The sequence below is a fragment of the Euleptes europaea genome, chromosome 1 (assembly GCF_029931775.1).
Source record: "Euleptes europaea isolate rEulEur1 chromosome 1, rEulEur1.hap1, whole genome shotgun sequence".
NCBI classification, from domain to species: domain Eukaryota; kingdom Metazoa; phylum Chordata; class Lepidosauria; order Squamata; family Sphaerodactylidae; genus Euleptes; species Euleptes europaea.
Window position 1 is genome coordinate 66,712,191 of NC_079312.1, and position 72,089 is coordinate 66,784,279.

General features: G+C 41.0%; 1 protein-coding gene across 1 annotated transcript; it reads right to left on the reverse strand.

Annotated features, from left to right (window-relative positions):
* Positions 1–15,547: 15,547 nt before the first annotated feature.
* PPARG (peroxisome proliferator activated receptor gamma) lies at positions 15,548–51,691 on the reverse strand. The gene is made up of 6 exons (XM_056852261.1): positions 51,463–51,691; positions 47,159–47,328; positions 46,021–46,159; positions 39,668–39,867; positions 30,933–31,383; positions 15,548–15,907 (listed from the first exon to the last, which is right to left on the reverse strand). The coding sequence occupies exons 1-6, from the start codon at positions 51,680–51,682 to the stop codon at positions 15,660–15,662; spliced, it is 1,428 nt and encodes a 475-aa protein (XP_056708239.1). The 5' UTR covers positions 51,683–51,691; the 3' UTR covers positions 15,548–15,659.
* Between the last annotated feature and the right edge of the window lie 20,398 nt (positions 51,692–72,089).

Below are 72,089 nucleotides of genomic sequence, written 5' to 3' on the forward strand. Positions count from 1 at the left end.
TGCTAATTTGCTGGCTGTAGATCAGGGAGGTGAAAAGCAGCCTCATGATAACTTATGTCCCGAGGATGTATTTGAATCAGGAGGAGTGCTATCCCAGCACTGATCACAACTGAAGGGAGACTCTGGACAACAGACAATAATGGAGATCGATGGTTCAAATGGGTTTAAGTTTAGGGAAGAAATCATGGTTAGGAAACATAGGCCTTTTATGTATGGTTTTTTCACATTGTGGTCACCCTCTGACTACTTTGGGACTTCGTTTTAATTATGCATGCATTTTCTGATCTTCAGAAGTCGCCTCGTTCTCCCCTTGCATTTCCGTGTTTTCAGAATGCTGTTTAATCTCGCTTTTAAAGTCTACCTCCATCCCAAACTGAAAGCCGGTCCGGTGCATACTTGTCACTTCGGGTTTTTCTCCCCACACCTATTCTTGCTTCTTCCCACATGTCTGCTCCCCTCATCCAACCCCTTCCCTGGGGGTTGGTGCATTTGTGAGGGCACTAGCGACAGAATAATACTTATTTTGGAGTAAGTGACATTGGACTATTGGGGAATTTAAATTAGAATTAGGCTAGGTATTAGGAAGTATAACAGTATGAAATAAAATTAGGGTTTCTACAACTAGTTTATATGTTCAGTTTTCTTACGGGAGGGGAGAGGGGAAAGCCTACAAGCGGAAATCAGCCCTCAAGGTCAAGACTGAGGTCTTTGATGGCTTGCTCCAGTGCAATCCCACTGAACCTCTTTGGGATAAGTCCTTTGTTGGCTGCAGGCTAAGATGACAAACTGCCTTTCTAGATTGCGAGAGAATGAAGTGTTAACTGTGATTAATCTATATGCTGCACAAGCTTAGGACGCTGTTCTGGAATCCAGGAGGTAGCTCAGGAACTGCTAGCAAACGAGGCTAGTCTCCTGATCCATTCAAACAACAGGATTGACCCTTGCCTTTTGAAATCTTTCTCTGTACTCAGTGTTGGAATTCAGAAGTGATCCTGAGCTGCTGTGTCTCAGAGCTTTGCCTGGGACTGTGCAATCCTGGCAAAGCTTCAAAATTTCTTCAAAATTCCTTAAAGAGGCAAAGAATAGAACCTCCCAAATCCCCCGCTGTGCAGGTTGGAGTCTCCCTTTGGGAGTGCAAAGGGTTAAGTGTTTCCTTAAGTTAATAAAGCCGGAGTTGGCAGCAGCCCTGTGTACCACACACAAAGGGGGAAGCGAATCAGTGCGGAGGGCTCGATCAGCTCTCCAGGTCTGCAGCAGTCCATGGGGACAATAAGCGCTATCCAGCGGCTGACTGGCTGGCAGGGAAGGGCTGCCAATTGATGCCTTAACCTATCCCAGAAGCCCCAGAAACCCCAAGGCCTCTCCTTGTGCCTTTTGCTCCCTTGCTAATGGCCAGGGAAGAGGGAGGGAGGCCACATCCCATCCCAGCCAATTCAGGGAACTGCACTACAGTATGGGCCAGTTTCAGATCGAACAGTTGAGAGAATGCTGAAATAATCACAAACTACCTGTGCAGCTGCATATTTGGTCAGTTTCACAGAGAGTGGGGGTCATTTTCAGTTCTGGGCAGGATGGAACAGAGCCAGGCTGATTTGCTGCCCTCTTTTTTTGTGTGTCCTCTTGTAGGCATTGACTACTGATGAAACAATGAAACGGTCACAAATGACCATGCAAGTGTTTTCGTGTTCTTATGACCCCCGCATTGAGATAGCCAGAAATAAATGGGTGGGGGGTTGTCCAGACTCTTCTCTGCTTTGGCTGTAAAACGGCCACTCGGTTCAGATAAAATGAAACAATCCCACTGCATGGCTGGCGGGAGCTGGTGACTTATTAACAAACACACACTACAGCCAATTACAAAGCAGCATTTTCAGGGGGGAGGGACTCACATGGTTTAGAAGCTCCGCATTTTTACTGAGGATGCATAATTGATCCCAAGGTACTCCTGGAATTTCTTCTGGGCAAAAAGCCCCTGTACATAGTGCTTTGAGAATTCGACTGCAAATACTGCGCAGTTAGAGAGCAGCAGATCCAGCGGGAACAGACCATGTATAAAAGGCCATATTTGAATTATAGACAAATATTGACAGAAACAATATTGAGGCATTGTTCAAGGTTTTGAGGTTAAGTAGATCCCCCTCCCAGTGCATCTCCCCAGCATATGTGAAAGGGAGGAGGTTCATTTTAGTTGGCAAAACAGTCCCTCTGTGCCACTTTTCTTTCTTTGCTTGATGGCATTAAACCCATTTCTGCAAGGTTTTTCTTCTAAGCTCTTTTGCTATCTTATCAGTAATTGCACCTAATCCAAGTTGATATGTAATGCATTTATTTTGTACCATTAAGACTGAGTATTCTTCAGCTCCAGCAAATCCAGATTCTGTATCAGGGAACTACCAATTTGTTACATTATATTTGCATATTGTTATTCACTTTGATAATGCTACTTCCGGGAATCTAGGTTTTTTTGTTTGTTTGTTTTTTACAAGAAGAAGAAGAAGAAGAAGAAGAAGAAGAAGAAGAAGAAGAAGAAGAATTGTTTTTTATATGCTGACTTTCTCTACCACTTAAGGCAGAATCAAACCGGCTTACAATCACCTTCCCGTCCTTCTCCCCACAACAGACACCCTGTTAGGTAGGCAGGGCTGAGAGAGCATGACTAGTCCAAGGTCACCCAGCTGGCTTCATGTGTAGGAGTGAGGAAACAAATCCAGTTCACCAGATTAGCCTCCGCCGCTCATGTGGAGGAGTGGGGGATCAAACCCAGTTCTCCAAATCAGACTCCACCACTCTAAACCACCGCTCTTAACCACTACACCACACTGGCATGTTTTCACAAGAACAGGGTTGTAAAGGCAAATAAAAAGCACAGAGATTGGACTCGGAGGGCCAGAATAAAAACCCTATTGAGGTTCCAGGGAACATTTCAATCATATACCATTTAAAATCAACTAAAAACTGGAATTTATCATGACAGAAAATTCAGGGTATTTTTTGTCCTCACCTGACCTAGTTTTCTCTTCTTTTTCACAGTTTACCTTTCAAAATCTCTGCTGTTAGTTTTGCAAGACTGCTGTATGGCTTTCACGGCAGAATGCCCAACAATGTTCTTAAACTGAGAGAAAGGCTCCCGTCAACAATACATTTCCTTTCAATGAGGCAGAAATTGACATAATATGCCAGCGTAGGCCTAACAAAGAGTATCCCAGTTATTCACCACATTCTCAGACCTGCCCTCTTATAATAACTGATATTGTAATCATATCTTGTGTGGTTCCCCTGATTCCTTTAGAAGATCACTTGCAAAACACAGGTTCTATACTGACAGCTTTCTCGTTCAGGGCGGAAAACTTTTCACACAAATGAAAACAAATTTAAACAATTAAAATAGATTAGGAGGAGCAAAGTCTCAGAGCATCTGCACCAGGCTCCATCTTGAATCTCTGATTAGAAGCAGCTCTACTATAATGATCTATAATGGTCTGACAGCCAGTATGGTTGGGTATGAGATTGGGATCGAGGAGAGCCAAGTCGAAATCCCTGCTTTGTTATGAAGTGCTGCGTGACTTTGGGCCAGCCATTCTCTCAGCCAAAGCTACCTCACAGAATTGCTATGTGGATGAAATGGAGGAGACGATAACTATGTATGCTGCTCTAAGCTCCATAGAGAAGGATGGGATAAATACATGACAGATAAACAATATTCATGCGCATGGGTGTATGAAAGCAGCCAGCAGACATGTTCCTCTGCGATGGCATATTCCTTTTATTTTATGTGGCATTTTATTTTCAGAAAACCATTCAGGTTGTCATGCCTCACATCACGAGTCCCATCATGGTGCTATGTTTATAGAACAGGATAAAATTGAGGTCTTACTTCATTATTTGTTTTGCTGTCAGAGTGCGATTGAAAGATTTCTCACTGAATTGTTCAAGGAGTGAAAGTTGTGGTCTAAGTTACAGAATACTGATTTTCTCCTTTAACTAAAAGGTTATCTAGAAAGTATCCACTTTTGCACCAGCTTTTATAGAATCAAATCATAACAAAAAGTTATGGATTAATACATTGCTGATTGTATTGTGGATTATTGATGTTATGGGTTATGCGATTATTGCTGGGTTAAATTTTACCCAGCACATTTTATTTAATCTTGTTTCATGTCAATTTTGTAATTCAGTTCATATCACTAGCAGAAACAACTGGTCATCAGTGCATGGTAATGCAGATTCCCTCTATTCAAAATCCTGTGATGATGTTGGAATAGCCAGACTTTGGGAACATTTGTGGTTTTAAAATGTGTTTTCAGGTGCATAAACCTTTGAGATCTGTGGCCACCATCTCTACAACAAAGACAAGGAATGTACTTTAAGTAAAGAATTCATATAAGCTGATGGGCAGGGGACACCTGGTATTCCATCTCAGAAGGAGGGCAGAAAATATAATTGATGAATCAATCAATCACTCAATCAATTAATACATGTAAAACTCAGAAGCAGGAGAGCCGATGAGCCTGGTCGTACATGGAGTCCAGCCCCACAAGTAGATTGACAGCCAGTGTGATGTAGTGTTTAGAGTATCAGTCTAGGATCTGGGAGATCCAGGTTCGAATACCCACTCTGCTATTGAAGCTTGCTAGGTGACCTTGGGCCAGTTACTTACTGTCAGCCTAACCTCCCTTCACAGAATTGTTGTGAAGATTAAATAGAGGGGAACAAGGTGAGCTGTTTTGGGTCCCCATTGGGTAGAAAGTCGGGGAATAAATGAAGTAAATAAATAATAAATAAATGTGTCAAACCACATCAAGGGTACTGGGGGTTGCTAATACACATCCCTTTTGGGGGGAAGCAAGGCAATAAAATAAATAATACTGTTGTGTGGATATGATTCGTAGCAAATTCCCAGAATGATTGGCTATTTCTGAAGAGACAGGCTGCCATGCTCTGAACTCTTGGTTATCATCTTGGCAAAATATCCACTCCTCTTGGAAAAACAAGACATTTAGTAAAGAAAAATGCCAGCAGAATAGTTTTATCATGCTTGACTTCCTTCAGTCACCCTACCACAACATGGTGAGCACATGGCAAGCTTCTTTAAAAAGAAAAAAAAGTCCGCCGATTGCTTCTAATTGCAAGTTATAAAATGTTTTTTTGTTGCTCTCATGATCAAAAAGCAGCCAATGATTTATGACTTGGAATATTTTCACCAAAGCCCTGGAGGTTCTGAAAATAACACAACCTTATAAACTGACATGAGCAAGCTTCCTCTTTTTTTAAATAAATAAAATCCCATAGAAACAGAATATATTTAAACTGAAACCAAAATCATACCAATAATTCACATGAGAAAACATTCAAAGCTTTAGAAAACATTTTTGGTTCCTCACTGGGGTTACAAGTTCTAATGAAATACACAGCAAAAGCTGCAGATGAAACTCTTTCCTCCTTTCTATCTTAAGTCTATCTCCAAACTGCATAGTTAAGAATTTATACCACTTTGCTACTTAAAGACTTTGGACAACATCAGCTGTGTTGAGCATTTCCATTTGCAAGAAAGCTTAAGTCTTATGTAACAAGCCCCCTCCTTCTTATTATCTCCCAGCTCCCAGTAATTAGCATCTGGTGCTGAGGGAGAGAGATAGGGATCACCTTACTTATTATTATTTTGCCAGAGAGTGTTATGTGAAGATTATTTTTCTCCTTCTCAAGTCCCACCAGATTTTACCCCAGAGAGAAATAAGACACAAGAGGCTTCTTAAAGATAAAAAAAATTATATATGGTTTTGTGCTTTCCCTCCAATTCAGCCTTGCCTCAAAATCCATCTTGTGAATACTGTTTAAGAAATTTTCCTGTTTACTTTTTTATCTTTAAGAATATATATATATATATATATATATATATATATATATATATATATATATATATATATATATATATATATATATATATATATGGCGTTGTATATTGAAGGCTATAACCAGTATCAGTTGTTTTTGCCTATACAGTATCAGTGGTGGTTATGAAATTAAATACGACTACTTCATAATTGTGGTGTCTAGCTAATTTGTGCTGCTTTTGGTTTGCTAGCTGCCAGGTAGTAGCAGGAGATGTCCTGCTAATTCAACTGATCTCCAGCCGATAGAGACCAGATCACCTGGAGAAAAATGGCCGCTTTGGCAGTTGAACTCTATGGCATTGGAGTCCCTCCCCTCCCCGAACCTCACCCTCTTCAGGCTCCGCCCCCAAAATCTCCCACCGGTGGGGAAGAGGTACCTGGAAACCCTACGTGCCAGTTACCGAGCTCTGAATTCCCTCTGTCTCTCAGAATTCAGAGTGTCAGCTTTTTGGCTCCACCCACTTGGTCTCTCAGCTTCTGCTGAAGATTACCCCCTTGTTCGTCACAACTTCTTTAATAAGACAAATGTTTTTGTTTTGCCAGTGAACTGTCTCTGCTCCCAACATGCCTGTCACATAGGGTTCCCAACTGCTGGGTGGTGGCGGGCAATTGTCCACCAACTCACCAGGTTGTCTGCTGTTCTTCAGCTGGCCAGCAGGCAAAAGTAGGCCAGCTGAAGGGGGGCAGAGATCCGTGTGCGCAGCACGATGCTGTAACTTCTAGGTTTACCCTGGAGGTGCCAGGGATGCTCTAGCACTCTCTCCCAAAACTCTATGGTTTTCATAAAGTTTTTGGAGGAATGCCTCAGAGCATCTCACATGATGCTGGCACTTCCAGGCAGGGCCATCTTAACACATGGGCCCGATGGGCACTTGCCCGGGGCCCCCACGAGCATAGGGGCCCTATGCTAATCTGTGTATGTTAAGTGACTTGCCTTAAATAAATACTACTACACAGTAGTCTAGACTATACTAAACTATAAAATAATATTTGCTGCAATGTTATTGTGTTACAAATGGACATTGTGATTTGTCTCTGATTTAGTATCCCTGGGTTAGTATTGCAGTCACCTCACTTGCATGTAGGCCTATGTATATGGATCTCGTGCTGTATAACGTAATTTAGCATATGTGTTACGTTACTTAAACTCAGTTTACATTACTAACATTAGACCTACTGTAGTACTATTAATAGCAATGACATGATTATTGGATATATTTATACATTGTATATGAACCTGAGATTCAATCACAACATTGAACACTTGTACGGTAATCATGTAGTGGTTATTTAAGATTATGAATTTATGATGCAGTACTAATAATCAGGTATTGATAGTTTGTGAATATATGAATGGATAAGCTTTTTAATTGTGCAAGTTGAGAAAATTGTTGAATGTAGTTTGGTAGACCTATACATAGATGAGGCTAGATCAGTGCCAGACACCCTAGCTATGCCAGTAAGCTAGATCTCGGTCTTGTCCAGCAGTTTTGTGAATCAGCACACAGAAGAGAGTTTGTATTAAGAATAAAGACTGTTTGTACAATTAAAGGAATGACACGTTCATTATGGAAGCAGAATGTTTAAATATTTAGGTCTTGTTGCAAGCACACTTATATAATATAACCCTACATCGAACTGGTGTGGGACTAAATACTAAATATTTAAGATATATATTTCCAGGTGAATAACCCTTTCAGCAGAAATGAAATGTAATGTTTTGAGTGGAGCACAGAAGAGGAAGGGAGCTGCAGAGGAGAAGGAGAAAATAGGAAAACTTCCAAAATTAACATTGTGGCTCAACACAGGTGCAATGACAGCCACTCATACCATTCCTTCAGATATAGCATCCACATCTACATCCATTCCTGCTACCAATCATCCAGTTTCAGCAGACTTACCATCATTGCCTGTTGCTGCTGGTGGTGACATTTTACAAGAGGAAATACCCAAATCTGTAACAGTAAAGGAGTTTGCAATCCAAGACACAGATACGGGGCTATGGAACATTAATGATACTAACACAATAGATTACTGGATCCGTAGTGGGCCCTCATCATGTCAGAATCATGATAGCAATCTATCACACAGAGTGTATAAAACAGCTGGGGTAGAGAATATGAAGGCAATTTATCAAACGATGTGTTCAAATGTGAACTGTGGAATGGCGAGTGTGTAAAACATGAATGACTACTCTATTCACCATCCCAAGGTCGTTTGTACTGCTTTGTATGTTGCCTATTGTCCAAGAAAGAATCTCCCTTTGCTACATCGGGGATGAATGACTGAAAGCACAGCAATGTTATTGTAGAACATGAAAATGGAGAAGAACATCGAAAGTGCATGGCAGCATATTTGATAAGGCATAAAGAAACTGGAAGTGTAGATTCTTTATTACTTGAGCAATATCCCTCAGAGCAGGAATATTGGCATAAAGTGTTGACACATGTGGTTTCTGTAATTTGCTTTCTTGCCTCCAGAGGTTTGCCATTTCGTGGAGAAAATCAGATTATTGGGTCAGCAAAAAATGGCAACTATTTAGGTATACTAGAGCTGCTGAGTGATTTTGACCCTTTCTTGGAAGAACATCTCAAAATGTATGGAAATCCTGGAAAAGGGAATCCGTCATATTTATCTGCAAATATTTGTGAGGAATTTATTCAATTAATGGGACAACAGGTTCTTTGTACTATTCTTGAAGAAGTAAAAGAGTCAAAGTATTATTCAATAAGTGTAGATTCCACTCCAGACATCTCACTTACAGATCAACTGACATTTACTGTCCGATACATTAAAGGCTGTGAGCCTGTGGAATGTTTCTTGATGTTCATCGCCATCTTTTCTCATGGAGCAAAGGATCTAACAGACACTGTTGTGGATTTTCTTAATGAGAACAACATTCCACTATTAAACTGCCGTGGTCAGTCATACGATAATGCCTCAAATATGTCTGGACAATATACTGGATTGCAAACACGGATTCATCAACTCAATGAGTTTGCCATCTATGTCCCCTGTGCTGAACACAGCCTGAACATGGTGGGAGTAAAAGCAGCAGAGTGTTGTCTACAGACTGTAAAATTCTTTGACTTTGTTCAGCATCTGTATTCATTTTTTGCTGGTTCTACTCATTGCTGGAAGATATTGACATCATCTGTAGGAAAAGATTTTGTGGTCAAGCGTCTGTCTGACACACGATGGTCAGCACATTTTGATGCTGTTCATGCTCTGTATGGGGGTTTCGAGAAAATAAAACATGCACTGGATTCTCTATCAGGTGACAATGAACAGCAAGTGAATACAAGGCAAGAGGCAGAAGGATTGAGCAAAAAAATGGAAAACCTGGAAACAATTTTTCTCACAATTCTTTGGAATTACATGCTAGAAAGAATGAACAAAACAAGCAAGGTCCTGCAATCAAAAGATGTGAACATCCTTGTTGCCACGAATCTGTTTGAGTCTATGAAAACCTATCTTCTGGAAACTAGAGACAAATTAAGTGAATATGAATTCAAAGCCAGGAGTATGTGTCCAGATACAGATTACAGTGATGGGAAAAAACGAGAATGAAAACAAAGTGTGCGTCTTAGTAGATATGATGGATCAGAAGAGGTACTTCTCAGTAAAACCGAAAAGTTCAGGGTGGAAACTTTCCTCCCTATTCCGGACACACTAATCTTTGAACTGACAAAACGTGCACAGGCTTATTCACAGATTGGAAATCTGTTTTCTTTCTTCAGTGAATTGAAAACTATTGCTTCTGATGCACTAAAGAAAAAGTGTGAACATCTGGCTAATATGTATCAGAAAGACCTGAATTACGATGACCTTTTAAATGAATGTGAGCATTTCAAGCACTACATGGCTCTTGATGAAAATTGTGAGACTCTCCCTGCACTGTATAGAAAAATAATTTCGGACAATTTGAAATCTGTATTCCCGAATGTTGAAATTGCACTCAGAGTGTTCATGTGCATGATGGTGACCAACTGTACAGGAGAACGTTCTTTTTCAAGACTAAAACTTATAAAAAATCTGCTTCGTAGCACAATAGGGCAGCATCGTTTGAACTGGCTTTCACTCATGTGCATGGAAAATAACTTCCTGAAGACCATTGACTTCAAGCCAATAATAAAGCAATTCTCTGAAAAGAAATGCCGCAAATGCTTGTTATAATAAGAAGTTCGTAGTAATTTCATACTCTAATCTGTGTGGCTTACTGACTATTATTGTGTTTTTCAAGCCTTGTGTATTGTTCAAATGTTTGTCATGTTGATTAGTTGCTGCTGTACAGCATGTTTTAAATGTTTTAACACCAGTTTTGTTGAAGTGCCAATAAAATAAATATATGTTTAATATTATCGACCATTTACTTTTTATTCCTGTGAGTGGTTGTCGTAGGGGCCCCAGCACACTGGTTTGCGCAGGGGCCCATAATGCTGTTAAGACGGCCCTGCTTCCAGGGTAAACCTGAAAGTTATGTCATCACACTGCATGAGCAGATCTTCACTCTCCAACCCGACCCAACAAAGCTCCTTCTGGTGGCATCGGGGAACCTGGCATCCCTACTTCCACATACTTATAAACATTTTAGAACTTTAAAAAAAGATTTGATACAAAATCTGCAGTTCTGTCAAATTCTTAGCACCTGTTGAAACTGAAGTTTGTAGAATACAGGAGTGGTTTCCCAAAGTTTAATGGCATTTTAAGTTATGTTATGTGTCTACCCCATCCTGATACAGAACTCTTCATTTTACAGCCCTGCTTCTTCCTTCCAGACTGAGAAGAACAGATGATAATCAGTGCCATTTCCCTTCCTTTTGTCATAACAAAAGCCCATATATTCTGGTACTTTTTCCTATGAATGCTTCAATGTACGTTTCCTTTGTACAAAAAAAGGTGTCAAGTGCAAGTCATTGATAGTGAACCAGTATCAATCCCATGGCAGCTAGCTGCATATTTGAGTGTGCCGCGTTAACTCTGAATACCAGTTCCAAGGGGAAACCAAGAGGAGGGTTTGGCATCCTTGCCCTGCTTCTGGCCTTCCAGGGGCATTTGGTTGGCCATGGTACAAAACAGGATTCTGGGCTTGATGGACCACTGGTGCAAGCTAGCTAGACTCTTCTTATGTTAAATATGTACACAACACATTTTAATTGCAAGAATGGTATATATTGCTTTGTCAACAAACGCAGGTGACATTCATATTTGCTTGCACTAGTACTGTGTAATGTTAACGGCTGCTTTCTTGGTTGTATTCCACTGGCAATCTACATGCAATGTTCCCTTAGGTACTTTAATTCCACCATTTGAAAAGAGGCTGTTGTTAGTGGTAGAAAATATGCTTTGCATATATAAGTTTCCTGGCATAAATAGATCCCTGGCTGCCGTTCAAGAGATGTGATTGGTAGTAACTAGCTGCCATCAAATGGACACTTAAGAGGGAAGATCCATACCCCATTGGAGGGTATCACATGACAGAGTTGGAGGAAGGTGGTGTTGTGTGTGTGTGGGGGTAACCATAATGTAGTAGTATGGCTGCTAAGTGGTGAGCTATGCCATTACACAATATCTTTTGGGCACATTTTCCATAATTAGTGGTGTCATTTACATCACCAGCTGCTGCTGCTGCTCCAGTTAAGGGATCTCTGATAGAAGGGCATGGAGCTCTTCTGGAGTCTGTGGAGAGATGCTACCAGTCAACACATACCCTCCTTGGTTAGATACACCAATGGTTTCTTGGCATTAAAAGCTTCACGTGTCCAGCAGTTACCCTTTGCATTCATTCTATGCAAACTCTCTATGATCTGCAGTGGTTCATGAAGGACATCTGCCCATTTGTACTTGATCAGGGGGATTACTGTCAGGCAATCACAGATGATGCTGTTTGCAGCTCAATGTAACGTCAGTAGGGGGCAGTTTGCATCTTTACGTATGTTGGGAAGAGAGTATTCTTTTGGCTGCACTTCTACTTTAGTGTAATTGTCCACTCTCCTTTAAAACCTGGATTGAATAGGGAACTGGAATTCCTGTCTCATTACTAATGCTGGTTTCTCCACGCCTACTACCCCTCTGCATATCACACCTGATCCAATCACACCTGCTAATGTCATTTACTTGCTTTTGACATTTACATGCTATTGCCATTGGATGTCCTAATTCACTCTTCTGTACTTAAGGATAGACGAACTCACATTCTAGCTGTATCTGAAGAGGTAAGCTGTGACTCACAAAAGCTCATACCCTGCCAGAAATTTTGTTTGTCTTTAAGGTGCTACTGGACTCTTGCTCTTTTCCACTTTAAAACCAGAAGAGCAGATACATTTTACTATTAGTATAAGCAGTATCTCTTGGGAGGGGGAGTGGTTCCCCATGCAAGAAAGTATACAGTAAATATCAGAACCTCTTCCCACCGCAGAACTGTTTTAAAGATTAGAATATTCCTTTTTGGATTTTTGTTACAGTCTCAATTTTTTGAATGTTCTCTTGTCCTGACTTGCTGCTCAGTAAACATGATGTGCCTGACTTGAATAGCCTAGCAGGAAGCATGCATAATCTGCCCTTGTAAAAATCCCTACTGCTTTGCAACATTTGCTTTGCTTTAGGGCAATTGCAAAAAAATGATCCCTCTGCCAAGATCAAAAGGAGCACGCATGCTGCTGCTGCTACCTCACAGTGTTTGGTGGGGTTTTAGGGGCAGCCTAAGAAGCAAATCTAATTTTCTTGTCCTGTGCTAACCTCCACTGGAGGCTGACAGCAGATTGCTGGGGTGGGCTGTCATCTTGCCAGTGAACTTACAAGTTTCATACTGCAGCCATGGTGAGTGGGTTTGTATTTGCATTGGAATTAGAATAAAATACACAGCTGATTAGCAACAAAATGTATTAAACCCTGAGCTGTTGGGTTGAAGGGCACAATACAAATGTCATTATTTAATAATAATGATAAAAAATTTACCTGTGGAGAAACACAGAAACCAGAAGGGCAAATTTATTACAGAATATTGTACAGGCCACCTTCAAAACTAGCTGCCGGTGACTCTTAGATCTTGTCACACTGCAATCCCTTGTGTCTTCCCTTGAGTGAAGTTAAACAAATGGGGAAAAAACCTACACACACACTAGGGCTGGTTCCAGGTTTTTGTAGGCCCTGTGTGAGAGTCTGTGTGAGAGGACCCCCTTTCTCACTTAAGAGTCCATGTTGAGGAGACAGGATACAAATGAAGTAAATATCTCAAAAGAACCCTGAGAGGTAGGTTAGAAAAAGCTATAGTGACCTGGTCAAGATTACACAATGAGCCTAAATTAAGGCTGGATGATTATTTTTTAAAAATCCTTAAAGGCCCATGTCTAACACTATAATTAAGTAGTTGTCACTAATCACTTTTCAATTCCAGTACAGCACATGCTGTAGGCAAACCAGTGCAAAGGCTGGTAATTACTGGACAGTGTTTTGGTACGACATGGAAACGAATGTGATTGTATGGTGTTTTGTTCCCACATTGAATGTTAAAGTTAGATCTCATGGGCCGTGCTAGTTAATTAAAAATAATTAAACAGGAGCAACAGAAAAATGCCCTATTTATTAAGATTAAAAGTCACAGCTAGATTTTAAAATTTATTTTTAAAATTAAGTTCCTTGGTATTTCATCATAGATCTGCAATTTAAAATTACCCCAGAATGGGATCTCAGATTTTGGTAAACCTAGAAGTAGAATGTGTCAGAAAATCTCAGTCTTTTTGTGCATAAATCTTGGAGCTTCACCAAGTAGCACCGAGCCATCTCCGCTCTGTTTCAGCTTTTTACTATCAAAGGTATAGGCAGAGGTACCTGAATTCCGGTCGTTACCAGCACAGTCAGAATATGCCAGGTCCCAGGGTAGAATGACACCCCCTGGGAGTAGCAGAAGTGCTCTGGGACATGAATGACAGCTCCTAGAGTGGAACAACAGCCACTAAGTGTAGGATAAGTGTTCTGGGACTGGAACAACAGCCCTGAAGTGGAATTCTGGCCCTGGGAGCAGTGGGAGTGTTCTGGGCCTGGAATGACCGATCCAAGGGAGGAATGACTGCCCCTGTGATTGAAGTCAGTGCTCTGCACTTGTAATCAAAAACCCAAGATGGAATGAAATATCTTACATTGATTTCAAGGGACCATCATTCCACTCTAGGACATGTCATTCCAGACCCAGAACACTTCTGCTACTCCCAGTGGCTGTCATTCCACTCTCAGGGCTGTAATTTCAGCTCAGAACACTACTCCCATGGGCCATTACTCCACTCTGACAGCTGTTATTCCTATCCCAGAGCACTTCTGCTACTCCCAAGGGCTATCACTCTACTCTGGGGGCTGTCATTCCAGTCCCGGAATACCTCTGCTACTCCCAGGGGCCATCATTCCATTCTGGGAGCTTTCATTCCAGGCCCAGAACATATCTGCTACTACTAGGAACTGACATTCCATTCCCAGAACGCTCTGTCTATTCCCAGGGGCCATCACTCTACTCTGGGGGCTTTCATTCTAGGCCTAGAACATATTTGCTACTCCCAAGGCCCGTCATTTCATTCTGGGGGCTGTCATTACACTCTGCGGGCCATCATCCGAGTCCAAGAGCAGTCTATCTGGGCTAGGGTTGCCAACCTCCAGGGAGTTGCTGGAGATCTCCTGCTATTACATTGGATCTCCAGCCGATAGAGATCAGTTCACCTGGAGAAAATGGCCGCTTTGGCAATTGGATTCTATGGCATTGAAGTCCCTCCCCTCCCCAACCCCGCCCTCCTCAAGCTCCACCCCAAAAACCTCCAGGCGGTGGTGAAGAGGGACCTGGCACCCCTAATTTGGGCCCAGGGACCTTCATCCATAATCCAGTCTGCATTTTCATTGCAACTTGTTTGTGCTGTAATGTATTTCAATGGAGCCCATGCAATTCAATTGGCATTCCTGGCTCCCATTACATCTAACTGGCCTTCAAGCCATTCCTATTGTTCCCAATGGGCAATCCTGTCCCTCATTTTAGTGCATTCCGCAGCAAATTATCTGAAGAGTGCAGGAGCAAATACTGTGTGCAGACAATAGGGGAAAGCTGGGGAGAGGGGAGGGAAGAGGGAGGGGTAGAGGGGAGCTGGGAAGGAGGTGACTCCTTCCCCACCTTCAGCTGATTCTTCTATTCTCTCTCCTTCACTTGCAAGAAGCCGCCACTATGAGTGGGTGCTCCAGCTGCTCTCATTGGTTTGCAAGTGATCACCCAAGCCTACCAGTGATGCTGGCTGAGACACACACACACATCTGACACACACACGCACACACAAAACATATATAATTTGACTCTTCTGGGAAGGTGCAGTGACCCATACTTGTTATTTGCACATCATTATGTAACTGCAAAAAGTACTCATAATGCTTTGTATAGAAAATAATACCATTTAGTGAAGCTGTAAATTTAACTGCACAGCTAACCAACTTGATATTTTTAATCAGATTGATCAAGCAATTTTGGTTTATAAAATAAGACAGTTTTTTTAAAAAAAGTAATCTTGAAAATATTGCCAAAATTTGATATATAGACATTTTAATATTAAAAGTAAATTGTAAATGTGTCTTTATAAACGATATGCATAAAATAGATCTATAATAGTAATGCTCTCTCTTTCTCTCTCAAAATGTTTTTTTTCACAGTAATTTTGTAGGTATGTAATATTTCCCTCTTCAAAGAAATAGTGCAATTTGAAGAATGTACATCATGTCAATGAATTAGAAATTCTATGGCCCTTAATACAAGTCCTTGTAAATTTCTTGTAGAAGTGGATGAAGACTCATATCTGTCTCCGTTTTCTTTATGATTTGCAACAGCTGCACATGCTCTGTTACAATCTGTCTGAGATCTGTCATTTTCTGCAGCAGTTTTGCAAATAGCTGTGAGGATTCAGGATGATTCAGTTTTAGCTGGAGTTCTAAAGATTGCAGCAAATTGTCTTGTATGTCTTCAATGGGCTTCACATTCAGTAATCCAGGGCGATCTAGGCATGAACAAAGCAAATATTTATTTAGACTGAACTTCAGTTTTACTCATATTTTAAGAGATTTCTGAAATATTTCCAGCCTGATACTAAGCACAGTTCATCGAAGGACTGCAAGTTAAATGCTACACTGATCTTCTGCAGGTTTTGGTGCACATTAAAAAAACTGCTCATTCAATGAACCAAGAAGTTGAAAAATCTTTGATTCTAATTTTTTGGAGGGAGTTAGTGGACAATTTTCAACTCTCAAATTTGTGGATTACCTGAAACAGTTCTGAAGGTAAGCTTCCACTAAGGTAACCAGGCTTGAGATGAGAAATCCCTGCACAAAACTGATAAGCCTAAGAAGATGGACTCATCAGGGCCAGACACTTTCTTCAGACAAGTTCCTGCATGGCTTGCTTGGGGCTGTATGATTATGAAGAGGGATAGTTCACTTGGCCATGACACCCTTATGAAACTTATGAAGACTGTTTGTAGTCTGGCAACAATACACATTGTCAATAGGAGCACTGAAAAAGCACCATAAGTATTTTGAATCTAAGCAAGAATAAAACTAGAACTGGGATTTTATTTTGTCTTTCACAACCCCAATTCAATCTAATTTAGTTCCCCCAATTACAATTCACATAACACAGTTTTAACAAAAGTAGATCGGGTCTTACAAATGGACTGTGGCTCTGATGACGATGGCATGGTGTGGATCAATGCCATTGTCCTACCATTACTTGGTAATATTGCGGTGACATGATATGTTACTTGGTCCAGAAATTGATAGAAAACAGGAATTTATTTTATGATGACTCAGGCCACCTTTCTAACTACTGCTGTATTGTTTGCTCTGACGGGTAGAGCTCTCCAGCCACCAGCTCTCTGAGATTCTTTCCCACCAAAGCTATCTGATATTCTTTTCACTGAATAGTCTTTTAACTGGTGATATCAGAGAAAGAACCTGGAATTTTCTTCATGCAAAGCACATACTTCACCACTGAGCCATGGCCTCTCCCTGTGAAGACGTGGGAGGAATAGAACAAGGACAGGAACAAGGCTCATCTACATATTATCCAAAATGCAGTCTGGCTAGCACAGAATCATCTATGCCGGCAGCACCCTGACATGTGATAGTTGTTGTAGAATAAGACCGCAACAGCCATGCAAGCACAGACCAGTTTGCTGCTCACGGAATGCTATGTTAGAACATTAACACACATCATGCTATTTGCTGAACAGCTGTACATGTCTGTGGGGTTGATTTTGTCACTTATGGTGAAACCAGGGCAAGATCGTTGGATATTGGGCTATTGTAATAATTCACCTTATGGATTTTCCTGACATGATTTGGCAGGAACACCTAGGATGTTAATTTTAGAGGATAGCAGTGTTGGTCTGCAGTAGAACAGCTAGATGTGAGTCCAGTAGCATCTTAGAGATCAACAGGATTTTCTGGCTAAAAGCTTTAGGCAGGACGTTAATGGTGATTGTGTGTGTAAAGTGTCTTCAAGTCATAGCCGACTTATGGTGACCCCTTTTGGGGTTTTCATGGCAAGAGACTTACAGAGGTGGATTGCCACAATAAAACAATTTCCAACCATGTAGGGATCCAGTCTTAGCTGGGTCATATTCCAGCATTTTAAGTTTAAACAGCTTGGTTTTATACTATTAGAAAGATTATTTTAGAGAAAAAATATATCTTTGTAGATAGTTCATACAATGTACTGTGCAAAATATAACGGTCTTCAATTAAAATGTAACTTTTCAAAGACTTACATGTATGCACAAGAAAGACTGATGGACTGTGGATTAATAAAGGATTGATGTTGTGCTGACACAGCTGGATCAGGGATCGAATCCTACTATTTCCTTTGTGGGGCAATGACAGCATCCTTCTCTTCCTCCATTTATATTTTTCAATCACCATATAGCTACTACATTGTATTTTGTTAGTCATCATTTGCTCAAGTTTTTTAGACAGGTGGTGTAAAACTTTTAACTCTCCTTTAAGACAGTCATTTTTAAGCTATTTCCTTGGCACAGATTTATTTTCATTTATTCACTATGTTTATTGCCCACTTTTCTAGTGAGATTCAAGGTGGATTACAAAATATATTTTAAAAATTAGTTAAATAGTCCCAAACTACTTCTAAAACACGAATCCTTGTTTCATGCTGAATTTAAAAGAAATGCTACGACATTCTACAAGCACGTGAGTTGAAGACCTGACCAAATGTTGTTACTAATTGTGCAACATGTTCACGTTCGACAACAATTGCCAATTGCTGCCTCTCTTGCTAATATATAACCAGTTACACTTGCTTGGGCACAGGGAAAGGCATCTAGATAACAAGAACCCAACATGTGCACACTGCAAAGCAGAAGTTAATAAATCAGATTATTGCTAGGTCATTAAACTAAATTGACAGGCTGAGTGTGGTCTGTTTAGGGCTACTTGAACCAACCCCAGTTGTTTTGGATGAAGGTAAAGTTGTTTTGGATGAAAGAAGGTATCAGGTATAGAAAGTGAAATATATCTCTGTACACAACCTGGCAGAGATTAATACAAGGGCTTTCCAGGGTCAATAGCCTGAGGCTTAACTCCGGGACACTGAGGGACAAATGAAGCAAATGCCACCCTCTTCTCACAATGTCTAGTTCCCCCGCATCAGGGATCAGAATTTGAGATCAGGAGGTATTGGTAGTTATGCTAGAACATTGAAATGGAACCAAACATCTAATCATCACAAGACTTGGGGTATTGGGCCTTAATAAATAGAGATTATAAGGAATGGAATTCTAGAGCTTATTGAAAGGCTAAAACATAAAATGAATTGCTAAATTAAAAATAAATGTCACCAAACTGGACATCACCCACTCAAAAGTTCTTAAGAAACTCAAATAAGAATTAGCTAGATTCAAATCCAGTAGCACCTTAGAGACCAACACTGTTTCTGGGGTTTTGAGAGTCAAAGCCACCCTTCGTCAGATAGCACCTCTCAAAAGGTCATTCTCCCAAAACCTTGTTGGTCTCTACAGTGCTGCTGGACTTGAATCTAGATGTTCTACTGCAGACCACCAAGGTTAACCTCTGAAAATAAGAATTAATTACTCTTCTAACAAAAAGATGTGATGTTACACTAAAACATGCTTGCCTATTGGTAGATTGCCAGGATTGCATCCATTTAAAAAACTGAGGTATGGAGGAATCAGGACATTACCAGTCAGGTAACTTCTGTCTCAGATAAAATGGTGGAAAATATATAGGCCTTGCAGAAGACGACTCAAGATTTCTTCTGCAAAGGTAAGTCCTTTACCAACATTTTAGGTTTCGTTAAGAGTTATCAACAAGCTTGCTTGTAGAGATGATACAGTACACATTGGGTGGGATCCTGTGAAAAATTTCCATTGTCATGAGAGCTGTTGCACAAGCAGAAACACAACAAAAAGACCATGGTAGCTACACACACTAAACTAAACATATTTAGGGTTGCCAGGTCCTTCTTCGCCACTGGCGGGAGATTTTTGGGGCAGAGCCTGAGGAGGGCGGGGTTTGGGGAGGGGAGGGACTTCAATGCCATAGAGTCCAATTGCCAAAGCAGTCATTTTCTCCAGCTGAACTGAACTCTATCGACTGGAGATCAGTTGTAATAGCGGGAGATATCCATCTACTACCTGGAGGTTGACAACCCTAAACATATTGTATCCCCGCTCATGTTTCTGCTTGTGCAAGATGTTGTCCAACCAATTTTTGGGCACTAGGAAGGAAAGGGAGGAAAGTGTGCATTATTATATACTTCCAAAATCTTTTGACCAAATCTCTCATCAAAGTAAATTTACACAGCATAATAGGGCAAGTTTCTTATGGATCAGCAATAGGCTAAAGAATAGAGGTTTCACGTAAGGAAGTATGCACATTAGTGCTAAGAATCCTAAACACATATATACTGATGGGACCTGAACAGGCTGCTGACTATCCAGAAATAATAGATTGAGGTCCAAGTGGATAGGTCAGACAGAATTTCTATGCTGTGTGCAGCAGCAGTAGAAACAAAAGCAAAAAATCATGCTAGTGATTTAGTAAAGCAACCGAATTATCAAATGGCTTCTATAGCAAAGCCTCATATAAACCTATGGTGTAAGCCCATCTAAAAAAATAATATTGTAGAACTAGAAATAGCTTTACGACAAATGAAAGGAAATACTTCTTTACTCCATGAGTAATTAAACTGTGAAATTCACTGCCAGTGGAGGCTGTGATGGTCATGAGCATAGATAGCTTTGAAAAGGATCAGATTGATTCATGGCTACTAACTATAGTGATGGAAGGAAATCTCCATCTACAGAGGCTTCAAACCTGTGAGTACCAGTGGGAGGCAGCAACAGGGTAGGACTATGCCCTGTTTGTTTAGCCCCCCAGGTAGGGTTGCCAGGTCCCTCTTCACCACCGGTGGGAGGTTTTTGGGGCGGAGCCTGAGGAGGGTGGGATTTGGGGAGGGGAGGGATTTCAATGCCATAGAGTTAGGGTTGCCAGGTGCCCGCTGGTGGCGGGCAAACCCCTGGCAATTGCCCCCTCTGCCCACCGACCACCTGAGGGTCGGCGGGCAAGCGTGCACACGCACGTGCATACCGCGCGCGGCACTTCCTGTTTAGAACCGGAAGTTCCGCCTTGCGAGGGGCCTTATAACTCTTAGTTTGAGTTGTTAAAGGGCCGCTTTACCACTCAAACAAAGAGGTAAAGGCCCTTTGCGAGGTGGCACTTCCGGTTCTAAACCAGAAGTGCCGCACGTGCACGCTTAACTGTGAAAGCCTCCCGCTGGAGGAAAAGAAGGACCTGGCAACCCTACATAGAGTCCAATTGCCAAAGTGGCCATTTTCTCCAGGTGAACCAATCTCTATCGGCTGGAGATCAGTTGTAATGGCAGGACATCTCCAGCTAGTACCTGGAGGTTGGCAACCCTACCCCTAGGGCAACTGGTTGGCCACTGTATGAAACAGTATGCTGGACTAGATGGACCACTGGTCTGATTCAGCAGGTTCCTCTTATGTTCTTATATAGAAAACAGCAACCAAAATGGCTGGGACCATTCCCTGAAAAGGAAACGCTTTCAGGTTTTAATTTTTTTTAAAAAAGAATGATACACAATCAAAATGTATAAAATTATGAGTGGTGGAGAGTGCTTCATAAAAGCTTGCTACAGCTAGGGTTGCTAACTTGGTAAATTCCTGGAGATCTGGGGGTGGAAACTGAGGAGGGTGTGGCTTGGGGAGGGAAAAGACCTCAGTGGGGTATAATGCTACAGAGTCCACCCTCCGAATTATGTACAAGTTTTAACAATAAAGTGCTAAGGGTGGCCGTCTGGTCGCTAAAACAATTTTGATGGATAGTAATTCTCAACAGTCCCCCCCTTTTCTTATGTTCTTAAAGTTAACTGACCTTTCTGTTAATCATTCATTTATGAATATTCCTAAGGATGACTTTATGTTCCAGGTACACATGCACAATTACTATGCATTTCTTATCTCTAAGCAATTGCTACTGAAAGTCATCATGAATAAGCCTTTGGCTGAGAAGGACTCTTATCACACTGGTATGACTCAGGCATGACTCAGCATTTGTGTAATGAATTTCAGTAAGCACAGCACAAATCAGAGGTTTAAAACATATTTGATTACTCTAAAAAGATTACAGAGACAACCATTTGTTAAAATGTTCTTAATAGGCAAGGACTGGTACTTTTAAAAAACAAACTTGAAAATAAGTTTCGTTTGTAAGTAACCACTTAACAAATTGTAACACAATACAACTTAAGGTTCAAGAAGCATATATTGAGAAGAAAGACCAGTACAAGAATGTATTCTAAATGTAATTCTGATTGAAAACCCTGATCTGAAAGTGCCTTTCATTTCAGTGTCCATTAAGTCCACAGATTACTGAAATGGTTATTTAGCAGTTGTCATTCAGTAACATGCATATGTGCAACTTTACTGGAGCCTAGCCCCCACCCTGTAATTCGTACCTTCCAGCCTTAGGGTTGCCAACTCCAGTTTGGGAAATTCTTGGACATTTGGGGGTGGTACCTAGGGAGGGTGGAATTGTGGGAGAGCAGGGAAATCAGCAGGGGTATGATGCCATAGAGACTGGGCCACAAACCTGGTAATTGATCTCTGCATTTTGGAGATCAACTTTAATTCCAGGAGAATGACAGGCCCCAACTGGAGATAAGCGACCCTATGACCAGAGTAGACGTGTGCAATGTAATTTATGTGGGGTTGCCCTTGGAAAGTAGCAGTGCCATCCTAATCAGAATTACACTGTACTAAGTCCATTGTATTCAGTGCCCTTAGAAGTGTATAACTCTGCTTAGGATGGCAATGTACAGCTGGAACAGAATGCTGCTGCCTGTCTGTTGAGAAGAATAGGCAGGTAAGATAGGGTTGGCAGGTCCCTCTTCGCAACCGGTGGGAGGTTTTGGGGGTGGTGCCTGAGGAGGGTGGGGTTTGGGGAGGGGAGGGACTTCAATGCCATAGAGTCCAGTTGCCAAAGCGGCCATTTTCTCCAGGTGAACTGATCTCTATTGGCTGGAGATCAGTTGTAATAGCAGGAGATCTCCAGCTAGTACCTGGATGTTGGCAACCTTAAGGTGAGAACATATTACATCTGCACTGGTTTTTAAGAAGAGGTTAGATGGCCATCTGTCAGCAATGCTGATTCTGTGACCTTAGGCAGATGATGAGAGGGAGGGCATCTTGACCATCTTCTGGTCACTTGGTGTGGGGGGGAGGTAGTTGTGAATTTCCTGCATTGTGCAGGGGGTTGGACTTGATGACCCTGGTGGTCCCTTCCAACTCTATGATTCTGTGATTCTATGGTTACTGGGCTGCTACCAGGCTCATTACCAGGCCTAGTTCAATATGCTACAATGCATCGTTCACCTTAACTCACATCTTGATGTTATTACGCTGTGTGTTTCCTTGGTACTGCCAACATCATGGCTGCCAAAGGCAGTGCTGGGGTACTACACCGTACGATAACATCAGGTCATGGGTTACTTGTTTCGTATTACTGAGCAAGAGAGGGAGAGAACTGTTTACATGTATTTGCACTTTTAAATCAAATACATGGCCACATTCCAAATGCATGAGCTTTGGCTCTGGATTCAAATGGCTCAATCTGGCCTTTGCATACTTTGCCACACTAGATTCCCAAACCCACACTTTCACAGTAATTTCAAAAATAGAACAGAATTATAATGGAGTGGAAATGGGTAGTAAATACTGCAGGGGCTGCCTTCAAACTTTCCCATGGTGATTCCAACCATTTAGAGAACCAGTTATCCAAAAGTTTCAGCCTCATGCTGAATGGTGCCACATCTTTCTTTTTTTGTAATGGGCACAGTACATAGATAGTGCCATTTTGGCTGGCCCTAATAAAAAGGTATTAGATTGATTTTGGTTTTTGTTCTGGATCTTGTGTGGGTAGGGTTGCCAGGCCCCTCTTCACCACTGGCGGGAGGTTTTTGGAGCGGAGCCTGAGGAGGGCGGGATTTGAAGAGGGGAGGGACTTTGATGCCATAGAGTCCAATTGCCAAAGCGGCCATTTCTTCCAGGGGAGGGAACTGATCTCTATCGGCTGGAGATCAGTTGTAATAGCAGGAGACCTCCAGCTACTACCTGGAGGTTGGCAACCCTATGTGTGGGCCAATATGGCTGTTTTCCACAGCACATACATGTGGCTATCTATGTGATTACAGTCATCATAGGAGGTGTTTTTAAAAAATGTGCTGGCATCAGTCTTACCCTGTGCAAAGTTACAATTCACAAGTGAAAGGAAGGTTCACTACAGCCCTGTACTTCCTTTCCCAGGCCTTGGAATTTGCAGAAGAATATGCATCAGGACATCATAGGAAACAGGAGATCTGTACTTGCTTCCGGTCCAGTTTACACTAATTAGATTACTTAAAATCCAGATTGTGCTCCATGTTTACAAGCTTGAGTTTTTGACAACATTCTTAGGCCAACAATGATCACTTGGTTAGAACAGAAACAACAACCCCCCCCCCAAATAGACAGCTGTCTGCTTAGAAACTCAGCAGTATTAAGCTCCAGATAATGGGAAGTATTATAAAGAGCCAATTGTACTGTTAACAGTGTTTGTTTCTACTCAATTTTTTAAAAGGTAGCAAATACCCCTCCCAAAACAGATAATCTGAAGTGAAAATCAGAGATTTCAGGTTGGAAAGCAAAGCACATATATATACTTGGATTTACTTTAATGGAAATCTGGCAGTTTATATCTGAGTGTTTCATGTTCTCTCAAACCACAATGAATATTCCCAAAGTAAAAGGTCAGAAGAGTCCAGTTTAGCTAAAGCTCTCTGAGTAGCTAAAATCTCTGTTAATCATTAATTTAAATAGAACATTTCTTGAAATAATTTTATATTTTCCTGTTCTCAGGTGATAGCAAACTAAAACATTAAACTCGACTCATGTCAAGAGAAACAACAACAACAAAAACTGGGAAAAATGACACAGTCATGTGCTTAATTAACAAATAATGGGAACAATTAACTGCTGTGCCTCATTTAAGTAAGCATTTATATTTAGATTTACAGCCTGTGGTTAATTAAAATTCTTCACTTGGTATTATTTTTAAAATACTTCACTCCATGTTATTTTTACAGAAGTATCATTTGTGTTCAACTGTTGTTTTTGTAGTGAAGAACTGAAATAGATAATCAGGCAAGACTGTTGGGAGCATAGAGAGAGAAACATGGTAGGAACTAGAAGCTAGGCCCAGGGAAGACACTGCTATTAATCTCACGTAGACCCTGGCTTCTAAGCCCCAAATGTCATGTGGGACAGAGTTCTGTGACATGAAGTCCAGTTTGTGTTATTTGGATCTAACATCAGCTCTGGCAAGCAATATGGATTGGGGCTACAGTGCTGCACTATTCCCTTTTGGAGTGCTTTAAAAAGCTGAAGCACAATATGGGAACCTGTCATTTCTCTAGAGGGGCTTCAAGCGGCCCTGTTCGTGCATATGTAATATTAAAGCAGGGAAATGGCATAGAAAAGTGCCCCCTTGCACAGCACCACAGCACTGATTCACACCTGGTCCCCATACAGAGACTTTTTTTGGACCAACTGATGCATTGAACTTCAGTCTCTTGGTTCTCAGATTTGTGCTGATCTTTCAGAAGAAAACCAAACACTGTTATGGGTTCCACTATGCAAGACTCATATCTGCAAACCACACCTGTTAGTCTATGTCGTACTCATATCTTATACAAGAAGCCATTAAAACAAAGGAATCAAGCTGACAACGGTTGTAGCTTTATCCCTTAGAGCAAGGGGCAGGGCAGTGATGAAATCTAGGAACATGCATTTTTGTAATTTTGTTCAGAACTTTTCACAGGTAAGATTCTTAGCTTTTGTTTGCTTTATGCTAATTTCTAAATTTCAACTTAGGGGCTATTAAAACACATGCAAATAATTGTGTGCATTGGTTGAACAGAGACCCTACATTATTACTACTCTTACGTGAGAGCTAGCATAGTCTGCACACCTGAAGAGCCAGTACAACAGATTTCTTTACCAGCTAGACTTGGTGAGGACATAGTACAAGCATTTCAACTGGAGAAGCAAAGGGTTTCAGATACAGTGAATACTGAATCCTCCTTTTTCTGATCTCAGACAGATCAAGGAACGGTGTGGAACAGAGAGGTTCAGGAGAGATTCTATCCACACTTCCGGTTCTGAGTATAAGTGTTGCTACATGGTAAGTGTAGCATGGAAAACCAGCCTTTTAAAAAGGAGTAAGCTTTTAAAAGGTTGCCATGGAAACTTTACATGGTGACAAAGAAATAACTACCATCACTAATTTTAAAATAATATTATTCTGCAATAAAATATTTCCTTCACTACTAGTCCGAATTCAGTTGAGCATTTTGTGTGTGAAATATTTACAATATTACTTTTAAATAAAGGGGAACTTATATTTATTTTGAAAAGCAGATAATATTTGGCTTGCTTGAGATTTGGATGGCTCAGCAGGAAATGCAGTTGTAAACCAACAGATGGTATTACTTTTCTGGGGGTCTTGAAGTTAATTCAGAGTTAAATACTGAATAATATAATATAGACATTTTGCCTTGGAAAAGGTGTTATATGGTGTTATATACTATCACCATCTTTTAAATGTCAAAATTTTCCAAAGAAATAAACTGACAGCGCAATCCTGAGTGAGGGGGTAGTTGGGTCGGGCCCAGCGACAGCGCAGCCACATCGCCTCTTGAGTGGCTTGCCGGTCCAAAAATACAGGTAGAAAATGGAATTGTTTAAAAACCTGTGAAACTCCTCCACAGAGTTTCATGGGGCTATGTCTGCCTTTTTGCTGGGGCAAGCTTGGGCCAGATAAAGGGGGTGTTCCCGGGGTGAAAGGGCTTTGGGAACTCACTAAAGTCAGCCCCTGCCCCTGGGAACGCACCCTTTGGCGCCGGCGCAAGCCCTTGCACTAGGGAAACGCTGCTGGCAAGCCTGCGGCAGCGCCCATAGCTCATGCTGCCGCACTTCTCCTTAAAAACTTCTCCTTAAGTGTCCCTGTGACGGTGTTAAGTGCCACTTTAGCCAGCTGGCTACCAAGAGCTTCCGTCTCCCCCCCTCAGGATTGCTCTGCCCATCCCAAATTTTTGTTGTGTTTGGTGTTCCCTCTCTAACACTTATTAGCTCTTTTCTCTGGTTGGGTGTTATGAGTATCGTTTAATGGTTTCAAACGTTTTTATATATTTGTATTTAAATGCTGCTTTTAATGTTTGAAATGTTTTAATTTTTGACATGTTTTAATATTTGCCACCTCGGGGATCCTGAGCGGGGGCCAAAAGGTGGCATAGAAATGTTTTAAATAAATTAATAATCTCATTTCAAGACAGATTTAAAAGTGTGTCAGCGTTCTAAGCTTACAAGCAGGGACCCACACAAAACTTGTGTGGAGGGAGTTTCCCATCCCACCTGCTTTTGCTTCCTTCCCTTTTCCCAGTTCTCCTTCAGTCTTCCCCCTCTTTCTTCCCCCACCTCTTCTCTGACAATCTTCCCTCCCCACTCTTTCTCTTCATCCCTTCTCTGTCAGTCTTCCCTCACACCCTCTCTTTCTCTCCCACCCCTTCTCTGTCAATCTTCACCCCTCTTTCTCTCCCCTCCACTCCTCATTTCCAGCACCCCAAGCTGACCTCCTCCTCTGCCTAGGCCATAGCTTGGGCTGCTGGCAGACTTGGCTGTGCCACAGCTGCCCTCTCCAGCCCTGCCTTGACCTCCACTTGGGCTGCCCTTTTTGGGGTTGCCCTTGCTCTGGTAGCCATGATTGCAGGGCTCCTGGGTGCTGGAGTAGTGGCTGCAGGGCACCTGGGCACTGCTGCCCCAGTTGCACGGCCCTCACACACTGGTGCAGTAGAGGCAAGGTCTTGGCAAGCTGTGCCACCACTATGGAGAAGATGGGAGGAGTCGATCCGGAGGCTGACGTACGGTTGTCAGCTCCGCGTTGGAAAATACTTGGAGATTTTGAGGGTGAAGCTTGAGCAGAGTGGGGTTTGGAGAGGGGAGGGATTTCAATGCCATAGAGTCCAATTGACAAAGCGGCCATTTTCTCCAGGTAAACTGATCTCTATCAGATGGAGATCAGTTGTAATAGCAAGAGATCTCCAGCTACCACATGGAGGTTGGCAACCCTAGGCTGACAGCATCTGGTGAGTTATCTTTGTGTGCACAATGTTATTGTTTGGGGGGGATTTAAACTCCCCAATGTATTTCTTTTTAAGATTTCAGGTTTTTCTGCAAACCTGGGTGTCCCTCAGATTTGCAGAATTATCTGTTTTCTGTCAGTGTGGACCCAATCCACAGATTTAAGTATTCACAGATGTGCCCAAACTTGACTATTAGAATATAAAATATTCTCTCTCTCTTCCTGTCCCTTCATTATTCATACTGGGAATAATATATAAGGCCTTTCATTGGGCTGTGTTCTTTAGCTCCAAAACTAGTTTCCGATCCAGGTCAGATTCACTTACACAGAAACAGCACCTCTGATTGCAGTTTTTCAAAGGCTATTAACTAGGGTTGCCAAGTGCCCGGTGGAGGCGGGTAAAATCCCACCAATCCACCGGGCTGCCTGCCGGCCAGCTGATAGCTGTTGGGCACTGCGGGCACACGCGTGCAGGTGTCACTTTTGGGTACCATAGAGTTTAGCCTGAGATTGCTAGAGCGTCCACGTCACTTCCTGGTAAACCCGAAAGTGACATAGGTGCGTTGTGCGGGGGGCGCGTTGTGCCAGGCGCACGCACGCACTGTGCGCTACAGCCATAGCCCCAGACAGCTCCCGCCGGTGGAGCTACGGGGCCTGGCAAGCCTAGCTATTACCAGTAATATCTTTCTTTGGTTCTGAGCCCCCACCCCACGGCACACTCTTCTAATTCATTGTTGGCACAGCCGGTCCTTTTGATATGTAACCTCTAACTATGACCATCTTCAGCTGACACAGCCTCACATGTTTTTTTCTTTACCGGGTATGCAAACACTCCTGCATATACTATGTTAGAGATAGTTAGGAAAAATCTGTTATTGGTGCACATGTTCATGAAAAGAGTGTGCTACTGGATATAGTGTACTTTTCTTTTAATTCTTTCCAATGAATCTGTTGATGTTTCAATCAACCAATGGGGTGCTTCGTTATTTGGTAGCACTAACACCCTAAAGACCTAAGGATTACACTTAGAATCTTCAGCAGATTAAAGAAATTGTAGATGTTCCCTAAGATATAAACAGCTACCATTTTAAACTATACTTTTATAGGCATGGAGGGCTCCTACTCTGATGCCCCAAACCACAAAGCTTTAGGAGAACTGGGTATAATGTTTATATATAGCAATTGAATTAGCTTCAGAGGAGCTCAAGATTAACATAGAGGCTATGTAGTAATTCTCTGCTACACTGCTGTTATAATTAATGATGCAACTTTGCCAAATTAATATTGCTATTAGTTGATGAATCAGGCTCAAAATAATTAAAAGACTTTGGAGAGAGTTATACTCCTGGGAGCTTAAATCTAAAATTACAAAGACCTCACTGCTTTGTCCAACAACAACAACAAATAAAAATAAAAACAGGGTTGAACTTATACTGAATTTGGTTTGCAATCAAAGACTGAATACTTTTACTGTTCAGAATAGGAGAGTTAATAGTCTGTATCTCATCTGTCAGTTTTTAATTAATATGGCAAAACTCTCTCAATTGACCTATAACAGGGGTCTGCAAACTGCGGCTCCTGAGCCGCATCTGGCTCTTTGGCCCGTTAAGTGCGGCTCTCCGCTCTCACGCCCGCTCAAGCCGGCGCACCTGAGAGAGAGAGCGAGCGCAAGAGAGCAGGCGAGCGGGCGCGCTGTCTCTCCTCCCCCCTGCCGTGGAGAATGGCCAGGTCCCCCTTTCCCTTGCCCTCAATGGTTGGGAGGCCAACCATTCCCCTCTAGCCGCGCGATTGCTGGGTGGGCGGCTCGGCGGTTCCTGCCCCCTGCCTGCCTATCAGCTGTTGGGCGGGGCGGGCTTCCTTTGGTAGACCTGGCCTCCAGCTGAGTCCCATTGGGAGGCCATGTCTACCCACTGGCTTTCTTGGCAGTAGACCTGGACTCCGAGGAGGGGAAAAAGTCCCCCTTCAGAGGCCAGGTCCACCAATTGGCTTCTATGGGCCTCCGGAGGCCAGGTCTACTGCCAAGAAAGCCAATGGGTAGACCTGGCCTCCCAGTGGGACTCAGCCGGAGGCCAGGTCTACCAATAGGCTTTTATGATGGTAGGCCTCCAGACGAGGACTCCGGACGGGGAGGGGGAAATGGCAGGGACTTACAATTTAATTTTTATCAATAAATAAGATCACTATTAAGTATGATATCAAGTTTTATTCAGTGTACCTATAGTTTAATTAAGACTTAAAACTTTAATTAAAGTTTATTAAGTTAATAAACAGTGTACCTACCTATATAGTTTAAGTTTAAGAAATTTGGCTCTCAAAAGAAATCTCAATCGTTGTACTGTTAATATTTGGCTCTTTTGACTAATGAGTTTGCTGACCCCTGGCCTATACTCTAAATGTTCTTTTTTGTTGGATCACTCCAGATGTCACACTCACTTTTACTCAGTTAATTCAAAACCCTAAGAGACCAATTTGTTTGAAAATCCTATTCAAGTAAAGGCATTCTGAGGGCAGGTATTCTTGCTAAATGTGGCTTTAATTAGTAGAATGAAAACATGTCACTGAGCTACATTTTAAATGAACAAAAGTGCCAACTAGCAACTGAAGTACTTTTAAACTTGACATATGCCGATCATGGAAAGCACTGCATGAAAGAGAAAGAGAGACAGAGACAGACGGAGACAGAAAGAATGATGCAGTTCAGGATTGCAGGAGAGACTGTACTCCACAATGCATATGGTGTCAAGCAACTGCAGCTTATTCAGTGGGAATTCTTAGAACATGCCAAAGTACCTTCACTGTGAGAATTTCCTTAGATCTATAATGACTCTCAGTGAATCTCTAATATATGTTGTGATGGAATCTGCATAAATTCTCAGCAGTGTGGGCAGGATTGTCCTAAGAACTTCTACATAATATGGCTCATCCTTCCTTCCAACTGCCCTCATTGGCTGTGTTAACAAGCCAGGAGGTGCATCATTTGTACCTCAAGGTTAAGAAGGCTATTTTAGCTCTGTCAGCTCCTGCCTCCACCCAATATTAAACCACAGCCTTATTTTGGAATATGTAAAGTGAGTTGATTCTTAGAAGATAGAAGTTCCTCATCAAACATTATTACAGTGTTCACTGTAAAGGCAGATCTCTTCAATATTTGCAACCAAGACCCATCAACCACATATGGGAGCCTGATTTAGTTACCTGCCTAGAACTAAGTAAACAAGGTCATCAAGCATCTCAAAAATAAACAACAGGTTTGCTGAGTATGATTTGAGAGGACACAAGGTGTCCTGTCACACTTACCTCCACTGAGAATAATGACAGCTATAAATATTGCCAGATCACTGTCGTCTAGTTCCAGTGCATTGAATTTGACAGCAAACTCAAACTTGGGCTCCATAAAGTCACAAAAAGGTTTCCGCAGACTCTTTAGAAACTCCCGAGTCATGAATCCTTGTCCATTTGAAATGAGAACACCGTCTTTATTCATCATGGAGGCCAGGAGCGTATAGATGATTTCATGGACGCCATATTTCAGGAGAGTTACTTGGTCATTCAGGTCTAGGCTTACAAAGCCTGGAATGCTTTTGGCAAATTCTGTGATCTCCTGAACAGCCTCCACTGAGCGAAACTGACAGCGCTGGAAAATGCGAATGGCCACCTCTTTGTTCTGCTCCTGCATAGGGGTCAGATGTTTGCACTTGATCTGGTCTTCTCCCATCATTAAGGAATTCATATCATAAATGACGAATGGCTGAAAAGAAAAAATGCAATTGACATTTCATGTCTAATCTCTATAAAGCATCAGGTTGTGCTACTGAATCTAAGTACATTGGAACTTGAGAGGATAAGTCATAGTTGAATAAGGGAAAGATGTTTATAGGGCATGTGTATATACTGTACTATTGGATGGTGATGTTGGACATTTTGGAGGATTAGTAGCCTTACAGCAAAACCCTGAACAGACTTACACTGTTAAGTCTACTGAATTCAAATAAAGGGTGTAACTCTCCTTTCACTGCCCAGTAAGAGAGTGAGGAAAACTAACAGGCTTCAGCCTTTAAACTATTTCCATGACTACAATGTCTGACTACATCATTTGCAAGGACATTAGGCTTTTGGAGCCTTTACAAATTGCTCCAAGCTAACAAGCTGATGTTTTTGTTCCTGTAAATAGAGGCATAATTTTCCTTAAGATAACCATAATCAAAAGTAGCAGCAAACATGGAAAAATGGGGAACATTTTATCATTTCAGAACCATATTTCACCAACATACTATTTCAACAATCTGTTTTGTTCCTAGTCTTATGAAACAGCTTTTTTTAAAAAATTAAACATTCATAAATAGGGTTGCCAGGTCCTACTTTGCCACCGGTGGGAGGTTTTTGGGGCGAAGCCTGAGGAGGGTGAGTTTTGAGGAGGAGAGGGATTTCAATGCCATAGAGTCCAACTGCCAAAGCGCCCATTTTCTCCAGGTGACCTGATCTCTATCGGCTGGAGATCAGCTGTAATATCAGGAGCTCTCCAGCTAGTACCTGGAGGTTGGCAACCCTATTCATAAAGTTTGTTGCGAGAGCAGTGGCACACCTTTAAAGCTAAATTTAACTATTGTCAATAATCAAATGTTTAATATCTAGTGGTGTATTTTCTCTAGAAATGGCTTTATATTTCTATATAAAGCTACACACACATATTGTAAAGTTACAAAACTTAAAAAGGGTACACTGAAAGTAATATAATGCTAAACATACTAAATAGCAAGACAATCACTACTAAGCACACTCAACACTGTGGCCCTGTCTGATTTTGGGGGGGGGGGGAAATCTCCATTAATAATTTGAGAATTACTTCAAATAATCTTGTTTAAACATGTACGAATAAAACTCAATGCCATTCTCACAGATGAATGTGAAAAAATATTCTGTTTAAGGAAATGCCAACTGATAAGGAGGCCCGAGGAGGTCAGGAAGGCTCCCACTCTCCTAGCTTTCTGCAAACTATGCAAAACTGAACTATTCAAGAAGGCTTTTCTACGTGGGCAATAGGATAGCACTGTACAAAATGATTCACAAAGTTACCAGGAAAAATTATTAGGGATTATGGTCTATACTACTGTGTATAATTTGCTGTACATTGGTTCCTACTGCACAATTTTTCATAATTATATGTATCCTTTATTGCTTCAGTTCTGTTTTGTTTTTAAGATTTCTGGTTGGTTCTACAACCCAAATCCTATTTCATTGTTTACTGAAAGCCCCATCCTGTTGATTGTATTGACTCACTCTGTGTAAGCCTGCCTTGAGACCTAGTGAGAAAGGCAGACGACAAATAACACAAATAAATAAATAAATAAATAAAGATTTCTTTGGTTAGTTATTTATACCCTACTTTGCTCCCCAATGGGGGCCCAAAGTGGCTTACAACATCATTCTCCCTCCTTATGAATGCACTAAAGTGCCTTGTGCATGTTAGCTTCTTCACACCGGTAAAAAGCACATTATATTATTAATAAGAAATAAACCTGCATAAGCAGAATGCATCTTAATTCCATCAAATTAAGATAAATATGATTAAGGAACAGGAGGCATGGCTGCAATCTCCAAAGCACATTAACATGTCAGAGTATCTGTACTTAAAATCAAGGTGTTGCCTTAATATCTGCATAAGCATAATTATTCTTGTTTCTTCATCACAACATGGATTGCTCTTCCAGCCACTCTAGCAGTATATCATTAATGATATCAGTTCCTATTCACTGCTGTGTTATATAGAAAAGGACATAAGTTGTAGAATTAGAGCAATGTATGCAGACAAATAAGGCTCAGTCTACATATGCTCAAGCCAAGGAACATCGAGGGAGAAAACCATTTCATATAAGCGAAGAAAGTATGTGGCTAATATTTTGATCCCAGGACTTTCTGGGTCAGCAAAGAGACAGCTATGCTCAGGAAACCATCACAACTCTACTGCAATGTCATCAACAATAATTTAACAGAGGAAGACGCAGTCCAGTGCCAATTTGAGACATTAAAATAGTCTCAGTAACCTGCAGCTTATTTTGCCATTCCAGAAAAGTCTTGGTTACTTAGTAATCTTAGATTCCATGGACTACTTGAGTATTACCAATCATTTACATGTGACGCAGATGCGACCACAATTAAAACGAGGAACATAACTTTAAAATTGTGGCCATAGTAAACATTTTGATGTTTCTGAGCACAAAGTCCATTACAGTACAAATAACAATAAAAGTTTTACTCATTATTTACTGAAATGAGAGCATTTACTCTGACCGTAGTATTTAAACTTCTGCTTGAGAAGCCTGGGTAATTTTACAGAGGGGTGTCTCTTCATTATAGCTTTATGCTGGCAAGCTATAGCCTGCTGGCTGGTTCTGCAATGCTCAGAGGCAAACAATGTCACAAGAATACACCCTATATAATTTATATGGGCAGTGCACTGGCATGACATTCAAGCATCACAAAGCCATTTACAAGGTCCCAATTAACTAATTCAGTTTAGTTCGTTATACAATCACCTGCTGGCAGCATAGCCTATTCAGGTAGACACGAGAAGCACAAGAAGCTTCTGAACCTGCTGCAAAAATTACTGCGACTGCAGTGGCTGCAGCAGTCTGTCTTCTAGGCTACTCAGGGTACTTGGGCTGTCAGACTGCAGCTGCTGCCGACTGTGCATTCTGCAGTTGTGTCTAAAAAGGTGTGTGTGCGGGCGCCAGCTAAAGTTGCCAACCTCCAGGTACTAGCTGGAGATCTGCTATTACAACTGATCTCCAGCTGATAGAGATCAGTTCACCTGGAGGAAATGGCTGCTTCAGCAGTTGGATTCTATGGCATTGAAGACCAAATCCTGCCCTCCACAGGCTTCGCCCCAAAAACCTCCTGCCAGTGGCAAAGAGGGACTTGGCAACCCTAGCGCCAGCAAATAAATGTTGGGGATGGGTGAAAAGGAACATTTCACATTTAAAAACCATGCATTGTGATGCAACTTTTCTAACACAGGAATCTCCTATTTTCTTTTAACTCTGAATCAGTTTGCAGCAAACGGAGAGGCGAGACCCTTTGATTACTGCAAATCTAAACCCTAAAATGTGACAGCCCTCAAACTAAGGCAGGATTGCGGAAATGCTGATAAAGATTTCAGACTCTATGAATATTAAGACTCCTGTTTCAAAGACCAGCTAACACCAAATCTCAGCCTGTATGTTAAACTCCCTACGGAGGATCAGACTATATGTAACATGGTAGATCCATTATTAGATATTCCCATAGTTCCTTAAATATTAACAACCAACCACAAAGGGGGGGGGGGTCAATTTGGATTGGGGCTTCGGTACTGAAGCACCATTTCCTCAGTGGCCCCTCTGAGCTGATATTAGACCCAATAAGGAGAAACGTACAATATTAGTTGGAAAAGATTCTCATTGTGGCCATTGTCAGCTGCTTCCCATCCCACTCTAATTTCAGTTTCTTTAGAGGGCACTAGCTCATTAACTACATGGTCTGGATACCTTTATCTTCAACAGAAGCAGTGGCTTTTATCCTACCACTCTGCTTAGCAAAGCAGGAAGCCTTCCTCCAACCTAAGGAACCTTCTTCTATCTAATGGAAGTGGCTTTTCTACCAGAAGAAGGCTCCTCACACTGGAGGAAGGCTTCCAGCTTTGCTGGGCGGAGTGGTAGGATAGAAGCCAGTATTCTTAGGAATGAGATGAATGCATGGCATACTGCCTAGAGCCTATATTTGGCAATTAATATTGCAGCCAGAACTGTAAACTGGTGTCCAGGCAAGTAAGCCTAGCCAAAGCTGTATTTTAAAGTAATTTTGAAAATAATGCCAGCACTGCGTTTAAACAGGACAATGAAACACATGAGGAATTGCAAACTATATTTATACGAGATTATGTTGGACCCAAACCCAGCTGGCGTGTTTGCAATGGACAAAATTCTGCCAGTGAAAAGCCCTCTTAAATCCCACTGATTTCAATGGAAGAGTTTTGATACATTTAACTGGCCTATCAGTTTGATAACACTTAGCTTTACTCGAATGGTGCCCAATAAGAGTATGGTGTAATGCCTGTTTTTAATATTCAGATGTAATACAATATAAGAAGGGATGCCACTCATATTTATGAAGCCTGACTTCCAAGTCACGAACTTGAAATTTGAATTTTACTCTGTTGAGTCCTACCATGTTAAACAAATAGTACAATTGCGGTTGTCCAATGTACAATGGCGTAATAAAACATGTTTAGGGCCAATTCATTGCATAAATTAACATAACTAACTGTACAGAAGGAACGGAGAGAACAAGGAAGTTAGCTATATTCTATACTACACTAAATGTTTTATTGTGTTATAATGTGGATAGTAATAATATAATGTTTTATACTACTATATGGTTATACACAGCAATATATCCTACATACCTAAATGTTTTATATCTGCTGTAATTCTAATTTCTTTGTTCCCTTCCTTCTGAAGGAATCATACTATATTTGACTAGCTATTTGTATCAGTCTCTCATATCTCTTAGATTAAGTTCTGTATGGTTATATGTGTATATGCAGAGATTGTAGTTTTAGATTTGCTTTAATAAACACTGAACAAGCCTCTACCTGTTTTTAATATTTCCTCTAAACTTGCAACAGAATACGGCCTTCACGTTTTTCCTTTGTATGTATTCTCAGACTTGGGCATCACAGCATCTATCTAAAAACTACCTGAGGGATTAGCAACAAAGTTGTTGCTTATCAAATTTAGCATCAGTTTTTTTATATAAGAAGCACTATTTATGCAATTGTTGGATAGAAGTTAATGCTGGAGAGCACATAAGAAGGCAGGATAAATTATACCACAATTTTAAGGCCTTTTGATCCCTTCTCCTTCTCTTTGCACCTTGTTTTAACAAATACTAGGCCCTGTTCTGACACAATCTTTCAACCCAGTTCCTTAATGCAGGACATACTTTATGGATAACCCTGGGCACAGCCACTTCTAATGTGAATGAACATTCTGTCCACTGTAAGTTTTGGGGAACCTGCTTTAAGCCTTATGTGTCTCAGAACCGCATCTTGGCTCAAACACCAGAGTATAAAATACCCAAATACTGCATTAGGTATGAAGGGTGAACATATGTAAGAACTCATAGCTTTTCTGATCACAATATTCACAAGTGGTGGGGAAGTCCTCTTCTGGTCACCAGTTATGAGCATTCCATAAGGAAAAAAACCCCTGAAATTCATTCATGCATCTATCCTTCATGCCTGATATGACAGGTGCATAGGCCCAAAGGACACTGGGAAGGACAAAGGGAAAGAGGAGAATGAGAGGAACGGATGGAAGGAATGGAAGGAGTGGAGTTGGGGCCAGAGATGGAAAAGGGGGGGGGGAAGAGATGCACATTGCATGGGAAAAGCCCATAGGAGCAAAAGAGATGGAAAAGGTGCGGGGGAGAAATGCACATTGCATGGGAAAAGCCCATAGGAGCAAAAGAGATGGAAAGGGGGGGGGAATAGATGCACATTGCATGGGAAAAGCCCATAGGAGCAAAAGAGATGGAAAGGGGGGGGGGAAGAGATGCACATTGCATGGGAAAAGCCCATAGGAGCAAAAGAGATGGAAGGGGGGGGGAAAGATGCACATTGCATGGGAAAAGCCCATAGGAGCAAAAGAGATGGAAAGGGGGGGGGAGAGATGCATATTGCATGGGAAAAGCCCATAGGTGGACAGGAAGAGGTAGAAGAGGCAGAAGGGGACGGAAAAAAGGGGGGACTCGCCACAGACAGACGAGAGCATGGAAAGGACTGGGGACATGATCCCAGACACGACACAGGTGGCTGGGCAGCAGGGGGAGGGGCTGGCATGGGAGACGGGGCTGCTGTTGCGAGCGCAAGATGCATTCCGTGGCACTGGAAGTGGCGGGTCCCCTCGATCTGTCTGGACCTTGGGGACTCCCGGGAGAGTGGGCGGTGGGTCTTTAAACTGCTCAGCGCGGAGCAGTTTAAAGGGTCACCCCCGCCCCCTTGCCGGGTCTCCCAACGGCCAGCTGGGAGGAGGCCGCACTCCATAAGACGCACTTTTGAGGAGGAAAAACGTGCGTCTTATGGAGCGAAAAATATGGTATCAACTAAATGCATTAGAATGTTGCATTAAACTCCCTGGCTCCAATTCTGACAGTTAAGTCATCTTGCCAGCCTATCAAAAATCAAGGGACGAATTTTGAAGCCGTTGACAGTTTGAACTCCTTTTGAAATCATATGATGATCAGACCAGGGGAACTTTGACTAAATTGTATAAGATTTTGGGTAAAACTCAAGAACAAAAATCTTTGAAATATCAACAATTATGGCAACAAGATTGTAATATAGAGATCTTGGAAGATCAATGGGAACAGATATGGAATTCTCCATGGTTTAGATCTAAGGTTTTTCAGATTCGATTCCAGACTTTTAAGGTAGTTACTCGTTGGTATCTTACTCCATGTAGGCTCTCTAAGTTTAATCAGCAGTATAGTCCTCTGTTGAAAAAAATGTGGACAGCCTGGTATGTATTTACATTGCTGGTGGTCATGTGGTGTAATTAGGAATTTTTGGTCGGAGGTATTTGGACCTGTCGAAAAAATGATGAATTGTAAGATCCCAAATAACCCTGAGATTGCTTTACTCGGTTATTGGCCTAACTATAAATTGTCTACGTCAAAATTAGCGATGATTTTAACACTTCTATCAGCAGCCCAAATGGTTATTGCAGCTAAATGGAAGGATGTTAAACCACCTTCGATACAGAATTGGTTTGATAAAATATGGCATTTATTTGTAATGGGAAAAATCCAAGATGGTTTGGACTCCTTAAATAAGGATAGCCCTTCCAGTTTTGTAGAAAATTGGTTTCCGATAGTTCAATATTTGACTGACCTTGATAAACTTCCTTCAAATTTAATATATCATAACTTGTTGTATTTTTGAACAGGAAATGTAAGGTTGCGTATAGCTGACCGGTTGTTGTAAGGGCAGTATGTATTGAACTGTATTGTATGATATGTTATATCAATAAAAGTGACTCTGAACCCGTAAAAAAGAAAAAGAAAAAAAGAATGTTGCATTAAATATCGTATCAAGACCACACTCCTAGGGACAGGCAAGTATGATAATCCAAACAGGAGATATTTGTCATTTTGAAAAAAACCCTCAGAATAATTCAAATAACTTTTTTTTGGGGGGGGGATGCATGTTCCAATGTACTCAGGGAATTACCACTGCTTGTAGTGGCCTTCTCGTTAATTTTACTGTTGGAAGAAGTAGCATATGTATAAAGGGTACATGCCCTATTCTTTGAAGCCTATGGCAAAACTCGTATGCAGGACCTCTGTGTTCCCACTGGGATACACACAGAGTTCTAGATCATACGTGGATCCCTCCTTGAAAAGATTTTCCCAACTAAACCAACATTCTCACTTTTAACCTATAATAAAGTACAAATGTACCCTGATTCATAATTTCAGTCCTGCAGTCATTATTGGATTTTAGTATTAGCTCTGCAGAGATTGGCAGTAGAGCTGTCGCAAAACATGCAATACGTTTAAGAAAGGAAAGTCAGAATGACCGACTCTGTAAGAGTGGATCTTTATGGTCTCAACTTCTTAGCACTACTCTAAGGATGTTTGGAATGAATATTAGAGCCCTTTCTCTAACAGATAGTCTTGTTGGATAATGTGGGAGATAACCTATGGAAAAGGGGTGACCGAACAGGAAGAAACAGAGATTGAAGAGTACAGCAAGGTTACGCTGACCTTCACATTCTTGTACTGCATTCAAATATTTTATTAGGTTATTTCAAATAATGTTTACTTATCCTATCTAAAAACATTTCCTGTGTTTCAGCCCTGGCTTGAAATATGCAATCGCCAAGTGCAGGAGGTTGTTCTTAAAAAAGAGGAAGAAGAAGACAACAACAATACAGATTTGTCGGTATGGTAAATCATTTGCTTAAATAAGAGAATAGAAAGCAGAGAGAACTAACTGATATGTCTGTTGTCTTTCCCGTCAAGATTGCCCTCGCCTTGGCTTTGGTCAGAGGAAAGGACTTTATGTATGAATCATACAAAAGCTTGGCAAGGGTTCTCAGATCAGCAGACTCAGGGTTTAGTTGGTCGATGTCGCTTGAAATCTCTGCCAAGAGCTTCTCCTTTTCAGCTTGTGGCATTCTCCCAAACCTAATGGCTAAAGAAGGGGGAAAACAAACAAATGGTTACAGTAGTAATAAATGACATCTAATGTATATGCACACAGGTGTAATTATCTTTTTTCGTTATCTTCTACAGAGAGATGCACAGAATGCAGTTTTGATTGTGAAAGTCGATTAAGTAGAATGGAAACAAATGATAAGATAGGCAGGCAGCAGTGGGGACCATAAAATAGCTAATGAGAGAATCTGGGCTCCATGCTACTGGACTGTATCATACAAGATGGCTGATGATAATGAGGAGAGGAGATCAGAGGCAGTTTGCTCACTATGTTGGATGTGAGACCAAAGAAGTTCACTCTGAGTTAATGCCCATGTGGCAGCATTCCACACTTTTAGGCATGTGCTTTTGTACCAAATCAAAAATTGTAAGGCATACCAGAAAGAAGACATCTTGAAAAGGCAAGTACCTTTTCTCATAGCTTGATAGCAAGACTCTCACTGTTCACGTGGCACAGCTCCTACTGGCCCTATAATTAACCTCATTCTCTGTATACATGAATTGGGACAACACCGTTAACTGAAGTCATGTAGGCATCACACACATGCAAGGTGCAATTCTGTCCCAACTCTGAATAGCCATGATGGCACGCCCTGAGAATGGCATTGGGTCAGAGCTATATATCAGAATTCAACAGTCTAGTGTTTATGTAGATTTTCCAACTTCACTCTGTCCAAGGAGTTGTCATATAGAAGGCCACTGGCAGGTTCTAACAGCCACCAAGCGCCAAAGCTGTCAAATATTACTATGTAAATACCAATCAGTAAACAAATGTAAACCACTTGTAATCTCAGGAGGACACCATCTCAGTCTCTGAAACTAAAATGAAGATGGGGAAAGGAATGGGAAAAATTAGTTCACGTCAGTTTGGGAAAGTATCTTAAGAGACGTGAGACAGAACTGCTTTGAGATCCATTATAGCTGAACTATAGAATACAAACAATGTAAATAAATGAATGTAATTGATTCATGAAGTCTTTTCAGTGTCCACCATTAGCTATAAATCTTTCCAAGTGCGTAGAGGAGTATTTCTTTGAGTTCTCTTCAGTTCTTTTCTATTATGTGAACACTTGGCACACCTCTGTTGCTGGGTCAGAAATAGCATTTACTTCACACCTGGATGGATGTGCAACACAAGGAAGTCATTGAGCACCTCATCATTCACTTGGTTGACTTTGGCTTCACATCTACAGGGCAGACACTGATTTGCTTCCACATTTTAATTGCAGTTGCTCTTCATAGTGAAGCCTAAGGACAAAAAAGCCTACAGCTTTACTCCTCTTTCCCTTTTACAACCATTCTTCTATTATCTGGCTCTATTATTTGAACAGAAAGGGACTTAGCAACTCCACAGTGAACAGAAGTCTACTTTGTATCATCTAAATTTAGACTTCTCCCTGAAAATGCCTCCTGACTCCAATTTCTTCTAACCAAAACCTTTGAATAATTGCCTATGGCTATTTATTTTGGACTCTAGCCTGTAGGATCGGTTCCCCTCCCCCCTTTCTCGCAGAGACAGTACGTACATTTTGGTAATTGCTAGTAACATTTGCCAGTAAAAATCATAATTAAGCCACCTCCTTTCCCAAATCTTAGACTTCCATATGTTACGAAGTGGGTCTGCATCCAAACAGGCCGGCCTTGTTCTTTCTCTGTGAACTGCTACGTGTACCGTAGGTAACATCAACATTTCTGATCAAACCACATGCAAGCTATTCTGTGATTTGGGAGGTTTCCTACAGTTGTTACAGTGCCTGGTCATCTTCTGCATAAGATTCTGAAATTGTGGAAGAGCAACATAAACGGAATATCAACAGTATTCCTTTAAACAAAAAAATAAAATCACATAGAGGGAAATTCAAATGTCGTTGATTTAAAAGCTGTCTGGCAGACTTTGACAAGTTACCAAAGGTCATTCTCCAGCTGCTGGATGCTGAGTACCACTAAAAAGCAAAGTGAGAAGATTTCTCAATAAGAACTCTGGTACACACATTAGCAGTATCAGCAACAGTCCTCATGCAGAAGATGAGCTGGCAATGGCCTCCATTTACCTCAAAGAATGAGTAAACTGGGCCTCTATGGGGATATCAGTTGGATGGAGACTCTGTCTACTTTCTTTTTTGAGGGAGAGAAACTTATTAATTTAAAACAATGTCTGTAACACCACTCTACTTAAAAGCTTTCACAGAGTAAAGAAAATCTCACAAGCAGACTTTCCACATGATCAAGTGCTGGTGTGGCCAGACTAAGAGGCTCTTTGGGATATGAGGTGGAGGTAGGGTTGCCAGGTCCCTCTTCACCATCGGCAGGAGGTTTTTTGGGCAGAGCCTGAGGAGGACGGGGTTTGGGATGGGGAGGGACTTCAATGCCATAGAATCCAATTGCCAAAGTGGCCATTTTCTCCAGGTGAACTGATCTCTATTGGCTGGATATCAGTTGTAATAGCAGGGGATCTCCAGCTACTACCTGGAGTTTGGCAACCCTAAGTGGAGGCGAAGGGCACTCACCAGCTTTTCTATTACATCAGGTTGTGGGTGGCCACATATAAACCAGGGCCAATGCATTGTTCAGGACCAAAACTTACTCTGTACCTCTCTGAAGACCTGTATGGAGTCAGTCTTATTCATAGCCTCCATTTTTGCAGCACTTTTCCATGTAAACAGAGCTTTATGGCTCTTATCAGAGCAGACAACTGACAATTCCCATGTTCCTAAGCCACACTGTTCTATCTGACTGCAATAAACTCATAGCAAAGCACATAATACCTTTAACAATCTGAGAATTTCCTAGATAAGTGCCATAAACCACAAATGCTGGAGGTCAATACAAGCAGCAACTTGTCCTGCCGTTTCCCTTCCCCAATCACAGGGAGTGAATACAAAAGATGATGAGAAATTTGCCTGTGCTAGCTCCTTGAAGTTTCAGACAATGACACTAGAAATAATCTCCACATGAAAAATATGGTTAGGTGTTGGGTTTTTTTAAAGCATGCTGTTGTGCTGAAAAATGTTGCTGGGAATATGAATAGTTTTGCTACAACGATTAGCTAAAATGTATAGTAGCTTCTTCATGATTTTAAAGGATTTCTTTAATAGCAAGGACATTCTAGGCAGCAATTCTGATTTTTATGTCTTGGGTCAGACATATGCAGCATGTTTCCGGCAAATATTTATTTCTGTCAACAATAATGCAAGAATGAGAGCATCTCCAGTTGTTCCAATAATGATGAAACTTTGACAGTTAATTTGCCAAATGATTAATAAAGGCAGAAATTGGGAGATGCGTCACTAGATGATGCATTGGGAGTTCCATGATATGATCTTCCCAGCATTTTTAAAAAGTAAAATAATAGCTGCATGGGTTCCCAGATCAGATTGGGCATGCTGTGTAGAAGGAAAAGTGGTTTAACTCTTTCATCTTTGCACAGTTTCAGCAAACAAAACCAACCCTTCCCCTGAATATTATTAACTATGGAAAAGGGTAAAAAAGACCAAAGCCTGCCTTTCTTTTTTCTCTTCGAGTAACATGGCAGTGTATTTGGCACAGCTTCAATTGGTGAAACTGTGGTATGGTTGTGGAAGGGCTACACCCCATCTTCCCCCCACGCACACTGTGGCCTCATTCTGCTGCTATCTGATTTTTGTTCAGTGTTGGGAAAATTCCCTCAGGGATCTCCTTGAATTCTGTATAGTTATTCTCTTTAAATGATGGATATAGTCATGATGAACAACACAGGGTTGGATGCAGCAGGAAAGCTCATGGAAGCCACTGTGCTCTCAAGATAAAACAACATTAATCTGAATTTGGTAAAAAGTATTACTAATACATGAAATCTGCAGAGTGCCTGTATGCAAAAAATTCAGCACAAATATTTTCAAGTACAATATTTGTCCTTCAAATTTAAAAAAATCATATTTGGGAAAATATTCCGCAGAACAATTTATTCACCAGATAGTCATCCCAAATCAAGATTTTCTTTTGGCATCAATCAACTCATTTTTTAAATATACAGAGAACAACAAAAAACCCAAAGAAGTTATTTTCCCACTCATGTTTGCAATTCTTTACTCTATAAGTCTCTGTGTTATGACATCCTATTCCTGTTTTCACTTGGCTTTGCCAAGGAAAGCGTACAGAATCTTCATTAGAATTCATTTGCTCCAGAATCCTGATGTTAAATATTTTCAAATTAATTAATATAATGACCTTAAAGTGCACACAGGATGTCGTAAATGGTTATGTACGATCAACTAGACTATTAAACATTCAAGATTAATCCTTCACATTGCATGAAGGCTGAACTGCGTGATGCAATTAATGGCCATCTTTGGGAAAGGATGATTTTCAACAGGGAAGCAGAGGGAGGGCAGAAGGGTGTAAATGTCTGCTCTCACCTGAGTGCCTTCCCACCATTTTGCAACCCTCCCACTTAATCTACTTTGCCTACCATGGGATTCCAAATTCACGCTTCCAGTTGCAAACAGGATTGCCAATTCCAGACTGGGAAATTCCTGGAGATTTGTGAGCAGTGCCTGAGGAGGGTGCTCAGCACGGATGTGATGCCAAAGAACCTACCCTCCAAAGCTGCTATTTCTTGTGTAGTGTGGAGATCAGTTATAATACTGGGAGAACTCCACACTCAGCCTGGAGATTGGCTACCCTATTTGTGGGCAATTTGCCAAATAGTCCTCCTGATCGCTTAGCATAAGTATGAACCCATCGTTCAAGAGCTAAGCAGGATTTCATATTTAGAGGGAAATTCATGTATTGTTATTATAGGTAGACAGATTGATAGAGTATAAAATGTAAAAAAAAATAAGCAGAGCTGTGCTGTGCTGAAATCTGGACACACAAAAATCCCTGCATAAAAAGTAGGCTTCTGGAGAGATACAAAACACTCCTTGGAGACCCCCCACCCCCACAAATATATCCTTATCTTCATAATTATTCGTAGCCACCGTGCTTCCCTTTTCTACTCCTCCTTTGCCACTGGGTTCTTTTTCCTCTATGAGTAATCCCAGACATGCTAGGATTACATAGTGAACAACATGATATTACTGCTACAGGAGGCAGTAACCGTTTAGCTGGACTATGCTGTGAAGGCAGGCAATGAAATAACCACAGCACAGTGCAGGAGGACAAGGAACTTTGACTGGTTGCCTTGGCAACATGGGGGACTTCTTCCTTTTTCTTCATCCCACACAGTAAGTGAACACTTTTACCCCTACTTGTATTCCTCTCCAAATTGCTGAACTAAGACACTTTCATATGTGTGTGGGTGTGTAACTAAAACTGTTTTCACAAAAATGATTCATTTTGACAAGTCTAGCAATGTTCTCTAAAATGCCTCTTTAATCCTTGCCACAGAATTTAATTCTGTGCCAGCTTTCAGAAGTGAAGTCTCAGTTTAGCAGCATATCAGATGCCATGCAGCTAGGGTTGCCAGGCGGGAGAGTTGTGGGCAGGGATATGATGTTGGCTGTGGTGCCAAGTCACTTCTGGTAAGAAACCGGAAGTGACATAGGTAGCTCTAGAACCACAGAGTTTCCAGCAATTCCTAGAGCTTCCACATATCACTTTCTTTTTGGCAGAAGTGATGTAGCACCACACATAATGCTGCAGCATTTTAAAATTTTCTCCCACTGCCACTCTGGTGGAAAACAACGAGAGCTGGCGGCAGGGAACCCCTCACCTCCAATGGGGAATGGGACCCCTACCTGCAGATCAAGTCAGAAGGCTTGTCAGACAGTGGATCCAAATGCTATCACAGCTGCTGGTCAAAGAAATAAACAAAAGGCAGCTGCAACCAGGCACTGAGCATCATTGGCCTTAATCCTCCTGGTGTAGGAAGTCAGCTGGCACCACAGGGCCAACCTAGTGCCACCAGCTGATATTAAAATGCAGGATCTGCTATTTTCCCTCAATCTGAGTACCTTGTCACTGGGGCAAGTTACCAAATTCTCCTCTGTACCAGAAGATTTCTGGCTTTTAGTGTGCCCACTTGCCTAAGGTTCTCAAACATCCTGTTATACTAAAACAAATCCTTAGCTGTTACAACCAAATAACTACCAATACCAAGATATTCTGGGTGGACTCTATAAGAAATACAGATGATACAAAACATGCTCACCATTATGTGACATTCCAACTGCAAGGCATTTCTGGAATCTGCAGTACTGACATTTATTTCTGCTTTTCTTATGAATTCGGCAATTTAGATCACACCTATCATATATTAACTTCAACCGGATTGTTCTTCGAAAGAAACCCTTCAAGAAGAATAAAGTACAGTTGGAAATATTAGTCTTAAAGAATTTTCCATTGTTCCCTGACACATCTGGAAAAGTGGTATGATTTCTTGTATCACAGAAACGTTGCATAAATATGCAAGGGATGATTCTCTTTACATTGTATAATCACACTAAATAATTCAGCATTCCAGAACATACATTTGCAATCTATAAATTATCAACTTATTTATTTAGAAGCAAGTTGCATCAATTTCATGGAATTTATTTCCTGGTGTTTATATTTTGACTTCCATGACACAACATCTAACATACAAAAAGTAAGTTTGTGTGTGGAAATATTTTCTGTTTTTAAGTTTATTGTGTTGCAAAGCTAATTTCTTAAGCAGTAACCAGGAAAAATAATGTTGTTATGTTACAGCTACTGAAAAACATTATGAATCAATAATGCTGTAAAAAGAGTTATTAGTATCTTGTATCTGTGTCTTGAGAGAAAGACTGGAAATGAACAAATGTAGCCTGAGCAGCTTTTGTGGGTCTGGTGGGAAATATCTTTTAAAGAAAGATTTCTGTTTATGTTATGGGCCTTGACCTCATGGGAAAATTTCTTACTTCTGCTTACCTACAATCTTGAAAAGATGTTTGTCTCTTTAGACCAATATAATTCAATTTCCAGGCTTCCCTTCTTTTATTTTGTGAAACCAAGCAAATATTTAAAAAACCCTGAGGGGCACTTGTGAATTTAGATGTTGCTTTTTCAACTGAAATAAGTTTGTGGACCAGGAAGGCTTTTAGCAAAGAACTTTTCTGATTGTCATATAACTGTTAGCTAATAGAGATGACAAATTTCCAGTTGAAAATTGCAGATCAGATGATTCAAGTCAATGCTTCCTATTCTATTAATATTAAACGACTGCGAGCACAGTGCTTAAGCATTTCTGATAACAGGAATGGAATAAGGAGTCTGAAATAGCAGCAAATACTTTTAAAAAGCAAGCATAACACTGTGGACCACCCTACCTTACAGCCTTCGCATGCATGCACTCCATAATGAAACCCAGAAGCTTTGTCTCCGCACACCCTGCATTCAATAGCCATTAATGAATTGGAAGCTTCTTCGTGAGCTTTATTGTATAGCTGAACTTTTTCTGAGAAGTAGGGTGGAGAAGGGGGCTCCATCTTGATTGCACCTGAACAATAAAAGATTTTTAAAAGGAAATTCATTATAGCCTTGAACTGCATGTGAACATAAGCAAGAATAGTGGCAGATGGGACCAATTTGCAATCGTTAAGACTTCTCCCCACAAACCTGAGAATTAGATACATGTAAGAACCAAACAACTAGCAAGTTATTATTGAAGGTATTCAGACATAGTGTTGTAGTTCAGAACCTGATAACTGCTTGTTCAAATTGCAACTCAGTCATAAAGGGTCTGGATAGTCTTAGACAAGAAACTGTCTCAGCCTCAGTTTCTTCTCCCTCCCCAATAAAATGGAAATAATATTGGCTTATCTCACAGGATTGCTGTAAGAACTAATGACATAAAGTACCTTGAGGACCAAGTATTGCCAGTATTCAGCCCTGACAAGAGATTGGAATGGATAGAATGCTTTGAAGTTTTGGGGCTTGGTGATTTACTCCTATACACATGATGGAGTGGATAGTGAGAGCGTACTTCACCTCTCCACTTCCTGACAACCTTACCTCACACATGATATTGCTGGCTATCTACAAAGTTGCATGACATTCAAGTGGAGCCACACAATTGAATCTGTTTGTTTCTAGGGAAACTGGCCATGCCATCTGAGCTTATTCACTCTGAATTTGGCCCAATCCAAATATGTCATCCCTGCATCCAGCTAGTAGTTCTGAGTGGGCAGAAAGATAAGGTGCCCTCTTACGCTTGCTCCCACTCCCTACCTTGTGTAGGGATTAACTAGTTCAATCCGGCCCATGCCTGGTAAAATACATGGAACAGTTTCAAATGACGTATATAGGCACAGTCCAGAGAATCACATTTTTTTTATTGCTAGGCAAGCTGTCTTTCAAACTTGGGGGATTTTAAGAAGAGTTAATGAAAAGTGAGGCTGACCTAACCTTGACTAGTATGTAAACATACCTACACTCCTCTAGAGTTGGGCTCTGAAAGAAAGACCTGTTCAGCTGCTCTGAAGCAGAAGTAAGTTACCATCTATTATCACCCAAAAACTGCCCCTCCAACCCCTGAAGAGTTTTTGCATTAAAAAAAAAGTATCCTTAAAAAAAGATGACATAGATGACAGATAATTGCATGAACATATATGTGGTTATATCAAAGATGAAAAAGAGAAGACACCATGCAGCATGGTGAGGAGAAAAATATGGCAGGGCCAGTGTTTGATTCACTGGTATGTTTGTCTAGCACTTCAACTGACAAAAGCCTTGTTTGTACTGTGAGCATTGAGGAATGAAAAAATAAAGGCTTATATATTCCAAATACTTGGCCTACAGCAAGGACAGTCTACCCAAACATAGTGTCTTTTTGATGTTTGTAAAACCCTAGAAGCTAAAATGACTAAACTGAGGCTGTCGTATTTTGGTCACGTCATGAGACGACAAGAGTCACTGGAAAAGTCCGTCATGATAGGAAAAGTTGAGGGCAGCAGGAAAAGAGGAAGACCCAACAAGAGATGGATTGACTCAATAAAGGAAGCCACAGCCTTCAATTTGCAAGATCTGAGCAAGGCTGTCAAAGATAGGACATTTTGGAAGACTTTCATTCATAGGGTCGCCATGAGTTGGAAGCGACTTGACGGCACTTAACACACACACACAAAACCGGAGAAGGACTTAAGATGCTTTATGCAGTTTTCATCTCATGAATTCCTTTGTGTGGTAGATTATTAGTATATTCTAAGGATTGGATCCAAAAGTTCTGTTTTACTTTCAGTGCAACCTTCTTCTGCTGTGAGGAGCCTTCTGCTCGTAGAAAATGCTTATTTGGCTGGAGCAAGGCTCTTTCTGTGGGCAGAGGCCTCCTGGTATCAGAAGAAGGCTCCTTGGTTAGTGGGATGGAGCATTTGTATCCAGGGACTGTAGATATTGATGTAATTCCACAACAGTGGTGGGTTAAGGATGTCCATTGATTAGAAAAATAAAATATTCTCAATAAATATTTTATATAAATTAGGTCAATTTTGCCTTAAGACGAGTTACAAAAAAATCTCGGTTTTGCTGCGTAACAATACATCAGTTCCAAGAACAAACAGGATTCTTTGTGTATAGTTATTGTTCTTATTGATCTTATTGAGTTTGTAAAAAACAATATACATATTATAGAACAAAAGAATTTATAAGCTAAAGCTACTTTTTAGAACTTTCCACCGGACACTGTAAAAAACGTTAGAATGAACCTATACAGATATTACTATTAGTCATCTTCTGATCATTTTCTGTTAGCCTCTGGCTCAGATTTTGAGCACATGACACATGACAAACAATTCAGAGGCTTTACTTTATGAGGCAGAGGCTATTAACTGTATTTCGGTAGTGCCGCACACAGAGTATGTCTGAGAAAGAGTAAAAGATCTAGGCATTTTCCAGAAGTTAAAACCAGTCAAGCATCAAATCCTATAAGTAATGTGGCATTTTGAAACTTGGCAGTGCAGCCTTTGTATAACACTGATCAGTGTGACTTTATTTTGTCTGCTTTTCACTTGACTATGCGCATCAGTTACGCTGAACATCTGTGTTTTGTACTTTCTCATCATTTGACAGATGCTGCTCCACACAGTACATCATTGCTATGTAAAATAGAGCACCTTTTGTGGGTAAGAACCTAATCTTTCATTAATGATTCCTTCCTCCTACCACTGTTTTATAATTAGTAAAGATCATTCAAAATGTATTTATTATATTGTAACATTTTTAACAGTTGTAAAACTTCACTTCTCTGGAATTAACTCAAGAATTATAAATATGTAAAACATTCTTTCCTCCCTTTAAAATGCCCGATTGTACATGAAGTGATATCTCTGTCATACATTGATGTCCAGTGTACTACAATGGCTAGACTATCAGACTAATTTGCCACTTAGCTGTAGAGCTTATGGGTTCACTTAGGCCACTCATCCTTGCAGTCTAACCTACTTCACTGGGTGGTCGAGAGGATCAAATGGAGAAGGGGAGAAACACATGCATTGACTTGAGCACCTTGGAGAAAGGGCAGGATACAAATGGGATAGATAGGTATTATTAATGGAGAAGAAGGCCATAAAAATTACCAAAAGTAATGAAGAGATGATTAACCCACAAAAGGAAAGAAGAAGAAAAAAGTTCAGTTTTTCTCCTACAGCCACAAAATCCCTAAAGACATGAAAGCAATCTCTGCATTGCAGATTGTGTGATGAACTGTATGAACAAGTTTAGAAAAATCTAGACCAGGGAAGAGCAGACTTTATGCTTTTGAGAGCTACTTAATTTTTTTCAAGAGCCTTGGGAGCTACCAGTCACAAAATGGAGGCTTGTACAGTTAAGAAGAAGAAGAGTTGGTTTTAATACCCTGCTTTTCTCTACCTTTAAAGAGCCTCAAAGTAGGTTACAATCGCCTTCCCGTCCTCTCCCCACAACAGACACCTTGTGAGGTAGGTGGGTCTGAGAGAGTTTTGAGAGGTAGGTGTGACTATCCTAAGGTCACCCAGCCAGCTTCATGTGGAGGAACAGGGAATCAAACCCGGTCCTCCAGATTAGGGTCTGCCACTCTTAACCACAACACCACACTGGCATTTCAGAGAAGGCCTGAGGTGCCCAGGTGGAGAAACCTTTCTACAGTTTTCCTAAGAATACCCCCCAAGTGTAATTTGCCTTATAGAGGAAAAATATATAGTTACCTCTATGCTTTCTCTGGAAGTGGCAAATAACAGCTTTAACTCAAAGGAAAAGCATCAATAGCACACTCCTTCCCCATTCTGGAGGAGAAGGAGAGGTGTACGGGAAAGAGTGCTGACGCTCTTGTTTTCCCACCCAGAGCAAAGGTATATGTGCATGTGTGTGCCTCCTCCTCTGCATAGAAGAAGAGAGAGGCTGGTGTGGTAGCTCTGAAGGGAAGAATGAGAAAGTAATTACAGCGGCACTGGAAGAAGGGTGGAGAGCTACTTTTAATTGCATGAAGAGCCACTGGTCACTTCCGAGTGACCTTATGCTCACATGTGACCTAGACTATCTACTGTGGTTTTCAATGAATGTATAAGCATTTTGTTTCAGATATATCAGCATGAACTGAAGATCCATAAATTCTTCTCAAAGGTTCAACCCAATTCAACAACAACAACACAACATGACATACTTTGGCACTCCTGAAGCTTCATATCGTATTTGTAATCAATAGCTGTCTGGTCAGTTCTTGCAAGGGGAAGGTCTTCATAGTGTGGCGAGGAAAGGCTGGTAAAATCAACTGTGGTAAAGGGCTTTATGTCAAAAGAATGGGAGTGATCGTCCATTGCGGAAAGGTCCACTGGGCTAATTCCAAAGTTCATGGGCCAAAACGGCATTTCTGTGTCAACCATTGTAAACCCTGAAACAAAAAGGGGAAAAAAGTCACTGTAAGGCAACATATCCAGATATAAGTAAATAATAAGAAATAAAGGAAGAAGTAAGAACCAAGAGGTCAAAAGAAGCTGAAACATACATGTGCTTAAAACATGGTAAATAGGATGGACTTCACCAGATACTTAAAAGATGCTTAATGCAGACACCAGGTGAACGGCTTCAAAGGCATTTTGCTAAGCAGCTTAGGAACCAGAAACAAGTAGAAAGCACACATAGAATTAGCAGTATAGTTCTTTGGGTGTTAGCCAATATTTTCAGCATGAAAATTATCAATAAATATTTAATATAAAACAGGATCCAGTCAGGCCAAAACACAACTTCAGTTTTGGCAAGGACCAGAGTAAGAATCTTACAAGGACCCATGCAAACTTCCTACTTAATTTCATTGACTATGATCTGAATATCTGTGATTATTACTGCTGATTTAAACATATTTGCCTCAAAATTAAAAAGGAAATGATTTTTTTAACAAAAGTATGGGCTGTATATGGATTCATCCTCTGATCCTGGGGCATGTACTTCCCTTTCTAGTCTCACATTAAATTCTACAGAAAGTCTTTTATTTCTATACCCTTCACATAGTCATAGCACTTCTGTTTTTTCTTCCATTCATTTCCATGATGTTACCCATATTCTCTGCATTTTCTTTTGTAAAGAACAGAAACAACACAAGAACATAAGAAAAGCCATGCTGGATCACACCAAGGCCCATCAAATCCAGCAGTCTGTTCACACAGTGGCCAACCAGGTACCTTTAGGAAGCCCACAAACAAGACAACCACAGCATTATCTTGCCTATATTCCACAGCACCTAATATAACAGGCATGCTCCTCTGATACTAGAGAGAATAGGTATGCATCATGACTAGAATTCATTTTGACTATTAGCCATGGATAACCCTATCTTCCATGAACATGTCCACTACCCTCTTAAAGCTTTCCAAGTTGGCAGCCATCACTACATCCTGGGGCAGGGCGTTCCACAATTTAACTATGTGTTGTGTGAAGAAATACTTCCTTTTATCTGTTTTGAATCTGGCACCCTCCAGCTTCAGCAGATGACCCCATGTTCCAGTATTATGAGAGGAAGAAAAGCATTACTGGGGGAGGAGTTATGTCCCCATTTTTGCTTTTCCATGTGCACAGAAAACTCCATGTGGAGCAGAAAAAGCACATAAAACTTCCCCCAGCACTGTTTTGGTGTGGGACAATGGTAGGTCCCTCTTTGCCACCCGTGGGAGGTTTTTGGGGTGCAACCTGAGAAGGGCGGGATTTGGGGAGGGGAGGGACTTCAACGCCATAGAGTCCAATTGCCAAAGCAGCCATTTTCTCCAGGTGAACTGATCTTTATCGGCTGGAGAACAGTTGTAATAGCAAGAGATCTCCTGCTACTTCCTGGAGGTTGACAACCCTAGACAATGGCTTGGGGGGGTGACAGACTGGAGCCCTTCCTACCGCTCCTAGCCCAAATAGGCTGTCCTTAAAAAAAAAAGGCATTCCTTGCAGCTTCTTTGTGGCTGCGGGGAACCCAAGGAAACCGAACCCAACTCTTTACAAATAAGCACATTAGGCCCTCAAATTAAGCCCTAACTATAGACACAGGTCTTAGTGTTGTAACACTGTAGTTCCAGTACTTTTACCAATTCTCACTATGTAACCTGAGCAGAATTGTTAGGTTCAAACTGGGGATTTCCAAGCACAAAACTGCACCAGCTCCTAAATCTCTCAATTGCTTAGCTGGTGGGAGCTTTTCCCTCCCCCATATAGGATGCTGCTTATAAGGAACATTCTCTTTCTCTCTCTTTAAAGAAACCCTCTGATATTAGAACAAATAGCAGGAACTTTAAAGAGCTTAGCTGGCTCGGGTATTTCATTGAACTTGGGACCTTATTGGCATGTGTGGACTTTACACCTTTATGTAATAAAAATCTGTTTGATTCTGTTTACTCTGAACGAGCTAACACTGCTTGGTCTTTCTGCCAAAAGTTGTTTAAAGCAGCAAAGTTTTATCGACTCTTAACACTATAAGAATAAGGAGGAGAGGCTTGTGTCAACTTTTACTTCCTCTGTGACATATACAAACATTTCACAGTAGCTGGTGTCACTGTTAAGGCAGCAGATGTACTCTGTGACCGGGTGAGTCTGGGCATGCCTTGAAGTGTGCAATCCTAAACACACTTATTTGGAAATAAGCCCCACTGAGCTTTCTGAGTAAACACATCTGGGAGTAGGCTGAATGAATCTATTTAAAGGAAAGTTAAAAGTGATTATGCCTTTCTTTGTTGGGATAAAGTAAACAGGTACTGCATATACCACACAACACTTTTGACAATTAGTACTTTTGTTGAAACTGGATCCAGGAAAAAATAAACTGGTTCAAAAAGTTCAAAAAGGTAGAAAGAATGAAGAGACATCTTCACCATACAAACAAACCAATTTAAACAGTGTTTCCTTATCCCTAGGGAATCCTGGCAGCTGTGTACATCTCTAACTGAAAATTTTCAGCATGTCCTCCAAACTACAAACCCCAGGATTATTTGGAGGAAAACCATTAAGTTTACAAGGTAGAATCATTAAGGCCTTTTATTCAGGGATGTTTCTCTGCAGTCACCCCTACCAACTGCTTTGGGGCTTCCTTTTGATTATGCATGCCTTATCCACCCGTCAGAAGTCGCCCTGTTCTCCCCATGCATTTTGCCTGCATTTTCCAGATTCTGGCTAAATCAGCATCTGGAATACATGGGCAAAACACGCAAGGGAGAGCGAGGCAAGCTCTGACAGGTGGAAAAGGCATTATAAGATGTGGACACATGTATAGTAATGAAATATGCGAGCCAGCAAAGACCAAAAGTATTACGGTAAAGTGAATATTCATATATTTGATTAATAAAAGAAGGGACCTGCAAGGACCTGAGGAGAGGGCTTCTCATTTTCTCCTCCCCTGCTATTTCCACTTTTCCTTACAGCCTCTCCCCTTTTCCTGTTTCCTTCTCTCCTTCCCACTCACCAGCTAACCTACCTTTATCTGCCCTCCTGTCTTTAATATTGCTGTCTTGGCAATATTACTGACTTGAGTCTCCAAAGAGAGAGAGAGAGAAACATCCAAACAAACTCCTAACTGAAGAGAATGGTATCAGCTGTACCCCATCTAAAGTGGGGAGTTGTATGGCCTGCCCTGAGCCTCCCTGGCCCAGCCACAGAACCTCCATCTTTGATGATTCAACTTCAATTGACTCTGCTTTAACCAGCTCACCACGGACCCCAGACACTTGGGCCAGGGAATCCGGAAGAGTATCCGGCTGTCCAGCAACAGGAAGAGCTGGAAGTCATCTGCATATTGATAACAACCCAGCCCAAAACTCCAGACTAGCTGGGCAAGGGGGTGCATATAGATGTTGAAGAGTATTGGGGAGAGAATTGCCCCCTGAAGTACCCCACATATTAAGGGGTGCCAGACTGATGCTCTCTTCCAGCACTACCCTGTCCCTAACCTTGTAGGAAGGAGATCAGCCACTGTAAGGCAGTCCCCCCCGAATTCCAATGTCATCGGGGCAGTGGGCCAATAAGTCATGGTCAACCATGTCAAACACTGCTGAAAGATTTAATAATAACAGCAGCACCGACCAGCCACAGTCCAGCTGTCAGTGAAGATATTCTGTGAGGGCAACCAGTGCAGTCTCCATCCCATGGCTATGTCAGTATCTTCTTCCTATACACGATTTCATATTTCCCTGCTCCAGGCGGCCCCCACATCCTCACCGTTCCTTGCTTCCTTCCCTTCTTTTCCCACCCACCAAGCAAGCTTTTATATGACATCCACCTCCAGCTAGATTTATTATTTATTTACTTCATTTATACTCTCCTTTCTCCCCAATGGAGACCCAAAGCAACTTCCATCATTCTCTCCTCCATTTTATCCTACAACAACCCTGAAAGGTAGGTTAAGCTGAGTGTGTGTGACTGGCCCAAGGTTACTCAGTGAACTTCCATGGCGGAGCAGGGACTGGAACATGGATCTCCCAGATCCTAGTCTGAAATTCTAACCACTACACCTACTCTGGCTTTTGTGAATACTAGCCAGGCCTGTTCCCCATTGGTTGCTTTCCCATTGGTTGCTACCAGTTCTGGCCCTGATGAGTCTTCGGCAAAAAGAGCCCTTGAAGGGCCTTACCCTGCTCCCCAGCCTGTTAGTGACAGATACCAAGGTTTGAAGGCTTGCAGAACTGTGGTTGCTTAGCAATGGCCACAGGCCACTGAGAAGAAAATAAGCAAGCTACAAGAGCTTGCTCTATTATTGGGTGTGTGTGTGTTAACTTGTTAAAGATTTAATGTATTTGTTAAAGATTTAATATTTTTCTGCAATCCTGGGGCTTTTCCAGGTTTGTAGAGAGACCTGTTTTGTCTGTACATGTCTCCAATCTCCACATTTAAGTAACAACAGATGGGGGCATGTTGAAAAGTAGATAAATTGATGTTACCCTCGTATGAATGAGAAATATAACTCAGCAGTGGAAAATGAAATTTGCCATATAAACTACTAATATAGTAAAAATGAGCACATAAAAAATATGTGATATTGCTTGGATAAGTTACCCTTCATTCCTAGTGTTGTTGCCAATATTACAAGCATCCAGTGATTAGAGTGCCATAGTAGGGCTGGAGAGACAGGGTCCAGCTCCCTTCTGTGCTGCGAAGCTCACTAGGTGATCATGGTCCAGTTGCTCTCTGTCAGCCTACCCCCACCTCTCAGGACTGATAGGACTACCCTGATCTGTTGGAGGAAGGATAGGGTAAAAGTATCCTTTTGCTGACCAGAAAAAGTAATACATTCCTTGAATAATAAAGCATCACACAGGAATTGTGCCTAAAAACAATATTAAACTTTCTAGAATTTCACTACGATTTTCCCATGTTATTCCAATGCCAATAAACACCACATCTGAGATCACCATGGTTTTAAAAGCATCCCAGAGAACAAATTACCCATTAGTATAATCCACATTGGTCCTCCACTAACCTGAATGTCTGCATTCTAGACACAGAAAGCATCCTAGACAGGCAAAATGATTGATTTTTGTCCCTACAGCTGTCAGAAAGAAGCAGCCACAACATCCTGTTTTAATACTGGTTTTACAAACCCAGCAGAGGAAAAGTACCAAAAATAAAATAAAATTAAAAAACCCCTAAGGAGAGCAAAGCAAAAAGAAAACAAAAATGACGCAAATGTGCATTTTATGTAGATTTAAATTATGACAACGTCTCCAAAATATTTATCTAACTATCTAAGTGGCAGCACACGATTAGAAGGTCAGTCTTGTCTAAGGAGCTGTCCTGGGATGGGAATTAGGTGCCTCTCCCACCAACAGTTTTCTTTGCGCTTTGTTGTTTTGTTGGCCACATCAGGTACGGCCCAGGTTGCTGTCCAGGCTACAAAAGACAATCCTACGCTATGCATGTGGTGCACTCCACGGTGATAAGATTACATCGTTCTGTATTTAATTTAACGCCTTCACAGAATCAGAGCCTGTATAGCAGTCGACACACTGGATTGTTCTGCGACAGGATGATACATATTAAAGGTAACTTTTCCATAGGTGGCTTTGCGAGCAAGGCAGGCTGAACAGCCACCTTGCAGTTCAAATACTACTAGCATGTTAAATCGTACACATTTGGGTTCTGAACAGACACTGTATGCACACAGAGGTGAATAGGATTGTAACAAAACAGTACAGATTAATTGATAAGGTCCTTCAAGAGGCTTCAGTAGATTCAAGAACACGACACAAGTAAATTCATTCAAAACACATTTACATTTAATATGATCCCATGTGAAAGAACCAGAGAAATCACAGTTATTTTCTCCCCCCCCCTCCCAAAACAGTATCAGGGCTTTCGTGCTGACGAGTTCTGAAGCTGTGCCTGCCTACAGCTATTTGCTATGGTACATAAATATATACTATTAATGTTGCAAGGGAGGTGCCACCTCCCATGTGCTCTGTGCAAGTTTTGGTGTGGTGGCATTTAATTTGTTGACATCTCCACATTAAGGTTGGTTCCATTTATTGCCATACCCAGAAGACAGTTGCTTGGCTGCCTCAAACTATCACTTAAAAGCAGCTTTCACCAAATGCTACCATGAGGTAAAGTAGAGCATGCACATAGCCTCGAGTATGTTCTGCTTTGGTGAACTGCATTCTTTATCACTCCTTTGGCCGCTAAGATCACTGAGGTTGTTTACAGGACAGCAAGTCAATCATAATAATGTTTCTGTTTTCCACAGTCTCTCGCTATTCCAACACACTCTAACCAAGACAACCCCCACTCTCTCTCCACAAAACAAAATTTTCTATGCAAGCTTGCTGTGTTGCTACAGAGTCAGTAGAGGGAGCACAACATATCTAATAAACTAACCATGCATTCCTAAGGAGAGTTACTCCAGTCTAAACCCATTGAAATGAATGGGCTTAGACTGGAGTAATTCTCTTTAGGAATGCACTGTTAAGAGTTTGACTGACCCCATTCTTTTATGATTACATGGGGAAAAGGTATAATTGACAGAGTGCAGTGAAGTTAAAGCTGAATTGTAGTATTCAGATTAACAGCATCAAGCTGATGAAGAGCCTTACATTTTATTTTGTTAAACAGTTTCATTCATATGTATCATAGGTTGTTAAGACCTAACATGTCCATGTGTTTATAGTTTTGCAGCCCACTCTTAAACCTGTTTATTTGAAGTAAGTGCCATTGATTTCACTCATTGGTTTGTCTGATTGAGACCTTGGCGCAATAAGTAGGAAATAGTAAAAAATTAGTTTATAAAAAGTAGGCATAGCAGACATTGTCTTTTGTAAATCCCATATGATTTATCTTGATTAGAAAATCCAAGCTTCTGAGTTTTTGATAACAAGCTGTGGACCACGTGTAATTTTTTTCTTTTGCATGATGCAAGCAAACACATTTTTTTCTGTTACAATTTGGAGTTATTTTCTGACAACCTTGTCCTGAAACTGCAGAAAACCAGGGAGCAAATGAGTGGCTGTTTATGTACACCGAGGTGGCAACAGTATGGAACTTTTAAAAATGACAAATGGTTTAATAAATTCTGTGGATGGCTTCTGACATAAACTTTAATAGCATTTTTTGTTTTAATTCTATGCTGTTACCCATCTTAGGTCCCAGATTTCTGAAAGAAAGGCAGGTTTATGAATATTTTACATAAATAAATACCCTTTTTTGGACATGCGTTTTCTATGTTTGATGGACATATACCCTTAACAGAGTATAATGCCATAGATCACCCCTCCAAAGAAAGAAACTGTCTCTAGAGATGCTGATCTCTGTAGTCTGGACATCAATTATAACTCTGGGAGATCTAAGAGTTTAAGGGCCACCTATTGATTTAATGGTAAAGGTAATAGTTGAACTCGGGATCTGTTGGGTCATAGTTCGTTCTCTTACAATGCAATCCTAGAATCATAGAGTTGGAAGGGGTCTTACAGGCCTTCTAGTCCAACTCCCTGCTCAATGCAGGATCAGCCTAAAGCACCCCTAACAAGTTTTCGTCCAGTGAGGAGGAGCTCACCACCTCCCCAGGCAACTGATTCCCTGCTGAACTACTCTTATACTGCAAAAAATGTTTTTTTTTAAAAAAAAAACCCCACCTCTGTTGCTCAGCATTTTTTTCTGTCTTCTGTTAGAGGTTTCTTCTCCTTTTTTTCTGTATAGCAGGACTATGACATCTTGCGATTTGGATGTTATGCCCCTGTTGACACACCCCAAAGCCACCTTAGCCTTTTTTTGCCGCTGCATCACACTGACTGCTCATATTCAGCTTACAGTCCACTCGTACTCCAAGATCTTGTTCACACACACTACTACCTGGAAGTGTATCCCTTGTCCAGTATGCGTGCTTCTCATTTTTGTTACCCGGATGTAGAACTCTGCCCTTATCTTTGTTGAATTGCATCTTGTTCACATCCACCCACTTTTCCAGTGTGCACAGATCTCGTTGAATTCTAACTTTATCTTCTGGTGTGTTCGCTGCTCCTCCCAATTTGGTGTCATCTCTAAATTTAATTAGTCCCTCCACCCCTTCAGCCAGATAATTTATAAAAATATTGAAAAGTACTGAGCTCAGAACCAAGCTCTGTGGCACTCCACTGGACACCTCCCTCCAATCAGATGAAATGTCATTGACAACTACTCTTTGGGTGTGGTTCTCCAATCAGTTTCCTATCCACCTGGCTATCCTAGAGTCTAGTCTACATAAGAGTTACACCATTGTAAACCAACTGACTTCAATGAACTCAGGAGGGTGTAACTCTGCTTTGGGCTCCACTGTCACTGTGCTATACAAGCTCAGATACAGGGTGAAAACGCATAGTCGCTTTAGCCTCCTTTATTCCGTTTCGGCCAGGATTCAGCCAGGATCGAACGCACATTTGGCGAAACATATGCATTCGATCCTGGCTGAATCCTGGCTGAAACAGGGAATAAAGGAGGCTAAAGCGACCATGCGTTTTTGCCCTAAAAGGACAGAAAAAGTTTCACCACTGAATATTGCAAATAATCTGCAATGCCAAGTCAGAAAACAGATCAAAGACCACTTAAGCTTCCTTAGACTTTAGTATATCCTTTGTTTTCGGATGCTCTAGTTCTGTTCCTTACTTTTGATCAGCATGTCCCTAACCACAACAGGAATGAAATGGCATCTATGGGAATATTGCAGCAATCTACCAAAATCAAACTGCAGACTATGCAAAGGACAGCATCCTGTTTTCCATTCCATCAGACTTCTCACAATCACTTTAAGAAAGAGGAAAAAATTGGTCTCAAGATTTACATACTACAAAAGAAAACAGCAAAATTTACCAGTTGGGTCATTCAAATTCTAACTTGTACTAGTCAAAGCCAAAACATTCCTTTCTTTACAGCCAAGTGGTCCTTTTCAAATATACTGAGTTCTTTCCATTCTTTATAGTCAACATGGGAATGTTTTAAGCTGAAGTCTGTTATATTTGCAATGCTTTAAATGGATGCAAGGAAAAATAATATTATGATACTCATGGCCATGATCATACAAAGTACATACGATCTGCTAAATCTACAGCAATATTCCACTGATATATTTTTTTTAGTTTCAGACCTTTAGGACCTCTTTGTAGCTTTGCCACAATTGTAGAAGCTGATAATTTGACTTTTTTCAAATGCTTGTGTTTGTAAGGGGGAAACACAAACACAAGCATTTGAAGAACATTAAACCAACATCTTCTAAAACTACATCAAAGCTAACTTTAAATTGCCATCATCTCCAAATGCTACAGGAACACGTTGAGAAACACGTACTTGTTTGAATTGGAAGTTACTTGATTTCGATTTCTATCCTTCCTTCAAGGAGGTCAGTGAGACATAAATGTGGCTATCCTGTTTTATCTACACAGTCACCTTTCAGGATAAATTAGGCTGAGACGTGGCATAAAGCTGCTGGTGACAGCTTTATGCTAACTGGGTACATATATATTTTATTGTGATATACTATTTTGTCACTAATACTGGAAATAGAAATGTTCTACAGATTTACAAGTGTACAGAAAAAAATATTACACGATGGTCAACTTCTGTGCCTTTGGAGGTGGTGGGGATGAGGTTAATCAAGAGAATACAATCCAAACCCAGTTTATCTCTGTTTAAAGCAATGTGGTTAGAACACACTTGAGCATGCTGGATGAGTTCTTTTTATCAGTCATTTAAGCTCAGCTTTTTCCAACAGGAATATTTCAGAAATAAAGGACTACTTTATTTCAGCAACTAGGAGCAATACTCCTGTAAACAATCCTCCTTCCAATTTTATATTCCTTTTAAAATTTCTCTGCTAATTAGTAGATGTTAAAATTAGCTGATGACTTTTTAACATAGTGAAGTTGATGTATGTGGTAACATAATAATTTCTTTTAAAACACAGAAATGTTCTGCACTGCTTCACAATATTTTCAAATCATTGTAAATGTTGTTAAGGCACGCTTGTAAATAGTCACCTGCTTAGCTGCCCAAGGCATGCCAGATTCACCTTCAGGCAAAGAGGTGGAGAAACTTTTAGAAATGGATCCCTCCCTTTTTTTAGGCTATTGATGTACCATATATTATTATATTACGTATGTGTGAGTAACCAACACTGGCAAATGATTTGTCGAATATATTTGCAAATCTGGGTTAAATTTTATGGATATTCTCTATCGATATTTGGGGGATCCAAACCCAGAGGCTTCTATGTTTATGGATATTTGTAGAGGTGCTGTGGCTCAGTGGTAGAATACCTGCTTGCATGTAGAAAGTCCGAGGCTCAATCTAGTAAAAAGACTCAGATGGTAGGTGATATGAAATACTTCTCTCTGTCTGGTTATCTAGTGAGCTACTACCAATCTGTGTAGACAATACTGACTTGATTTACCAATGGTCTGAATCACATATTACAGTGGGCACACATCCAGTCCATGTGCAGTGTACACTTGGTTGTGTTTTATATGTGAGTTGAGTAATTCTCATTTTACATTCAACGTGTGTGCAACTAAACATGTGACTGAAGCCACACATATATCCCGATTTAATTTGTTAAGTGGATGCATATTGGCTCTTTCTTACAAACAGATGTACGCATGTACATGCAGGATGTATGTGCATTCACTGTAACTTGTGAAGGAGGCTGATATAAGGCAGCTTTGAGTGTTATGTTAAGGGCCAGACTAGCCATAACAGCAGTTTGTTGTTCAGAGGTTTTCGTGTGCACATGAGTGGGAACGTGTAATTTTAACATCAAAATGGGGAAGGTGTGGGCTAAAGGAGAGAACTCTTTCCACTAGCCATCTGATCTTTCCACTATTCCCTAGTTGGGGAAAAGGGGGTTGAACTGACAGAAAGTGGAGAGGTGAGGTGGGGGAATCTGAGGGCCCAGCTCCCCTCTCCCCCACGATGAATGGATGTTAAAATTAGACCCTACCAAACTCCTGGTTTATTCTGGTGCAGACACACAAAACAAAAATTTCTGCTGTTCTCACATCTGCTTTGTCCTTACATCTCTGGCATAAGAACAGGGTTGCCCAATCCTCTGTGGCCACTGGTAGGGGATGTGGGGGTAGGGTTGCCAGATCCAGGTTGGGAAAATCCTGGAGATTTGGGGATGGAGCCTGGGGAGGACAGGGGTACAATGCCATAGGGTCCACCCTCCAAAGCATCCACTGTCTCCAGGGAGACCCCTTTCTAAAGTCTGGAGATGAGCTGTAATTCTGGAGGATCCCCAGGTCCCACCTGGATGCTGGCATCCCCTACATAGGAGGGGAAATCTGTTGTGATGCTAGTTAAAGTGTATAGTAAAGATAAAACGATGATCTGAAGAACTTAACCGCCACTGCCATGAAGTTTTATTTTGGGGTCCACAAGATTTAGATATGTCTGGATTATACTACAACTCAATGCAACTGTATTAAGACCACTTATGTGAAAGAATGGCATAGAGTTCTGCATTAGTAGCTTGGCATACATTGTTCCTGATCTTTGCCAAAAGGAGCAAAGGTCTCAATTAAATAGGGAAGATTTTCTGATTATGAGACTCATAGTGATATATAAGCCGCCCACTAGCACTTTAAAAACATGATTCATAGAGAGCAGCACTTATGACTTTCATAATGAGATTTCACTTGCTATTTCAAATGCTTCTGATGCAACACAAAGGAAATGGGGATCGGAAAATACATTTTTGTAAGAACCATTTTCTTTCAAAAAAAAAACTCCGAAGAAATCAAGATGTATTCTGCTTAGGTTAAATTTATCTCGCTTTCTTCCCTTTTTCATGAACTGAAGGTCTATTTACTTTCAGGATGAAAAACTGGGACACACTTCATTTATGTCTCCCTTTCTCCCCAATGGGGACCAACATTTTGTTTTTAAGGTGCCTTTTTCCTGGCTCTAAGGTGCTTAGGGTCATGATCATAGCTTTTGTCTTCACAGAAACCAACTAAGAGAGAGAGATGGTTACTAGCTCAAGTTCTTCTGAAAATTCAAACCCTTGCTCTTTTCACTATACCACCAACATGGCTTACTCCCATTTTTAGCTTAAACAACCCATTTGTAGCCTAAAGGGAGAAAGGCTGTAGCATCACCAGCGTATCCAGTGTACTGCTGTGCATACAGCTGGATAGATTTCATCATGCAAATGGAAGCAATTTTCCAATTGTAAGGTGACCACTGATGATACCACTCTACTTGCTGTTGTTATCCAGTGTAACAGGCAGATGGTATACACAAGAAATGACTCTTGGTCAATATCAAAGACCACCATAAATCAAGGAAGTCTCTTACTTAAGAAAAGCATCAGTCCCCAAATAGTAACAGAATACCAGTTTGCAGGAAAACACAGTTTTGAACCAAAGCTTGTTGTGGGTTGCTATAAAAGGAAGAATTGGTTTGTGAATCCTGGAGTTGTTCTGGCAGTACTACTGGAATACCATAGAGCTCACCCTCCCATAGGGTTGCCAACCTCCAGGTACTAGCAGGAGATCTCCTGCTATTACAACTGATCTCCAGACGATAAAGATCAGTTCACCTGGAGAAAATGGCCGTTTTGGCAATTAGAGTCTATGGCAATGAAGTCCATCCCCTCCCCAAACCCCGCTCTCCTCAGACTCCACCCCAAAAATATCCCGCCAAAGCAGACATTTTCTCTAGGGGAACTGATCACTGTCATCTGGAAAGCAGTTGTAATTCCAAGAGATTTCCAGGCCCCACCTGGATGGCAACCCTAACACTGACTGCCCTCTAGAGAACACAATATATCTCTGTATGCCTGCTAAATCACCAAGGAAACTGCAAGAGATTCTTCTGCAATACACTCAGACTAGTATGCAATATACAGAACTTGTAAAATCTAACGTGTATATAGGCCAACACCCGAAATTCTGCCCTGAAGATAAAAAGAGTGTCAGCAAAGTTAATCTTCCCTGGATCAGGAAAGGGGGCAACATTGTCTCTAATAGCTAAAACAAAAAACAAGTCAGTCATTGGGGCAATTCCACATATAACATGCTACAGCAGTCAATATAAACATGATTGCAGGCTGAAAAATTTAAGTCTCACCAATATTCTTACCAGCAAAGAACACACCTAGTTTTCACTATGTTTGAAAGGCTTATTTCAAGTGCTGCATTACTATAATTGCAAATAGGTCATCATTGCTAATTAAATAGATGTATTTGTACCTCAACAGTGGTGTAGCTATGAATATGGAAACCATACCAGATTTAATTATCTCTGTGCATTTGTTTCTAGACCCTGTCAGGACGCGAATAGCAACTCACGTTAGGGAACTGGATTTTCCATGGACTAGTAAAATACTTCCAATCACTTAATCTGGAGTAGAAATTATTATAGAATATAATGGATTGAAGTTTTCAGTTTGTGAAACTTTCAGGGTGTAAATACAGTACATAGGGCTCCAGATTAAAGGTCAGAGGGTCTAACTACTAAGACTTTGACCCATCTTATCCTACTTACTCAGTTTTCTTACAAAATACACAAAAAGTACATTGACGTATTTTCTTTTTAAAAAGCACAAAGGGAGGAAATCTTTGCTTTTAGTACTTTTTATTCAGCATGCTTCAAACCAAAGATAGGCTTTTGAGGAATGGGATTAGCAATTTGAACAAACAATTTTACATAACATCTGTTAGTGTAGTTTAAGCAAGACAGAAAAAAGATAGTATTGTTTTGCACTGTCCCCTCCGTTGAAAATCTGGTAAAATTAAGGATGTGTAGTTTTTAATTAAAAAAACACCTTTTTTTTTTAATTGCAATCTCAATGGTCCTGCTGGCTGTCTTGCAGAGGTGCCAAATTAAAACTACTGCCTGATGTGCAATCCTGCTTGACATTTCCCCCCTGCATCATAATAACAGTCTCCTTTGATGATCTTCTCTCTCAGACTGCTGAGCATTTGGATTAGAAAAGGGTGGAGATAAAAAGGCACACAAAGAATCATAGCGCCTAAATTCCTGTGACTATCCAAATTTGCCTTGGCCTGGTCTGTAACTCTGCCACTGTGTGATAAAATGTCTCTCTGTGACCACTGTGTAATGTGGCTTGTCTTCAGGGGTGCAAAATGTCTTCTTCTGACCACTATGTCATCCAAGAATCCCCTTAGATGTACAGATCTCTTCCTACATTTTATAATAAATAGCTAAGAAATTTCCATGTGCGTTGCCTTCAAAATATTTGCTTCAATTCCTCGTGATTAGCACAGTGCTATTCAAAGGGGCATTTCCATGTGCTGGTATTTGCTGTGCTATCATTCTATCAAAACACATGTGACTCTGTTGGCCACACCTTATAGCCAGGACTTGCTAATAATCCATGTAGCAAATGTTGCTGACCCGAGGAGGTTTTTGGGCCCCAGCTGGATGGCCACTAGAAAAACACCCTGGTCCCAAGAAAACCCAGTCTCACTCGCTCCTGTTCATACACATATAACATAGTCTTCTTTTTCCCTATTACATTTTTACAAAAATGTACACATTTTATAGCTTAGATGAAAGCATCTAAAAAGCTTCAGAAGGTATCTTGGGGTGGGAGAATCACTTATCTTGTTTCTTAAATATTGACAAATATAATGTTTGTAAACTGGAGTACTCTCGATAATTTAGGAAGGAAACTGCTTAAAAACTAAAGATGATGCTCACTTCATGTATAAAATTGTAGGATAGGGTTTTTTTTTTAAAGGACACAGCTAAAATACTTGAAATGGAATTGTTTTTGTTTAAGGAAGGAGACTATGAGGAACTAAGAAGAAACTGTGACTTTTGTTACCCCCAAAGCATGCCTGCTGCTGCTATGTGTCATGTGTTTCTGGTGGGATGTATTAGTTAACTGAGTAAGTGTGGCATTTTACTGTTCCGCTGAATCTGATCAAAATTTACAGCCCTTTAATCAGCACCTGACATCCTAAAAAACAAACCTTTCTGGATGACTGAGAGCACCCAAAGCTAGAGCTTACTCTGAGCTTCACTGAAGGCATCAATCCTGGTAAAAATTTGTTTTTAAGACATTATCTAGAGGATTTTGGCTAAGTGAATATATTTCAATATATTCATGTGAGTATATATGTACATTTATATATGTACATATGGCTAATTATTGTAAATAAAGTAAAACTCAAACACACACATACCCTATCTACAGTTTATATAATACCCTAAAATAAATTCTGAATTTATGCATGGATGATGTCCCAATGCAACTTGCTGGAAAGTAACAGAGAAAATCAAGAATAGTACACTTCCTGCATTCCTTCCATATGCAAATCTACAACTGGAACCATTTTATATCCATGATGGGTCCTTAGAGGCAACATCATCCCACATCCTGCCCTTCCTGTACTTTGTGAAATAAGGCAAAAGCAAGTAGTCTCACATCATTTCCATGAAGCATACAGTTTCCAACCAGGACAATTCTTTTCTTTTTTAATTGTTCAGTTGTCCTAGAAATAGGCCATATGAACAATCATTCTCTGCCATCCACACTAGTAATTTTAAATTTAAAAGACTTACAGGGAAACTTTAAAACTTTGTTGTGGTCTGTACTTCCAAAATCCAATGGAAACAGCGATAGTAGTTCTCTCATGGTCTGGAAACCTGTCCTGAACAAGTAATACATTAGCACAGTTTGTGTTGCACGAGATAGCCACTGTTATTTACATATTCCCTCTATGGTCCTAAGACACTCTGAAACCTCTGGCGTACAAAATAAGGTCCCAGTATATTCATGGAAGGGCATTTAAGTTCAGTATTTTGAACAAATCATATAAATGCATATGTTCATTATTGCCCCCATAGCCTCTCCCCTTTTCCTGCTTCTTTCTCTCCTTCCCACAAAACAGCCAACCTATCTTTATTTGTCTCTCTGTCTACAGCTTCCCTTTCCCGTAGCCTCTACCTAAGAAAACTATGGCATAGTTGTGTGGTGCCAGCCAGTGGGCCAGGCCCACCTGCATGGTTAGGGAATCCTGAAGGACTTGTGGGGAGACACATCATTTCCACTGAATCCCCCTCCCCACATTATTTTCCCTTTCCCTCCTCCTGGCAACCCTCATACCCTCTCCTCTTTCCAGGTCTCCTTCTCATGTTCTCAGCCATTTACCAACCTATCTTTTATCTGCCTCCCATCTTCAGCTATATTTATTCCTTTTTTTTTTTTACTTCATTTATACTCCACCTTTCTCCACAGTGGGAACCAAAGCAGCATACATAATTCTCCTCTCCTTTTTATCCTCTCAAAAACCCTGTTAGGTCGGTTAGGCTGAAAGCATGCGACTGCCACAGCCTACCCTAGTGAGCTTCCATGGCAGACTGGTGATTTAAACCTGGGTCTCCCAGACTCTACTCTTAAGCTCTAACCGCTAAACTGGCTTTAATAGGGTGGCTGCTGTTGAACTGTAGCAAGCAGCCAAGCCTAGGTGAGTCATGCAGTTGGGTGGTATCAAGTTGCCCAGTGGTTGCTACCAGGCATAGCCCCAATGAATCCTCCCTCAAAGGTCGAAACAGACCGGGAAAGGGCCCTTCCCCTGTCTTCTAATGACAGAAATCAAGCCTATATATATATAGTGTGTGTGTGTGTGCGTGTAGTTTCAGATTTTTCTGAAAACCTGGGCAGTTTTTTCAGGTTTGTAGAAAGATTTGTCTTATTCGTTCATGGCTCCAGTCACTGGATTTAAGTATCCTCAGATGCGGCTGACTTTGCTATTAGAATATATGATGTACTATTGGATTTTGGAGAACCAGAATGAAGGAGAGAGCAAAGCCAGCCATGAGGATCTAAGAGAGAAGGAATCGGTGCTAAGAACACAAATCCTGAGTTAACTACATCTTTTTAGACATTGAAGCAAAACGTGAGGGCTACAAGTTTACCAGATTACACATTTGGTATATCACTTGAAGGGACTGTGGCTCAGTGGTACAGAATCTGCTTTGCATGCAAAAAGCCCCCAGGTTTAATAGTGGCATTTTCAGTTTAAAAGGATCAAGGCAGTAGACGATGTGAAGGACCTCTGCCTAAGACTCTGAAAAGCTGCTGCCAGACAGTAGACAGTACTGACCTTGGCCACAATGGTTTGACTTAGTACAAGGCAGCTTCAAGTGTACTATGTCTTGTGTCTAAACCTAGACACAAGCTACTATTTTAAGTGTCTAATATATCATGCTCTCACACTGTGTGAATATACTGATTCACAAATGGGGAGGTATAATTAATGTATAGATTAACAAATGGACAGTTATATAACAATATCCTAATTACATTGCCGATAGTTGAAACCAGTGATAAAGCATTTTTAAAAGTACACCAACATTGAAACAAAACAAAGCATTTTTTTGGAAGTACACCATCATTGAGACAAAACAAAAAACTACACGTTTACACATCTCACAAGAAATTCCACATAGAATTCACTGTCTTCAGGTATCTTTCATCAATTTCAGTTTATATTAAGGAGGTGTCATTTACATACAACTCTTAGGTTTAATTTGTACATCTGAACTCAGGAAAGGAGATGGTTTAGTTCATTACCAGTGGATAAGCAAGGTAAAATCTCTAACAAATCAGAAACTCAAAAATCACAGGGATCAATGAGTATATATGCACTTGTTTGATGCTCACATCATATAGCATAAAAGCAATGCACCACAAAAAACATGTGCAAAAAGGGTGTCTAATCAATTAAACACTGCCTCATTACAGGTCCTTTTTAGATTTAACTGAGAGGAAATACAGCATCCTGGTTGGCATAAAGACCCACTCCTCCTGACTGTGCTCAAGCAAGTTAGGTTGGAGACACTGCAAGTGGGGGAAAAGGCATCCATTTCATTACTACATCAAAAAGCCAATGACAGCATGTGCAAGGGACAAGCTTCTGTCATGAGCACATGAAGGCAGCATGATACATGTTGGGGAAATGATTGCAACATTGTGGTGGGTGCAGAGAGGCACCGCATGGACTGAGACCCGGACAACGTCCACAGTGAGAGACTTGAGCAGGCTTCAGGTTATGGTTTAACAAGTACTTTCAAGCATGGCTGATTATAGCTTAATAAGTAGCTCAATCATGTAGTGTAGTATAGGGGCTCTGAGATTAGGAGTCCCCAGTTCAAATTTTGCCTTTGCCATGAACTCATCAGGTAGCTTTAGGTAAGCAACTGTCCCCCAGTTTCAGAACTCTACCTGCTGTAATAATCCTGATCTATTTTGTGGAGCTGCTGCAAACATTGATGAAATAATGTATCTGAGGTGCTTTGAACTCTTCAAAATGCTGCATTAACCTAAACCTCTACTAATTACTACCATTTCTAACCTTATTGGGGGGATGCTTCTGTTTTGTTTTAGATGAGCGCATGGCTGAAATATATAAGTGAATATTAAAACTGGACAAATTCTTATTTGAACATGTGTATATATATATTTGCATTCTCTAAGCAAATAGCTACTGGAACAGTCTACCAAGGGAGTTAATGACTTCAACATCACAGCAACACAACAATTAGAACGGGTTTCAGAAAGATGTCTTCCAGCCATAGCTGGTATTTGTTTGTTTATCTATACCAAGACTGGAGCTCAGAGCAGCAGCACAACCACTTGTCCAAAGGTTCCTAGGGATCTGAAAATGGGCTTCCTTCAACCAAACTCTACACGAGCGTTGCCACGTCTCAGAATGTGATCAACTGGGGCTTTAGAGTAAATAGTGCTCCTAGTTCAGAGAACATTAGCTACGGAAAAAGTTCTAGTGAAATCAACAGGAACAGTTAATAAGTCTTACTAATAAACCCCATTAATTTTAACAGTACTTTGGTGTGAAAAGGTTTCTTGGAATTAAGATAACTCCATCCACAGAAAAATAAACAGTCCTTTCAAACAAAGGAAACCATCACACATCACTGTTCCACCCTTGTAGTCTATTTGAAGGGGTGTGAGCACATTGACAGTTCTAGATTTAGATAATACCTTCCTTATGAGATGCTTATTTCTCACAATGCGGATAGAATAAAGGTATTTTAAGAAAAAGAAGGCATATTTGTCAACCCAAGAGCAGAACTAATTCTTGCATATTGTCGTTTGTATCCTTAACCCACTAATTGTACACAGTTACAGAGGTCTTTCTGCTTCTCATTTGCCTTGAAAGCCCCTTGCTGAGGCCGCCATAAGCCAGCTGTGACTTGACAGCACTTGAGAGCCAGTGTGGTGTAGTGGTTAAGAGTGGTGGAGTCTGATCTGGAGAACCGGGTTTGATTCCCCACTCCTCCACATAAGCAGCGGAAGTTATCTGGTGAATCAGATTGGTTTCCCCACTCCTACACATGAAGCCAGCTGGGTGACCTTGGGCTAGTCACACTCTCTCAGCCCCACCTACCTCACAGGGTGTCTGTTGTGGGGAAGGAAAGGGAAGGTGATTGTAAGCCAGTTTGATTCTCCCTTAAGTGGTAGAGAAAGTCGGCATATAAAAGTCAACTCTTCTTCTTCTTCATACATACACACACAGTTAGGACTTTCCCTGGCAGCATTTCAACCACATACACTGGAAAACTGTCAATGCAGTAGTCACTCAGTATCATTCTGAAACTCCCTGGGAATTTAGATTTTCACAGTTATTAGGATGTGACCTTTCCCTCAGATTTTTTTTTTGAAAATTTTATTTTAAGACCAAGCTAGCATGAAATTTCTCCACTGGGAGTAGTTGTGCTTCCTTCACAGATAAGGAAAACAACAGTGACAAAATTCTAGAGAAAGGACTCCCATATATTTCTACAGTACACATCACTGAGGTCTTGACAGATATCCAAAGTATCGCTAGAAGTCAAAAATGAAGTTTAGTGGTTTGTTAAAAAAAGAAAACAGAAACGTAACAAAGGTATTTTCCTAACTCTACTTGCAGCAGCCCAACACTCAGAGATGGTCTTTATGTTTTGCTCAGTTTTCACTGTTTAAACCAGAGGTAGATGGATTTTTTTCAGCACAAGTACTCACCTGTAAAGACACTGGTGTGTCAACAAATAAAGGGAGGGGCGTCGGCAATGTCACTTGGCCAGAACCAGTTGGAGCAAGGCGAGCCCCAGTGGCGTTGCCAGCTTAACATAAGAAAGGCCATGCTGGACCAGACCAAGGTCCATCAAGTCCAGCAGTCTGTTCACACAGTGGCCAACCAGGTGCCTCTAGGAAGCCCACAAACAAGACAGCTGCAGCAGCATGATCCTGCCTGTTTCGCATGGCCTTCCCTTGGATTCGGCTGGAGACTGTCCAGGTCTAGGAGGAGATGAGGGATATAAACCATGGCTGTTGCC

Bases quoted from the DNA above. Each gene is read 5' to 3' on its own strand.
- PPARG (XM_056852261.1), bottom strand. From the start codon at position 51,682: ATGGTTGACACAGAAATGCCGTTTTGGCCCATGAACTTTGGAATTAGC. The intron at 47,329-51,462 runs GTATGTCATGTT...TTTATTGTTCAG, and splicing joins GAAGCTTCAGGAGTGCCAAA to GTGCAATCAAGATGGAGCCC. The intron at 15,908-30,932 runs GTAAGTGTGACA...GTTCATGCCTAG, and splicing joins TGTCATTATTCTCAGTGGAG to ATCGCCCTGGATTACTGAAT.